At 40.6% G+C, this 72,089-nt stretch overlaps 3 protein-coding genes, 1 long non-coding RNA gene and 1 pseudogene across 6 annotated transcripts; 4 read left to right on the plus strand and 1 right to left on the minus strand.

Annotated features, from left to right (window-relative positions):
• Nucleotides 1–7,904, plus strand: part of LOC112178270 — an 8,901-nt pseudogene extending 997 nt beyond the window's left edge.
• LOC121050737 lies at nt 4,334–5,342 on the plus strand. The gene is made up of 4 exons (XR_005803723.1): nt 4,334–4,634; nt 4,776–4,782; nt 4,919–5,006; nt 5,273–5,342. It is a non-coding gene; the product is annotated as an uncharacterized LOC121050737 (long non-coding RNA).
• Nucleotides 7,905–40,153: 32,249 nt separating the features above from the next.
• On the plus strand, nt 40,154–44,623 carry LOC112178687 (disease resistance protein RPV1). 3 transcript variants are annotated; one of them, XM_040510053.1, is made up of 6 exons: nt 40,154–40,811; nt 41,093–42,206; nt 42,350–42,631; nt 42,738–43,379; nt 43,487–43,705; nt 43,790–44,623. In XM_040510053.1, exons 1-6 carry the CDS (start codon nt 40,288–40,290, stop codon nt 44,339–44,341), a joined length of 3,333 nt encoding a protein of 1,110 aa, XP_040365987.1. In that variant the 5' UTR covers nt 40,154–40,287; the 3' UTR covers nt 44,342–44,623. The 3 variants fall into 3 exon arrangements, with proteins under 3 accessions (XP_040365987.1, XP_024172641.2, XP_024172642.2); XM_024316873.2 differs by having other exon boundaries at nt 40,155–40,811; nt 42,353–42,631; XM_024316874.2 differs by having other exon boundaries at nt 40,155–40,811; nt 41,105–42,206.
• A 241-nt stretch (nt 44,624–44,864) lies between these two features.
• On the minus strand, nt 44,865–46,232 carry LOC112178694 (transcription factor MYB63). The gene is made up of 2 exons (XM_024316883.2): nt 45,997–46,232; nt 44,865–45,878 (listed from the first exon to the last, which is right to left on the minus strand). Exons 1-2 carry the CDS (start codon nt 46,136–46,138, stop codon nt 45,532–45,534), a joined length of 489 nt encoding a protein of 162 aa, XP_024172651.1. The 5' UTR covers nt 46,139–46,232; the 3' UTR covers nt 44,865–45,531.
• Nucleotides 46,233–61,529: 15,297 nt separating this feature from the next.
• Nucleotides 61,530–62,213, plus strand: LOC112178692 (disease resistance protein RUN1-like). The gene has a single exon (XM_024316882.2). It carries the CDS (start codon nt 61,530–61,532, stop codon nt 62,211–62,213), a length of 684 nt encoding a protein of 227 aa, XP_024172650.2.
• The last annotated feature ends 9,876 nt before the right edge of the window (nt 62,214–72,089 follow it).

Raw genomic sequence — 72,089 nt, forward strand, 5'->3', positions numbered from 1 at the left:
AACTTATCGACGAAAATAAAATAGAGTGCGAGTCATCACTTGGTCCTGCCTCCTCATTCGATAATGACTTATTTGATGATGACTCATCTGATGAGGACCGATCTTCAGAAAGATTGAGGTTTGCGATGCAGGAGCAACGACCCATCTATGGTAGGTAAAGTTGTCAAACAATGAGTTCAATTTGGAAGGTGGTGACTTTATTGAGGTTGAAGTTGTAATATTCACTATGAAGAACACAGGGGTGGGTCTAGTATGAGATCCCAAACTTATCAATGAAAATGAGATAGTGTGAGCCTATCCCATTTGAATGTCAGTCATCAATTGGTCCTGTCTCTCATTTGATCATGACTTATCTGATGAGGATCGACCTTCAGAAAGGTTGAGGTTTGTGATGCTGAAGAAACAGCCCATGAGTCTGCAAATACACTAGCTCAGGAGACGCTCAAGCTCACAAGGAAAACCCAAAGTCAAATGTCCCAATCTTTGCAGTTGTTGGTGTTAGTTGTCTAGGGTTCTTCCTTAAGGTACAGAATACAAGATGCTTAGCTGATTGGTACATGCTCTTGTATTAACCGAGCCTCATTTTGATGAAATTCACATCCTCCCCAACTAAAAGGCCCATGTCCTAGCTTGGAGGCTTTGGAAGACTAGAAAAATTAGCATGTCTGATAATGAATTGTTATGATGCTGTGTTTCTCACCATTGAGTCTTCATGTGATTGAAATGGCTAGTTACGCATTGGTTTTACTTCTCTATCATGTGGAAATTTCAAGATAAACAATCTGTGCATAAATTTTTTTCCTGCAATTTGAGATAGCTAGAAATTCATTCCTTTTGGGCATTTTGTTCAGATAGAAGTGTAAGTGTAGGAAACTTTGTTTCTATGCACTAAATTCCAATGAGTTTCAAGTTCCTTTTGTAACCTACCACTAGATGTTGTTACTGTTCTTTAGAATTGAGCAGACTTCATAAATAAAAGAAGAAAATATCATAGTTGGGCAGAAGTTAATTAATTATTTTGATCTCATTCTTAGAAAAGTGGCAAACTTGGTCTGGTAAGATTAATAACAAATTACATATAAGTTATTGAGAAAAGATGAATTAACAAATACATCCTCTAAATATTGAATTAAACATATAATGACTAAATCTTACAAATAAGGACAATGTGCTCTTCACTTGCCACATGTCATGAGTTAATTTACTTTTTTACCCTTAACTACTTATTTTGACTTCTAATCCCTTTATAAGGATCAAATCTTACAAATAAGGACAATCTGCTCTCCACTTGCCACATGTCATGAGTTAATTTACTTTTTTACCCTTAACTACTTCTTTTGACTTCTGAGAATAATTCTTTATGTTACTTTTTTTTTTTAGAATAATCCTTTTATGTTATTTTTTTTTTTAGAATAATCCGTTTCTGTTACTTTTTTTTTTTGGGCTGTGACCACTTACCCAATTTTTGACTAAAAATTGCCCACTTACTCCACCAAGAGTTTTTCAACCCCATTTACCCAATCTAACAGTGTTTGACAGTATTGCCCTCATTTTAATTAACAAATTAAACTCATATCTCTCTCTCCTCCCCCTCATCGATTTCTCTCTCTCTCTCTCTCTCTTTCTCTCTCTTTCTCTAACCTCGTCTCAGGCTCTCTTTCTGTCTCTCTCTCTGAGCCACCATGCCCACCACTCCACCGTTCATGTCGGCCTCCACTGTCGCCGCTCCGTCCCACCGTCGGACCACCAGAGGATGACGCCATCTAACTCCACGATCCCAACCCCTCTGGGCTTCGCCGGTTTTGTTCGTCAGATGTCCGGGAAGCTCTCCACGCCGGAATCTGGTCTGGGCTTCGCCGGTTTTGTTCGTCAGATGTTCGGGAAGCTCCGAAGCTCTACGCCGGAATCGGGTCTGGGCTTCCCTTGCAGGTCTTGGACGACGTCAAAACTGTGGTCTATTAGGGGGTAATAGACAGATTATTGCCCCCCACTAATTTCTTAACTGTGGTTAATTAATCACTGAAATTAGAGTTTTGATAAGTCTTATGTTGTTTTGAGTTTATTAAAGTACAATAATCTGTCAATGATAATTAAGTGAAGAGTTCTAACTTAAAACGAAGACATTATTTGGGGGCAGTAATGTGTCTACTGCCCCCCACTAAACCATTAAAACTTGCACTAGTTAAGTGAAGGGTTCTGACTTCGTATGAAGACATTATTTGGGGGCAGTAATGTGTCTACTGCCCCCACTAAACCATTAAAACTTGCACCAGTTTCAAGGATTCTCAGTGTATTGCACTTTATCACAAACAAATCAACAAGAGATGATTAATGTCTCCTAAGAAAGACATTATTGGGCGGCACTAATGTGTCTACTGCCCCCCAATAGACCATCAAACATTACACCGCTTCCTATGTTTCACAGATTATAGAAGTTATTCACACTCAAAACAATAGAAAATGTCTAAAAACCCACATTTTGAGGGTCAATATTCTGTCTACTGCCCCCCACTAGATTGACACAAACCACACAATTTTTTTCATTTATCAACTACTGCAATTTAACACTACATTTACTTTGGAATAACAGTTTTCAGTCCGTCAATAAATAAAGCAGTCATCATTGGCCCCCAATACAAAGTCTACTGGGGGGCACTAATGTAACAACTTTTATGGTTATGACTGCACAATAGCAGATAGCAGTTTTCAGTCCGTCGTCGATTCCTTCAGAATGTCAACCCCGGCCTCGCCGAGCTTCTAAGCGACGAGGACCGTTGGCTTGGAGTCGAGCCTGGCGGCGATGGCGAGAGCAGGCGTTGTGGGCGACCTGTTGGAGGGATGGAGGGAGGGAGAGAGAAATCCGACGTCGTCTGGAGAGAGAGAGAGAGAGAGAGAGAGAGAGAGAGAGAGAGAGAGAGAGAGAGAGAGAGAGAGAGAGAGAGAGAGAGAGAGAGAAATCGGTGAGGGGGGAGAGAGCAAAAAAGTCCCAAAAATAAATAAAAAGAAGAAAAAAAGAATTAATTGGGTAAAAGGGAAATAATCCCTTAGAGTGTTTTGGGTAAACGGGGTTAAAAAACAGTTAGTGCAGCAAGTGAGCAAATTTTAAGCTAAAATTGGGTAAATGAGCATTTTCCCTTTTTTTTCCCTTGAGAATAATCCCTTTATGTTATTTTCACAAAACCTCACTCTCATGCTACTCTCATCTCATCATCTAATCCTTCTACTGCACTCATACTCGTCCAGTTCTGCTACTCATTTTCTGCTACTGCACTCGTCATCACCTAATCCTGCTACTGCACTCACTACTACAGAAAATGAATCACACGACACCTCTCAGACGACGCCATACTGTTTTCCGTGGTGTGAATCATTTCTCATTATTGAGACGACGGTTGTAAAATTTCCGTCTTCTAATATGAATTCAACCAACGGGTGTTTTTCATGCTGAAATTATGCATTGGTTCAGAAGACGTTTATAAATGGAAGCGTGGTGTGAGGTTAAATTGTCATAGAGGCGGCAAGTTTCGCACCAATTGGCACCAGTTAAATTTCCTCAGCATGTAGTGTTGATACGACGGTTACTTTAAAAGTGTGGTGTGAATTGATAGATTTGCAAGCCAAAACATGTTCACTGGCATTCCCTCTCACATTTCCGTCCATTGTCTTCCCCCCAAATTTATTTCCCTCTCAGCAGGCAATATGAGAGGCAAAATTGAAAATTTTGAAGTGGCATTCAGACAACATATATGTGAAAAACCGTGGTCTGATGTCTTATATGGCAAGTTTCCCACAATTTGGCAGCACTTAAATATAGCGGTGATACGACAGTTAGTTTAAAACTGTGGTATGAATCCATAGTTTTAGAAGAAAGAACGTGTCTACCAACATTCCTCCTAACATTTCCCTCCATTCTCCCATTTCCCTCCCATGCGCAACAAGAGGAGGCAAATTGAAAATTTAAAAAATGGCATTCAGACAACGTGTATGTGAAAAACCATGGTCTGATGCCTTGTACATGCATGCATTAACTAATGACTTATCTAGCCATGTGTCGTGTAGGTTTAGACCAAGTTAGAGGAAAAAAAATTAAAAAAAAAGCCCCCAATAAGACTACCAGCCCTAGATACAGGCACACGGCGGCATTCACTCCAAATCTTCACCACCCCAAGATGAGTGCTCTAATTTCGACTTCCCCAGAGCCTCCGGTAGCACAGCAGTATCTTTCCAAAACTCCATCGAGCCCGACTCTCTCCGACACCAAAGCCGTTAACCCTAAATCCACCGCCTCCGAATCCCTCAATCCCAACTCGCTGGTACCAATCCTTGACTCTCTGGTACCAATCCCCAACTCTCGTGGTAGCATTAACTCTCTTTCCAGAATTCCACTGCTACTCCGACACTCCCTTTCCCAATCCCCGACTCCAAAGCCATTGGCCACGAATCCACTGCCTCCTAGATCTCTCAGGTACCAATCCCCAACTCCGAGCCCCTTGACCACGACTCCACCACCTCTGAGATCTCTCTGGTACCAATCCCTGAAGCCCTTGACCATGACTCCACCGCCTCCGAAACCTCTTTGGTACCAATCCATGATTTGTCTTCGAATATGATAAATTCTCGTCCTCTCGAATCTGGTAACTTCAATTGGGTGTTTGATTTCGTGTCAAAGTTTGGGCATTTGATTTTGGGTAAAAATTTGGGGGTTTTGAGCTGGGTTTCGGGTTGTCAATGATTTTGGGTATATGATATTATGATTAACATTTTTTGGTATGCAGGAATTGGGTAAGAGTTCAGCAGACTTTGTGCAATTTTGGCTTTTGGGCTTGATTGCAGAAGTGCTTACTGACATCAAATAGTAAGCCTCCTTGTCCCCCATTGCGATTGTTCCTTTGAACTTAATCAAGTATTGTTTTCAAAGGTCTCCAGTTATTGCTATGGCGAGTTCACACAAGAAGATTACTACTTCTAGAGTGTAGTTTACAGAAGAAGACATAAACTTACCCAAGGTTGTTCTGAGTTCTGACAGGTTCAAATGGCTGGTACATTCTAATGATTTGTGGGTTCTTACGTTTTAGATGAATTTAGAAAAGGCTGATGAAATTTTGACTTTTTTATTCTAATGGGTCATTGAATTTGTAGCTAAATTTGCATATGCAATTGAAAAGTTGAGATTTTTGTACTAATAGGTTATTGAATGTGTAGCTGAATTTGCATATGGGAATGAAAAGTTGATATTTTTATGCTGATGGTAATTGAATTTGTTGGGTTGCAGTGAGGGAGATGTGTATCTATTCAGTGGTTGCATTACATCATGGAAACTACCAAATGGGAAAAACCTCTTTTTTGTGACCTGATGTTGTGTTTAATGGGAAGAAACCGATCAGGTTGTTTCAAATTTGTGTGTGCTTGAATGCTTATATGGTAAAAATAGAGAACATTTGTAATGATCAATTCACAAATCTTTTCAGGATAACGTTTTTGGTACTGTGGTTGCTTCTATTCAATACCGTGCTTTAGCTGACAAAGCTTCAGATGCCTTCTACAAGCTCAGCAATACCAGGGGACAGATCCAGTCTTATGTCTTTAATGGTACCAATCTATTAATGACATAAGATTGTAAGTTGTTTGTTTTTTTATTTTATGCATGTGTAAGAATTCAGGTATTCATTGTAGCTAGTTCAGTTGTGTTTTGAATGATCACTTATCACAAAGATAGCTAGCGCAGCTTGTGAAAATTGTTATAAGTTTACTGTTGGCATTTCCCTCTTTCTTTTCTCTACATCTGATTTGGAACTATTCATAAACCGGACCATTTTACCTTCAAAGAGAGTAAATATATTGTTGAAAATGGAGATTGCAATTTAATAATTTTTTATTTTCATTATTATGGTTTAAGTTTAGGTGCAGAATATTTGTTAGGCTTGAGGTTTGCACTGAACCTCTAGCTAATTCTTACTTACATGTCATCTTACCTTTCACCTTGGAGAGGAGTGTATTTTAGAGTTTAGACATTAATCGTTTAACAATGCACCTTCAGAATTCATTGAAATTTTTTTTCTACTCATTTATCAGGGCAAGTGTTCCAAAGTTGGATCTAGACTCAACCTTTGAACAGAAGAATGATATCGCCAAAGCTGTGGAAGAAGAACTTGAAAAGGTATGGATCTGTACGCTGTTGTTTGGATTAGAATTCAAATGCAGAACATGTATTATTTTGGTAACTGTTTTTGTTGTGGTTTATGCAGGCCATGTCACATTATGGGTTTGAGACAGTACAAATATCTGTCAGGGCTTGGCATAGCAAGGCAGAGTCCAAATATCTGTCAGGGCTTGGCATAGCAAGGCAGGGCCAGGCTATTGTGGACGGGCTGAGAGACAGTGTGCTGGCTTTCTCTGAGAATGTACCTGGGACATCATGGATATGGTTCTGGTGACCCAGTACTTCGATACAATGAAAGAGATCGGTGCATCTTCAAAGTCCAATTCAGTTTTCATCCCACACGGACCTGGTGCTGTGAAAGACATTGCTTCACAGATAAGAGATGGTCTCCTTCAAGGAAATTCAACTCACCAGTGAAGTCCTAATACGAACTATGAAGTTGGAGGTGCGGCGTCTCCAAGCTTCAACAGTTACTTGTTAGCTCTATCGATTGTCTTCTATTGCGTTATTTGTTACCCTTGAATCCATATCAATTGATTATCCTTTTCTTTTCTGGTTAATTTGAACATGACTCACTTTTGTTGTTCTTGATGTCTCTATGGCGACCCGGAGGAGGAAGAGCAAGCTAGTCATGCTGAAAAGGAGAGTGTTCTGCTCCTTTTTTTCTTTTTTCTTTTTTTTCCTTTTCTTTCTTTGGTCAACTCTGCTCCCTCCTCACTACAATTAACATAGATGGTTGTGTGTGTATGTGTGTGATTTCATAGCTTCTTTAATCAAGGCATTATAACTTATATTTTTGTTTTTTCAAACTGCCTTTGGTTTCACACTTCGGGAGTTTTGGCTATTTGAACAAATCAAGTGTTGTACTCTGTTGCTAGTACTTTTTTTGTTTGCAGTGTTTGAATGAAGAATTAGAGTAAAATGGTCTTTACTTCTATTCTAGTGATATCTGTTTGGAATTAGTTGCCGAGAATTGGTGTAATGGGCTTAAATATATCAATTTTAGTCGTGCTTTGTGATAGGGTATTGTGAAGGAGGGTTGCTTTTGTAAGTCATCGATCACTGAAAAATGTTGGTAAAGCAAATAGTTTTGATAATTGTATACAAAACGTGCATATATACAGACTAAAACTTTATTCTTTGGCATTTGCAAATAGAATGTGTTTATCTTTTTCAATTTCAGTGGAATTACAGGAATTTCTTTGTTCATGGCAGGGTGAGTCGAGTTTTCACTTCTTTGGATTTGTTATGTGCATTAGTGCAACTGCTGCAAGGGCATTTAAATCTGTTCTTCAGGGTATCCTACTTTCTTCTAACGGGTAAAACTTGAAAACCTTCATTGTATAATCTGTCATCTGAGCACTTGGGATGTTTTTTGCTGATTGACAATTACCACCAACTTATCATGATATGTAATAAGTTTCTTGTTTGGTTAGCAGCAGTGAGGCAGTGGTGGATTCTGAGAATGATGTAGCTGCCGTAAATGTAAGTACTTGGAGCACCAAATGAGAATATTTGGCTGCTGCATAATTAACACAACAACTTCCTGTATTTGAAGCACTGCAACATCCTAGACTCTTTCAATGAGGAAGCCCCATTATTGTTCTTTAGGCCATGGAGAGTGCCAATGTTATGAAGTGAAGCCTAATTTTGAAGACAAAAGCTAAGAAGAGCAGGAGATCAGTGAATTAGAACTTGACTTGGATTTTTTTTTTTCCTATTTTGTAGATACAATTAGCATTATCAGACCCATTTAGATTGCTATAGGATTATAACAACTATCTATTATGATTAATTTATTGTTCTTTTGGTCATTTTTCATTCCAGAATCTAAATCTTGCCGTTACAACAACAATATATGGAAAAATATGTCGTCTGATGAGGATAATAGGGTGGAATCAAACAAAATTTCTACAATTCACATGACGGTTCTTATTGATATCATTGTTGGATGCACACAAAGACAACAAGTATTAGCAAAAACCATTGTCTTAGATGTCACAATACAACGGTTAGAGTTATATACGTCGTGTGAAAGACACATACACTGAATTTTTAAGTCATCACACCACATTTATTCTTAAAAACCGTGGTATGAATAGAAGTCACACCATGGCAAATTTCTAAAAACCGTGGTAGGAACGGAAGTCACACCACGGCAAACTTCTGTCGACAGCATGTCGGCAGATCTGCCGATCCATCAGACGACGGATTTAGCTACACACCGTTGACCCAATGATCGGTATACGACGGTTGAAAACCGTCGTCTGATAGAGTTTCATCAGACGACGCCTCGATAGACCACGGAAATGCAAAACGTGAGACGACAGTTTTAAACCGTCGTGTGAAGCTTTTTGTGTAGTAGTGACTTGTCCAATCCTGCTACTGCACTCATACTCGTCCAGTTCTGCTGCTCGTTTTCTGCTACTGCACTCGTCATCACCTAATCCTGCTACTGCACTCATCCAATCCCGCTACTGCACTCATACTCGTCCAGTTCTTCTACTACACTTGTACTCGTGTTCTGCTATTGCACTCGTCATCGTCTAATCCTGCTACTGCACACGTTGCACTCATACTCGTTCAGTTCTGCTACTACACTTGTACTCGTGTTCTGCTACTGCACTCGTCATCACCTAATCCTGCTACTGCACTCGTCCAATCCCGCTACTGCACTCGCTGCACTCATACTCGTCCAGTTCTGCTACGACACTTGTACTCGTGTTCTGCTATTACACTCGTCATCGTCTAATCCTTCTACTGCACTCTTCATCATCTAATCCTGCTATTGCACACATACTCGTCTAGTTCTGCTATTGCATTCTTCCTGATCTTGATTTAAGAGTTTGATAATTAAGGACATGACAAGATAAGTTTGTGGGAATTTTCGGGGAATTTTTCGGATAGCCGAACTAATTTTTATGAATTTTAGCAGTTTTAGTATTTCTTTCTTTCAGAAAATAAAAAAAAATTTCTGGCCCGATCTGGTCCGTGTATTATCTCCATCGCTTGATATCAACCGTTGAGATCAAGAATATAGTGGCTGGAATAGGACCGAGCACACTAGATTTTACCAGAAGCTTCAAGCTTCTTTGACTCCGATCGACGACCCGCGACCCGAATCAAGATCCGACCGGAATTCTTCGCTCCGACCACCTCCTGTAGAGAAACCTATCGCGTTCGGTTCTTCACACCGTCGCCGTCACGCCTGTGGTTGTGCTTCGTCTGATCATGCACCGTGGACGGAGTACGAACGCCAGAAAGCGTATAGCAGCTCCGACGGGTTTTGCATTTTCCAGAGCTTCGAGTCGGACTCGCCGAAATCTGACGTGAGATCGACCACCGGCATCGGAGCTATGGCAGTGTCCGGAGTTGGACGAGGCGACGTTGAACAAGAATTGGAGATCTCTTCCTCGAAGCCTTTCTGATAAGAGATGAGAGAAGTTTTGGTCTGATAATGGCATTGCAGTAATTTTAATGAAAAATTGTATTAATTCATAATTACACATGAAATTTCAGAGGTTAAGTCTACTCCATTCTCTTTGGGCTTGGGCTTTGTGTCCTTAATTGTATAAATCTAATACAAGATGAGGTTTCTGTTTTTGTAAATTTGGTTTGTTACTTATATGTAATTTTCTATAAGATTAAATTGAGGTGAGCTAAGCTGAACTGTAAAATGATGTGCATGATGTCTATGAAGCTCAGTTGATTTCTCTTGGTGTCACTACAGTTATACTCCCATTGGCTCTTCTTAAAGTAGTGGCTACATTCTAAGTTCTGTCCTCTTGGTTATTAGGAACAAAAAGCCACCATTTACCACGGAATTAAAAGGCATCCTAGGCGCGAAAATGCCAGAAAATTGAGTCAGTTTTGATGGGTAGGTGGTGAAGCACGGAAAATGCAATCTCAAGGCGTAAAAAATGCATCACGGCGTCGAAGGCAAGGCTGAGGCGCACGCCCATAAAACTTTTGGCTTTTTTTTTTTTTGTCAAAAACTAAAAAATCCAGAAGCATACCTCATCTGTATTCTGTTCCTCTCGAAGTCCAGAAGCACACTCATTTTGAGAGAGAGAGAGAGAGAGAGAGAGAGAGGTTAGAGGTAGAAGACGAAGACTCACCGTGGAGATAGTAAAATAAAGCACATGAACATGTTTGGAACAAAGGCTCAGTTATCTATCTTATGATTCTTATCTAATAAGATTTGAGATAGTAATAGATAACAACTATTAGGCATTGGGTAATTACCCAAATAATGTGAACTATTTTAATAATTACTAGTAATTTTATTCATTTGTATTTATCATAAAACAATTTAATTAAATTAAAATAAAATTCGTAAGGCTTAAGCCTTGCGCCTCAAGGCTGGCGCTTTACTGAAGCTCTCCCGAAAATGCCTCAGCCTACGCCTCAGCATTTTAAAACATTGGCATTTACCATTCTAATTGCAATTACCGTTCCAAGCTTATATTTTGTTTCGTGATCATTAAATCTTCAAATGGATCAAATATTTGAAAGTAAAGCACTGAATTAGACTTCCATTAAGGGAAGTCTAAACCCTAGAATACTTCCAGACAAAGGATGACAGCTGGAGTGTAACAGTTTACGTGTGACTGTGTGAGCAAGAAATCATGAAAATATATTATAGCTGCATTGATTCAAGAAATCATGTATGCCGATTTTGATTTTGTTATTCACGCCGAATCCATTGTCAGTAAATATTGCAGAAATCCAATGTGAGTATGAGTTTGAAATCCCTTCCCCCCACCCCCAACAAATGTGATCATCATTCTTCTTTTTGGATCCGGCTCCTCTACAGTGAGGAGCCTGTAAATTTACTTCAATTTCATAAAATATAGGCTCTCAATCTAATCTAAGGGTCCTGAAAATTGACACATCATTCTTGGATCTATTTTTGGTTTTTGGTCTAACCGTGGTTAACGTGCCGTTAGCTGTCGATAACTCCAGCAAAAAAAAAAAAAAACTATGTTTTGCGTTATACACTCTGTGTTTCTTCTATGCGTGACTTGCTGCGTTGTTGTTTCTCTGTGCTTCTATGGAAACTCGTCCATGGTTACAAGAAGGCATAAACACAATCAGGTTCCTCCTTTAAAACGACCTCTTGATACCTTATTTGATATGAGTTTAATTGTTCTCTTTGCTGATTTATGAAGTACATAGTTTATTGATTTATGAAAGTCAGATAGTTCTACTCATAAGAAATTAGGTTAAACTCTCTTGTTCGTCAATCCATATATTTTTACTCACATAGGAATTAGGTTAAAATCGAGTTAAAATTGAAAACTTTAATTTAATAATCCTTGAGGTCCAAAGCTTCCACGAAGAAAATTTCTGATAGGAAAAAAAGGACCAAGAACTGAAAATAAACTGTTAATTTATTTTGTTCCAAGAGGAGTAAACCAATAATGATCTTCATCCATCATCCATGGCTTTGTCTCCGCCATTTGAATATGCAGTAGTACTTTATATACAGTCACATGCCTCCCATCCTATTAATCAGAGTAGCTCTTCAGCGATTCCTATTTTTGTTATAAAAAAACTGTAATGTTGGTTTATTTATAGTTGAGTATCCAGAAGATTAAGACCGTCTGCTTGACAATTGTCATTTTAGATAACAGTGGGCACAGTGTTGAAACTTTTTCTGATGTGAGTAGTTGTACTGCTGCTGCTACTACACACACATATTGCATCTAGAACAACATCGGTTTGATTTCGTTATTAGTTTATCTATGCCTAATGTAAAGTCTATGAACAAAGTGCATATTTGGACAAGATCTACATCAGTTTATCTATGCCTAATGTAATGTCTATGAACAAAGTGCATATTTGAAAACTTCATATTTAAACAATATATGAACGGAAATTGCATAAACTTGTCGATAGCTTGTTGTCAATCTAATAATCCTAATGGATAAAAGATACCAGTATATATCCATTAAATGATTAACATTTCTATAGTTGTGAATCGTTGTATCTTATAGTTAATATTTGTCTTGTTTTATTACATATGAAGTGGGACGGATAACAGTACAATAGGTATTTTGGATGAGGGCATCAATAAGTCTCTTGATTGAAAGAGAAATAAGAAATCCTCTACTGAGAATCACTCACTATCTCAAGACTCTCAGGTAATAAAGATTTTTAGTATCAATGTCTTTGACTTAACATATCATATGTTTATCATACATGCAACATAATGTAATTTTTTTCTTTCTTGTCATATAGGATCAAGGAGCTCCACCATCAAGAAAGAGAAAGAAACAATTGTCTAATCGTTTAGTTGGTTATCATACATAGTAATCTTCTATATATCAGTCCAAAACTAGATGCAGATGGTTGTTACCGTGTTTTTATTTTCTGTTGCTATTAAAAGTTTCATGAATCTAGAGGGAAGAATATATTGTTGAGATGATTTGAATAAGGGAGTTTTATCTCTATATCATTAATCAATGCTAGCTCTTGTGTTAAGCTCCACTATCAAATGTACCTGAAGAAGTAGCTAGTACTCTCATGCAGGTTTAACTCTTCATTTGATGATTTTAAAAAGCTAGATATATAATGCAAGGGAGAATATTCATGATGAGAGAATGGTAGAGAATAAAGGGTTGAGGAACTGGATTAACATTCAGTTGAGGAAACCAAATTAAAGAAGCCAGTGATATAGCTGAACAAGAATTTTACAGAAAAGATTAAAATAAAAACCTAACAGAGGGCTAAAGATTCAAGCATATGCGGTTACTGAATAACTGGGTCAGAGCGAACTGATGTTGAGCGAAATCAAATCACCTCAAAGTAAACGACAAAAAGGAAGAACGACCCTTGCACGTCAAAGGAACTTGACCCTGATTATTTATGCCTTCTTGTAATTGTGGGCGAGTTTCCATGGAAGCACAGAGCAGAGTAAGTCAGGGATTGATGCAAAGCAGAGCGTCTGACGCAAAGCAGAGTTTTCTTTTTTGCTGGAGTTCACGGCAGTTAACTTGAGTTTAGACCAAAAGCCAAAAATTGATCAAAGAATGATGTGTCAATTTTCAGGACCCTTAGATTAAATAGAGAGCCCAGATTTTATGAAATTGAAGTAAATTCACGAGCTCCTCACTTTAGAGGAGCCGGATCCCTTTTTTTTCATGAAAATTCAGGTAGTTAAGGGCTTGGATCGAGACTTTTTTTTTTTTTGGCAATGGCTTGGGAGAGACTTTGGTGGGTGCATATGTATCCTAGATGTGCCATGAGCTTCATTACCCAAAAGTCCAATCTGAACTCTCCTGCAGTAAGGGAAACTTTTAATATGTCAGATGACAAGATTTGCTTCATTCACGAATCGGCATCTCAAGCATGACTGTGGCTCTCAAGTTAATTGTTATCCAAGCAAGCCAATAGGGGTGGATAGCAAGCAAGCCAATAGGCGGAGTATATTTTTTGTCTTGCCTTTTTTCCCAAAGGGAACAATATAATTTTGTGTCTTGTAACTTTGTGCAGTTCAATCATGGATAAAGAGGAGAAGATTGTATCCAATTACTCAAGCGATGGGATGATCGTTAATAGAGCTTTCCAGGTGTCACTCTTGACAAGAATTGCATACGCGGGAAAGATAATAAAAGGCCTTTATGGTTGTCCTCACGACATTGAAGGTGTGGTAAAAGATGGATAGTAAAAGCAAGTTCATCGGTTGGGTCAATAGGTTAGAATTACTGGGTCAGTACACTGTTCACTGACACTGGAAATCTATTTCCACCTGTTGTGTCTGGGTCAGTTATTGTCCATTGAATATTTTATTAATTTATTTAGTGTAAATGAGAAATATATTATGTAAATAAATAGTAGTGATGAATATTTTGGAAATGCAACCGACAAAATCATCAAACATTGTAGGTGAATATGAGTTGGCACCAAAGATATATATATATATATATATATATATATATATATTTGGGTAGACAAATTATATCTCCAGCAACACTTTAATTGTTCACACAATCACTGACAATTTTTTTGAAAAGAGTTAAGCAACCACCGAGGCACCGACAACTTTGAAGGAACCAGATCACTCACACACTATTCGATCTGACAGTTATTGTGAATGTAATTATGTATAAGATTTTGGCTAAGATTACAAAGAACTAAGTGATGTCACATGTCCTTATCAACTTATCATGTTTTGTATGAAAAATGTCAATAAATAGAGGAAATTTGTGCACTCCATACACATGCCCACAATCTGATCTTAACAAAGATTCACATTTTTCTTATCTCTAGAATTACACATTCCTCCCCTTCCCTCATTTCAAGAATAGGTTGTGGGATAAAATTCGATGGTCTAGGGATTGCAGATGATGAAGAGATGATGGCGACTAAAGCCATTGTGATCGCAGCAGTTGCTGTATCTGCAAACCAAACTCGAAGGTGCGGTTCTCATTTGGGTCGTGTACCAAACAAAAAGAGATTTAGGAAAGAGGTAAAAACTTGATGGCCGACTATTTTGTCGAATGTTCAGTGCTCATAGAATGGAAATTTCGAACACGTTACGGGATGAGCCTCGATGGAAGCCTGCAGGGTCATGGCTTGGGACAAGAGATTGACCTAGGTCTTGACCTGGGACTTGCACTATTGGGGTTACCCAAGCCCCGTGGAAGCTGGAAATCCGCTTTTTTTTTTTTGTGACCTGCGTCAAGGATTGACATGGAGTCATGGCAAAAAAACCTACCGCTGCACCTACTCTAAAAGTAACCAGGAATTTTTTGAATTTTCAGTCTTTATGTATAGTATCGAGAACAAATTGGTCGACTACACTCTGGTACTATTGTCAGAAAGGAATGATATGAACTTTTTGTTAGAAATGAAAGAAAAAGCTGGTATATTGCTCCTATATAAAACTTATGGGTGATTCTAGTTGGAAGATGGAGGGTTCTTGAAAGAGGTGGCGCTAGTTACAAGCAGTGCTAAGTATTATGATCACATCACTTCGCGGAATTGCACTCCTGAGGAAGCACGAGATAAGGTGTTTGCGATGACAATCAACCCGCTGCATAACATGCATTTGGTGAAGAAGTCCAGCGAGCTAGAAAATTTGCAGAGCAAGAAGGATACTCTGCAAAAGAAATTGAATACTTAGGAGAAGGATTTGAACAAGGTTATGAAGGATATAGATTATCAGAAGAATGAGGTAGGGAGGCTAAAAGGAGAACTTGAGACAGCGGATGGGGAATTTGAGCAGGCGCAGGAGGAGATAGAAAATAAAAGTGGGAGGACATCATATTGATAACACCTCCGAAGGCCCATGTTTAATTGAAGAGCGCATGAGGGGCTGAGGGCACATCGCCCGACATCTCAGTTTAATTGGCCACCGGTGAGTTCACTAGTTACCCCGCGTAAAGTCAAAGTAAAGCTAGAACAACCTCGAGTGAGTGCTAAATCATTCTCAGCACATAGCTGCGCATGCACTTGGTTTATTTATCTTGGTCAGAAAGAAGTTAGATACTCAAAAGGTGGGTGTATCCGTGTATTAGCATCTCCCACGGTAAGCTATAAAACCATTTTTAGCTTACAAGGCACTCCACTGTAAGCTACTTCCCACACTTAAAAAGAAAAAAAAAATTGGCCTGGCTAAAATTTGTAGGCCAAATTTCTGCTTTATAATAAAAACATAGCATATATTAAAATAAATTACATGACATGCTCAAATTTCACAAATGTATACCAAAATATATGTTACATATAATAATAATAATAATATATCATGCATAAAATAAAATACAATCGATAGCATAATATAAAGGCATGCTTAGGAATAATTTATATAAGGATAAATAAAAAAAAAACATGCTCAAAATTTCATAAATAAACCATAAACAATGAAATATATAATCATGCTTAAAGGTAATTATATAAAACATAAAAAAAAAGGCATGCTTAAAATGATCAAAATTATCTAATTAAACATGCTTAATAACAAAATAAAGGTATAAACAATAAGGTATAAAGCATGCTTAAAAATAGAAAATATAAATAAAATTCACATGCTTTAGATTCCACGAATATATATCACATATATAACAACCAATAAAATAGCATGCTCAAAAATAAAAAAATTCTAATTATAAATAATTAAATATACCATAGTATGAAAATAAAACAGAACATACTTGGTTTCGAGAAAAACAATCCTAACGCACGCGTGTGTTGATGCAGGCGTGCGTAGCGATGTTTTTTTTTTTTTTTCGGGTTTTGCTGGGCCTGCTGATTTGTTAGGCTGTAGGGCCTGTTTTTTTTTTCGTTTCTGGGCCGCACAATTTTTCTTTTTAGGGCCTGCAGGTTTTTTTTTTTCAATTACCACTTCTTCTTTTTTTTGGCCGGGTCCTGTTCTTTGGGCCGGGTTTTTTTTTTTTCATGTCTTCTTCTTTGTTGTTTTTTTTTTTTTTTTTTTTTCTGTTCCTTTCGTGTACCAGGGGAGGCAGCGCCGGCGACTCCGATCTGGGACACCTTGAAGGCGGGGCTGCAAGGTTGAAGGCGAGCTGCGGTGTATGGGCACAGGGATGGGCGAGGGGCCTCACGGGGATGGGCAGCGATTGGGCTGATGGCTGCGATTGGTGAAGGGCTGCTGCAGGCGCGGTTGCTGGGCGCTGTGGCAGATAATGGACTGCACAGGTCTTAGGTGGTGTGCGCAGGGGGTGGCTGATGCTTTGCAGGTGGGTTGTGCTTGCTTTGCAGCGGGGGCTGTGCAGATGGGTTGTTGCTGATATGGACGGAGCTGGTGTGGGCTTGCGGTCCCCGATCTGGACAGAGCGGGTCTGGACGAGCTGGTGGCCGAACCGGATGTTGCTGGGCTTGCTGCTCTTGGGGGACTGCTGGGGAATGCCACTGAGATTGGTGTGGAAGGGAGCAGACGGCGTGCAAAGCTAGCTTATCTAGGCCGGGTCTTGCCGGCCGGAAATTTTTTTTCTTCTGAATTAGGTGGCGGCAGAGAAAGAAGAAAATATTGTTTTCTTCTAGGGTTTTTTTCTTTTTGATAGAAAGAAAATTAGGATTTTTTTTTTATCTTTGGCTATTGGCTCTGGGCGTGCTGATAACGTGTTAAAGTAAAATGACAATTGGAATTGGTCTGCTCATTTCATTCAAAACCCCTTTATATAGGGATAGGATTACAACGGAAATATCAATTACATTGATGATACTAAATGCTGATTGAGCTGTGATTATGCTGATTAAGCTGTGATTTGTAATTGCTTGATTCCCTCTTCGTCTGTTTCTTTGACGAAGGCACATAATGTGCTTTTCCTTTAACAGCCTGGCTAAAATTTGTAGGCCAAATTTGGGCTGGGTTTTGATAAGCCAAATAGTGGACCACACTGATTTTATTTTTTATTTTTTTATGAATAGGTATTATACATTTAAGAAAAACCAATTTTCTTATATACATGTTATTTATAATGTTACTAAATATTAAAATTATATCATTATAAAGATTTTGTTGAGATCTTCAATATGAGCCTAGTATTTGATATGTTTAGAATTAAAAAAAAAAAAATTTAATAATTAATTTTTATGATATAAATCGACTAATTTTATTAATAGTCTTGTTAAAACCATACTTGGAGATAGATTTCGAGCTAGGAGAGAGTACCATAATGTGAAGTGCTAAAACATGAACAATAATATAAGGGGGGTGAAATTTGCACACCCCCTTTTACATTCTACACACCCTTCACCTTTTTTTAATATTTCTTATCATTCACTATATTTATCTTCCAAAACTACCCTTCTCTCTCTCTCTCCCCCTCCGATCCGAGTCTCAGACTCTCTCTCTCTCCAATTTGGGGCTTGAGAAACGATCATAGCACCTCGCTCCTCACATTCCTTCCTCAAGAACTGGAGCAGGTCCGCCCTCGCTAGCACATCAAGGTCCACCGTGATCTCATCAAGCAGAAGCACCTAAATTCATTCACACACATTTCATCAATGTCCAAAAACGAAAATTACATAACCGAGATGAATATGCAACCTCCATGAAAGATCAATATCCAACACCTTGATCAGCTCAGCTCTCCTTTGTGGGTCAATCCCAGCAACCCCGTTGATCAATTTATCAGCCGAAACATCCATCTGTATCGGAACGTCGAAGCCAGCAAAAGCCACGTCACGCCGCCACTCTCTGCCTAGGTACGACAGATCGCCGAAGCCGATGAGAGCGGTGTTATGGAAAGTCGAGCGACCCAGAACCCGGACCATGCTGGGGTCAACCATGTGCTTGCCTCCGAGAATCCTGAGGATCATGGTTTTGCCGGCGCCGTTGGATCCAACGAGGAGGCATCGGTCGCCGACGTTGAGGGTGAGGGAGAAGTCGTCCATTAGAGGCTTGGCGCTGGGCGGAGAGAGAGAAAAGGGTAGTTTGGGCGGTGAGGCATCTCTCCCTTTTCTCAAGCCCCAAATTGGAGAGAGAGAGTCTGAGACTCGGATCGGTGGGGGAGAGAGAGAGAGAGAGAGAGAGAGAGAGAGAGAGAGAGAGAGAGAGAGAGAGAGAGAGAGAGAGAGAGAGAGAGAGAGAAGGGTAGTTTTGGAAGATAAATATAGTGAATGATAAGAAATATTAAAAAAAGGTGAATGGTGTCTAGAATGTAAAAAGGGGTGTGCAAATTTCACCCCCCTAATCTATACTATTATTTTTTTGAAAATAATCTATACTATTATTAAGAGAAGAGAGTTTGTCAGCCAAAACAGAATTTTTTACCAAAATATCCCTCAAATATTAAAAATCATTTGAACCGAAATATTTGAGAAAGACAAAATGGCTAATTCACAAATAAAAGAAAAACAAAAGAAATTTAAAAAAAAAATCAAAAATAAAAAACTGTTCAAGGAAAACCTAATTTGTGTTTAGCCCAAACTCTAGGTTACTTAACCTAGTGATAATAGGATTTAATTAGAAGGATCTAGAATCCTATTCAATGTAGAATTACTTTCCTTGTATGATTGAGATTCTATGCATTGTAATCCTCTATATAAAGAGGCCCCTATTATCAATGAGAATACACAGCAAATTCCTCTCAAATTCAGTTTCTCTAAAACACGTTATCAGCACGAAGCCCTAACCCTGAAATAAATAGCCAAACCCTGATTCAAGAATCTAAAAACCTTGAATCCGAATACAAAACCTTGAAGCCTTTCTTTCCTCCACCTCACACCTTGAAGAACTCTATCCCAGGAGTCCAGAACCGGCAGCCCACCTCAAGAACCGGCCGGAAAACCACCGAACCGGCCACCGGAAGCTCTATACAACTAGCGGCAAATATTCCACCGGTTCACCATCTTCCGGACCTCCGATTTCCACCAAATTTTGGTAGCAGAAGCCTCTCAAGTCAAAGATATTGGAACAGGAAGAAAAAGTGAGAAAACCGGCCTAAAAGTGCGTGAACCGGCCGACTAAATATCCTGCAGAAAACCGGCAGAAAAGAAAAGAAAAGAAAAAAAAAAAGGGAAAGGAAGCCCAGAAGCCCAAGAAGCAGAAGCCCAAGCCCATGGTAGAGGCCCACTGACGCAGGCCCACTTCCACTGCCACATCAGCACTGCCACGTCAGCACACTGACCCACTGCCACGTCAGCAAATAGGGACCCACTGCCACGTCAACAAACAGGGACCCACTGCCACGTCAGCGGTCAACGGTCAACTATTTTCCGGTGACTTTTCCGGCAGTTTTCCGGCGACTTTTCCGGCCATTTTCCTGCGACTTCCCGGCACATTTCCGGCGACTTTTCGGGCCATTTTCCGGAAACTTTTTCCAATCAAATTTTCCGGCGACCTATTTCGAGGTATTTTTTACTAAACGTTCCCCTTTTTTTAGAGTTTTTAAATTTAATTTCTCTTCTTTTTCGGGGACTTGCAACCTCCCTTCTTCTACCCCCCTTTCTTCATTATAGGGGAGACCAAATTAAGCCGAACTGTGGGGGTTCGTGCTCACTCCAAGCTTAGAGCTTGTTGAGATCTCCAAACTTAGAGTTTGTAGAGAATTTATGATCGACCACTTACATCATTGTTTCGATCTAATCCAATATCTCTTGGAATCGAATTTCTTGGAAGCGACTACGCTCGGAAATTCCTAATTTCTTGGAAGCGATTACGCTCAGAAATTTCATATGTTTTCGTGGTAGCCTATTTCGCTCCGAAACTAACCCTAATTTCTTGTTCTCTTTCAGGATGAGTAACCTGAACAAATTGGACTTTGCTCCATTGAGAACAACTGGCTCTGGATATCACAGGTGGGTTCGTGATATCCGCCAACATCTCAAGGCTGATGGAATCCTGGATATGATTCTAGAGCCTAGCCAGGACGTGCTAACTGTTGAGCAAGCTCAAGCTTTGAAAGCAAATAGAGCAGCCTTAGAGGCAAATAAGGCAAAAGCCATCATCCTAATGACTCGTCATATGGATGATTCGCTCCAGTACGAGTATATGAATGAAGAAGACCCCAGAAGGCTGTGGGTCTCACTCGAAGAAAGATTTGACAACGTCCGTGACTCCTTGCTTCCTGACCTAGAAGTGAGATGGCATAGCCTCCGCTTCTGTGATTTCAAGTCAGTTCTTGACTATAACTCGGAAGCACTTCGCATTAAATCCTTAATGGAATTCTGTGGTAAAAAGATCACAGATGCGATGTTGATTGAGAAGACTCTCTCTACCTTCCCCGTCTCTGCATTGATGGTTGATAAGAACTATCGAATCAATGTAAATGCAAGACGGATCACAAGGTTTCATGAGCTCATTGGAGCTATGACTGTCTCTGAAAAGCATGACAATATCCTTGTGAAGAACTATAATTCGAGATCCGTGGAAACAGAACATATTCCGGAATCCAATTATAGTCGCACCTCTAAGAGAGGGCGCCAAGAGCGAAACCCTAATCTTAGGTATACTTCTGGACATTCTGATCCATATAATCGCTCTACTTGGGAAGGTAACCGCCAAAATAGGCGAACACATAACCGAAAAGGTAAACGTGGAAAGAGAGAGGGAGGAAACGCCTCTGGCCATGTTGGTGGCGCCACCAACACTAAGAGCCATCTAAATGACGCTTTCAAAGCGCCTCAATCAATGGAGTTCGAGCAAAGAGATGTATGTTCTCGATGTGGAGTGTCTGATCATTGGGCACACATTTGTAGAGCTCGTGAAGAACTTGTCACCGTCTACAAAGCATATTGTGAAGCAAGAGAAGCTCACTATGTGGAACAAGAAGATCATGAAGATGATCTAGAGTGAAGGGTTGAAGACTACAAATCTGGCTAGGATCAATAGATCGCCAATTCTGTTTAAGTCTTTATTTTCCAAGAGATGTAGGCAATTGCCATATTACTTTTTATTGGATTACATTTTCTTTGATCAAGGAAACAATGATGTACTCCGTTGGCTTATGAATAAAATTTCGAGTGCTTTTCATTATGACTCAATTTTGATTCTGCGCATATGACTTTGTGACTACGATGGCTAGACCATCAATATTAATTCAAGGACATGGAATAGCCCAAGTTCCACTTACCAAATGGCACCTTGATTACAGTTGTCACAGAAACTCTCTACGCTCTTAGGGCAAATAGTACCCTATGAATAGCCAACGAATTCCATGCGAAAATGCATGTAGAGAACGGAGATGAGTTCCTTTGCATTACCTCTAATGATTGCGAACAAAGACGCATCTTAGAGAAGTTTATGTGTCTCTCTAGTGGACTTTATGTCACTATTCGAGCTATTAAATCCAATAAAGTTATGAGAGAAGATCTCTTGGATTTAGACACATATTGGCTTTGTCACGACAGGATAGATCATCCTAGTCATGATATGATGATCCGTCTACAAAAGACTTCACATGGACATCATTTCTTTCCAACGAAACGAAGCATGAATCACAAGTTGATTTCTAGACTAAGTGTGACCGACGCTGCTGCCTAGGGCACCGCCTCCGTCCACCACCAGCCTAGGGCTGGCGTAGTCCCTATCCATGACTCCATGGATGGCGTCCATCATGGTGATGGCGCCCTAGGTGATGCTGCAATCACCAACTTGCTTCAAAATAGCGTTTCAGACGCTCAGGCCTAACCAAAATTCTCATTGGTTGCTTCTAAAGCCTCTCGCTCGTTTTACTAAAGCCTGTTCCTTAGGGAAATTAGGACTGAGACCGTCCTATGCAAAGGATATGACATTACTCATTCTGTTCTTACAAAGAATCCGTAGGGATTTTGTGGATTGATTCAACCAACTTGCGGACGTTTAAATATCTCATGATGTTGGTTGACACGCAAACACACTGGTCACGTGTTGTGCCATTGTCCATTTGTAATGCTGCTTATGCTACACTCCTAGCACATATCATACAACAACGGGCTCACTCCCCGAATCATCCTATTTAGTCAATTGGATTTGGCTATGCTAGAGAGTTTACATCGAAAGACTTTCGATGGATATTGCAGTGGGCTTGATGTTGGACATCACATTCCAATGTACACACCCACATGGTCTCACGGAAACGACTACGATGGTAGTTTAGGACATTGGTAATGCGCACCAACCTCCTTATATCCGCTTGGGGTGATGCAATATCACATGCAGCTATGCTAATTCGTCTACGACCTACCGCCACTCAATGTACCTATGCGTTACAGCTAGTGACTGGGTACACGTATTTTGTACTTACGCACATTTGAGTGAGCTATTTATGTGCCCACTGCGCCGCCACAGCGCGCTATGATAGGTCCTTACAGTGGCGGAACCAGGGTTTGATCTTGGGGGGGGGGGGGGGTCCAGACATAAAGTGTCGGTCACATAACGGAAGTACTATAACATAAGTTGGAAGTAAAAAAAAAAAACAATAGTATAATAATAATCTAAAAATCTTATTCAATAGAATTCGTAAGCGGTAAGCCAACAATCAAGAAAAAATAAAATACAATTCCTACGAAAAAAATCCAACCCACAGGATGAATAGAATACAGTTAACCATATATCAAAACATAACTCGACGTTCTTGCATGTCTCGAAAGTCATCTATTATTGAGTCGATGGTAAATTTTTCTGCAATTTCTTTCTCAATGTACATCAGTAACGAGTCTGTAAGGAAGTCATTCTCCATTCGGTTACGAAGCCTTGTTTTGACTATACGCATAGTAGAAAATGATCGCTCTGTAGTTGCTGTAGACACTGGAAGAGTAAGCACAAGCATAATCACTCTATAAACAAGCGGATACCTTGTTGATCTTTTAGTTCTTACTAACCACTGAGATAAATCAGAAATAGTTGAAATACTTTTGAACTCTTGATCTTTAACCACATCATACTCAAAAAATTCAAGCTGTTTCTTGAGTTGCAGCTTCTCATGATCTGCAAAGTCATATGGATAGAATTTTTCTACCAACTGACATATGGAATCAATCTTGAAACACTTGCTTATTTCAGTAGGATCCAAAGCTGAACTAAGAGTAAGAAGCTCTACAGCATGCTCATTAAACCGATTATTTAATTCTTGCAATTGAGAATCTATGGCAGCATAAAATATATCTACCTGGTAATAATGTTGAATTGTCCAATCATCTTGTTGGTGACGAGCTCGGCCTCCTCTTCCAACATAACGAGCATTCATATCTGGGATATCTATGTTACGTGCCTCACAAAAAGAATTTACCTTAGCAAATAAAGTATCCCATCCATCATCTCTCAACTTTTGAATGAATGCTTTAGTAGAGGACACAAGACTCATGACATTCAAAATGTCTTGAGATTGACTTTGCAAAGCTAGACAAAGTTCATTAGTATTCTCCATAATTTCTTCCATGAGATGTAAGATGAAGACAAATTGATACGATGTCATTGACTCATAAGCTGAATCTGCATCTCCTGCTTGAGGACTCTTCCCTTCCTCAATTATGTTCAAAAGAACCTGACAAGTTGGGCTAAATCTTTGTCTCAAACTAGAAATAGATCTGAAGTGCGAACTCCAACTAGTATCTCCAGCACGCTGCAAGGTTCCAATTTGGTTAAGTCCTCTTCCGGTCTCAAGTTCATCAATTGAAGTCAAATATGCAATCTCTTCTGCTTGAGCACTTTGAAATTCATCATTACGCTTGCATGAAGCACCGAGAATATTGACAATAAAAGTCAATTTAGTAAAAAACTTTTGGATAGGAATAACTTCTCTCGATGCTGCTACTAAAGCCAATTGCAATCTATGTGCTAAACAATGAACATAGTAAGCATACGGACAATCCTTCAAAATCAAAGCTTGTAGCCCATTCCACTCACCTCGCATATTACTTGCACCATCGTATCCTTGGCCTCAAATATTTTGGATATCTAAATTGTGATTTGATAAGACTGAATATATTGCCTTTTGCAATGTTGATGCCTTGGTGTCCGACACATGAACAAGTCCAAAAAAACGCTCCCGAATAAAACCATCTTTGTCAACAAATCTCAATACTATAGCCATTTGCTCTTTCTTTGACTCATCACGAGCTTCATCAACAATTATGCAAAATTTTGAATTATCAATTTCTTCCCGAATGGCCTTTTTTACTCTTACTGAAAATGCTTGTAACATTTGTTTTTGAATCTTTGGCGATGTGTAAGAAGCATTTCTTGGAGCATTCTGTAATATAACTTCAGTAACTTTTTCATTATATGAAGCCAACAATTCTAAGAGTTTCACAAAATTACCAGGATTGATTGAATCAACGCTTTCATCATGACCTCTAAAAGCACAACCTTGAAATGCAAGCCATCGAACTGCTTCAATTGAAGTTTTGACTCGTAGACGGTTGTCTGTGTTGAAGGAATATCGATTTAGTGTGCCTTATCAAACTAGGAGTAGCAATAGGAGAGAAGTTCTAGATTTCCCAATCCTACACGGATTGGTATTCCTTGTAACATTAGAACTAGCACTTTGTAATCCCTATATATAGGGCTCCTATTCTCAATAATAAGAACACATCTCTCTCATCAATCTCTCTCAAATACATTATACTTAAACACGTTATCAGCACGACTCTAACCACAAAACAGAAAACCAAAACTCATTCACAAATCAGCCCCTAGCCCGAGCTAGCCGAGCCTTCGCTGCAGCCCGAGCGCCCGTGCGCTTGCAACCTTGCACAGCAGCCCCTGCTGCCCCCTCCCTGCAGCCCTGCGTTCCAGCCTGCTGCCACCGAAGCATCCCTGCTGCGCAAACAAGCCAACGCACACCCACTGCATCTTTTTCCCGTTCCTGTGCACATCCTTCTTCTTGCAAGCCTCGAAACGTCTAGTTCGGAAGCTCAGATCGAAAAACTTTCTTCATTAAAGTTGTTCGTCTCTGTCTCTTCCATCTAACCTCCGAATTTCAGCCTTATCGGAGTCATATTGAGATCTGTACACCAATCGAGGTACAAGCTGTTCAGAACAGAATCTACTCGGATTGCTTCGCTCCATCACCCCTGCATCGACACGCGCGTGATCCAAATACAAGTAAGTATTCAAAAGAGTAAGTTTTGAAGTTCCTATAATTTCAGAATTTATATTTCTTCTTCTTTTCTCGGGACTTGAAAACCTCCCTTCTTCTATATCCCACCTTTCTTATAACGTGGGTTCGATTTTTGAGAAAAGCGGAATCGTGGGGATTCACGCAATTAACGAACTAAGAGCGTTCGTAAGACTTCGGACTAAGAGCGTCCGTAAGCATCGATTTAACGAACTAAGAGCGTTCGTAAGCTACGGACTAAGAGCGTTCGTGAGCATAGATTTTGACCATTTAAACATCATTGTTTCGGTCTAATCCAATTATTCTTGGAAATCGATTTCTTGGTAGCATAGCTCGGAAATCTTATTTAGTTTTCGTGGAAGCATTGACTCCGAAACTAACTTGTTTTTGTTTCATCTTTCAAGATGTCAAACACAAACAAACTCGATTTTGTTCCATTGGATTATGCAGGCAAAATGTACTTAATTTGGGTCACTGATGTCGAGATCCACCTCATTGCTCGTGATTTATTGCATACAATCCAAGAGCTTTGTCTTATAGAAACAGCTCCAGACCCTCAAACTGAGAAAGATAATTCCAAGGCACTTACCTTTATGAAACGTCACATGGATAGTGACCTCCAGTTTGAGTTCATAAATGAGGATAGCGCCATAAAGCTTTGGCATGCGCTTCGCGAACGATATGGCAATGTTCGTGACTCCATTCTTCCGAATACAGAAGCAGAATGGAACGATCTTCGCTTCTATGAATTTGACACTGTCATGCAATTTTATTCGGAAGCTCTCAACATCAAAGCAATGATGCGTCTCTGTGGAAAAACAATCACAGAAGACCAATTGATTGAGAAAACCCTCAATACCTTCCCCGTCTATGCTATGAGGTCCTCTGACTTATTCCGGACTCATGTAAATGCAAGGCGAATCACAAGTTTTCAACAGCTTATTGAAGCTATGGTCACTACTGAAAGACATGGCAATGAACTTGTGAAAAGAAGATTTGATAGGCTTCAAGATAGCTATCAAGAGCATCGTCCTATGGCTAGAGAAAGTCGCCATCGACGTCATGATCCATACGATCGAAATGCTCAAGAAGGTAATCGCTCAAGGCGACAATCCCACGACCGTAGGAGGCGTGATTTTGAGGGAAATAGGGTTGGAAACCATGGAGCCAACGTTGGCCATGGGCACCACTTTCCAACGCCACCAGTCCTAGGGACTATGCATATTGTGCCAATGCGCCTCAATCAAGGGAGAATCCTCTTTATGGTGTCTATTTCTGATATGGAACGTCTGATCAATGGACCTGAATTTGCAATGTACCTACGAAGGTAGTCGCATCATGGTGATCAAGACTTCGAGTTCACAAAGACTTTAAATCTGGCGATGAAGACAAAATACCGCAGATTTTTATTTATAGTCTTTTATTTTTCCAAGAATTATGTCATGGCAATTATGCCTTATATCAATAAAATGACTTATTGTATTAACTCTTTCCCTCTAAGCGTACTCAAGAGTACTTGTGATGTCTAGGCAAGGTTTGATCTGAGAGAACGGTTTTAAAAGTGAGCAACGCTCCACCAAAATCTCGCCTTACCTTACCTGGTCACAACTAAATTGAAATTGCCGAACGGATAGAGTGACTACGATTTGTCTACGATTTGATTTTTATATTGGATTAGATTATGGTCACGAAACTTTGGTGTCATCATTGGATATTATTAATAAAGTATCGATTTATTTTATCTCATGTCGTAGACATGTTTTTCGAACTTTATTATTTCAAAGATATAAGAGCCAATGGTTTTCATGTGGAAACACATTGTGAGAATGGACAAGAGTTCCTTTGCATCACCTCTAATGACTACGGACATAAACGAGTATTAGAGAAACTTATGTGTCGCTCTAGTGGGTTGTATGCAACCACTATTCGAGTAATTGAATCCAACCATGTCATGAGAGATGATTTATGGGATTCCGACACGTATAGGCTTTGGCACGACCGTTTGGGACACCCAAGTCGTGACATGATGATCCGTATATTAAAGACTTCACACGGACATCCCTTTTTCAGAACGAAAGGAAGTAAAACTCGAAATTTGGATCAAGGAGGAGCACCTGCGCCTCACGGCGCCTTCCCCCCTCAAGTCCGGCCATCCCCGGTCGGCGCCGCCATCCCCCTGCGGCCCAAGGGTGGCTTTGACGCCACCCCTGCTCCCTTGACTCCCATTTTTACTTCTAAGGTCCATTGTGACTTCATGGCTCAACCAAAATCCTCATTGGTTGTTTCCAAAGCCCATCATTCGTTCTGCAAAGCCTGCTCTTTAGCAAAGTTAGGATCGAGACCATCCTATGCAAAGGACACCAAAGAAAATATACCATTCTTGCAAAGAATCCAAGGTGATATTTGTGGACCCATTCAACCACCATGCGGACCATTTAGATATTTTATGGTGTTGGTTGATGCATCGACACGCTGGTCACATGTCATGCTATTGTCCACAAGGAACGCTGCATTTGCTAAACTCCTAGCACAAATAATTAAGTTACGGGCTCACCACCCTGATCATCCCATTAAGTCTATAAGATTAGACAATGCTGGGGAGTTTACATCAAAAACTTTTGATGATTATTGCATGTCCATTGGGATTGATGTTGAACATCCTGTTCCTCATGTTCATACCCAAAATGGTCTCGCAGAAGCCACTTCATCGAGCATTGGTGATGCGCACCAATCTCCCTATTTCTGCTTGGGGCTATGCAATATTGCATGCAGCTGTGCTTATTCGTCTGAGGCCCACTGCTACTCAACCCTTCTCTGCGTCCCAGATGGTTACTGGGTATGAGCCTGATGTCTCACACTTACGCATATTTGGGTGTGCAGTCTATGTGCCTATTGCGCCGCCACAGCGCACCAAAATGGGTCCTCAAAGACGATTAGGCCTTTATGTTGGATATGATTCTCCAACGATTATCCGCTACATAGAACCCTTGACAGGCGATCTCTTTACCGCTAGATTTGCGGATTGTCACTTCGATGAGACAGTCTTCCCGTCGTTAGGGGGAGATAAGAACATCAATGTTCAACAGGAACGACAGGAATTGTCGTGGTCTGTCCCCACTCTGTCTCATCTTGATCCCCGAACCGCACAGTCAGAAATTGAAGTGCGGAGAATTCTCGATCTTCAGAACGTAGCAGATTCGATGCCTGATGCGTTTTCTGATATCGCTAAAGTGACGAGATCACACATACCTGCTGCAAACGTGCCTGCAAGGATTGATGTCCCTAAAAGTAGAGGACATGACGCCAACTCAAGAATGCATGAGCATGGCGCCAACGTCCCATCTCTCAATGATGGTGACGTTGTGGCTAGGCCCACGGCTCCCGCCAAGAAGCGCGGGAGGCCCATAGGTTCGATGGATTCTCGCCCAAGAAAGAAAGCGAGTTCGGCACAAAATAATCCATTAATCATCGATGTAAATAATCCATCTCATGAGAATATTCCGGATTATGGTTATGTCCAAGAGACATCATTGGGGGACGCTCCAATGTCAGAACCAACTCCAGAGAATAGAGAGATCTCCATAAATTACACTAGTGTACATGAGATGATGGATAGAAATTCTATGGCGATTGATGATGCATTTGCATATCATATTGCAAAAGGAATTATAGAATATGATGATATCGAACCTCGCTCTGTTGAAGAATGTCAACAAAGAGCGGATTGGCCTAAATGGAAAGATGCAATCCAGGTTGAATTGGATTCACTAACAAAGAGACAGGTATTTGGGCCTGTAACGCAGACACCCCCAAGTGTAAAGCCTGTTGGCCATAAATGGGTCTTTGTTAGAAAGCGTAATGAGAAAAACGAGGTTGTTAGATACAAAGCCCGCCTTGTGGCGCAAGGTTTCTCACAACGCCCTGGAATTGACTACGAGGAGACATATTCTCCCGTAATGGACGTTATAACGTTCCGCTACCTCGTCAGTTTGGTAGTTTCCGAAAAACTTGACATGCAGCTTATGGATGTGGTTACAGCATATCTCTATGGGGATCTAGATTCAGAGATATATATGAAGGTTCCAGATGGACTTCAATTACCCAAATCAAGTGGCTCTAAACCACGGAGCGCGTTTTCAATAAGGTTCAAACGCTCACTATATGGATTAAAACAATCCGGACGGATGTGGTATAACCGTCTAAGTGACTACTTGATTGGGAAGGGATATATTAACAATGAAATATGCCCATGCGTGTTCATTAAAAGAACAAGTTCCGGATTTGCAATCGTAGCAGTTTATGTCGATGACATGAACCTAATTGGAACTCTAGATGAGTTGAAGGTAACTGCTAAATACTTGAAATCCGAATTTGAGATGAAAGATCTTGGGAAAACACGGTTTTGTCTCGGTTTAGAACTCGAGCACCGTAGTGATGGAATCTTGATCCATCAGTCTGCATATACTCAGAAAATTCTAAGGCGCTTTAATGAAGATAAAGCAAAGCCTGCGAGTACTCCCATGATCGGCCGTAGTCTTGAGCCCGGAAAAGATCCGTTTCGTCCAAGGGATGAGGACGAAGAACCCCTAGAGGCCGAAGTGCCCTATTTGAGTGCAATAGGCGCATTATTGTACTTAGCTCAATGCACAAGACCGGATATCTCATTCGCAGTGAACTTGTTAGCTCGACATAGCTCTGCGCCAACACGCCGCCATTGGATTGGTATAAAGACAATCTTTCAATACCTAAGAGGTACGATTGATATGGGCCTATTCTATCCCTACAGAGAGAAAAGAAATGACGGAAAATTGGGATTGGACCCCAAGAGGCAAAACGCCCCCGTCCATGGAATGGCCGCCGGCCATGTTGCCGCCGCCGGCGCCGCCACCGCTCATGGTGGCCGGCATTCTCCTATCTCCCTCCATCAAAACGACAATGATGTCTTGATGGGTTTTGCTGATGCAGGGTACCTCTCTGACCCTCACAAAGGTCGTTCCCAAACTGGTTATGTCTTTACCATGGGAAGCACTGCGATATCTTGGAGGTCTACAAAACAGACCCTTGTTGCTACTTCCTCAAATCATGCAGAGATTATTGCTCTACATGAAGCTGTACGTGAATGTGTATGGCTAAGGTCCGTAATTCGACACATTCAAGGAAGTTGTGGTTTGAAGTCTACCACAAATGAACCTACATGCATTTATGAGGATAATGCAGCTTGTATTGAACAAATGAAGTTAGGTTTCATCAAGGGCGACAACACCAAGCATATATCGCCTAAGTTCTTTTATAATCAGCAACAACAATCACTCCTAAAGATTGAAGTGAATCAAATCCGATCAGAGGATAATGTAGCGGACTTATTCACTAAGTCGTTACCTAAATCCACCTTCGAGAAACATGTGAAGAGCATCGGATTGAGAAAGTTATCCGAACTCCCACGACTATAGCAATCAGGGGGAGATATCGACATCAGGGGAGTTATGATGTCTACATGTTCGATCTCGAAGAGTGAAGGACGTGTTGTGCTCTTTTTGTCCTTCGACCAGGGTTATTTTTATCCCACAGGGTTTTTGTTACCTGGCAAGGTTTTTAACGAGGCAACGGATGAAGCGTCACCACCAAGTTTGAAGCGGCACAAGGGGGAGTGTTGAAGGAATATCGATTTAGTGTGCCTTATCAAACTAGGAGTAGCAATAGGAGAGAAGGTTCTAGATTTCCCAATCCTACACGGATTGGTATTCCTTGTAACATTAGAACTAGCACTTTGTAATCCCTATATATAGGGCTCCTATTCTCAATAATAAGAACACATCTCTCTCATCAATCTCTCTCAAATACATTATACTTAAACAGTCTGCAATTTGTTTTGAAGTATAATTTTCAACAGCATTCTGTATATGCTGGGGTTGCTTCATCAAGTCGTCACAGGCTCTTACAGCATTCTTATGAAAAGAGTCAGAATCTTTACCCATATGACTTAGAAAAGCACAACCCTTTCCATCTCTTACCTTCTTCCAACTTTGAAATCCCTGAATAGTGAAAGCTTTGTGGCCATAATGGCCAGTGGGCTTATTAAAAAGAAAACACGGTAGACAAAAAGCTTTATCTTCAGTCGGAGAATATTCTAACCATGAAGAAAATAGTGCAAACCACGAAGATTGAAAGCTACGGTTGCGCTTTCCTTTTGGTGGATATGATGAAAGTAAAGGCTGGTATGGACCAAGTTTAATATAAGCACGTCGGACTTCATCTTGTAGATTAGGATGATATTCCCAAATTTGCGGACGTTTTCCCGGATCACGTTCTAGTGAATCAATCTGAATTTCATTGATTTCAGTTCTTGGAAATTTAGCACGATTTTCAACCTCTTGAGTCTCAACATCAGACTGTGGTAAGGTAGCACTAGATTCGGCGTTTTCGGGTGTTTTTCTTTTAGTAAACCATTTATCAAGTGTCTTCTGTGTGGATGACTTTTTCATCTACAAATCAAAAAAAAAAATTGCATATTAACAATGGGTATTCAAATAAAATCAATCGAACATAAGCATAAAAAAAATGGAAAAAAATATAATACTGCGCAAAAAAAAAAAAGAAGAAAAAAAAAAGAAAAAGGGTATCGCACCTTTCACAATTCAGTTGCTGCTAATTAGAGAGAGAGAATGTAGACAGAGGGATTTTTTTTCGATGACAGTAGAAAAAGAGATTGCAAGCCCCACCTTATATAGATAGATGTTAGAATCCTAATCATACATGAATACTTGTTTATTAATATATTGACTTTCTTCTCTTATTTTATTAGTTCTTTATAGATTATTATTATTGTTTTTATTTGTTTAAATATGACAATCACGTGGGTGGGTTTGGAGAGTGGGATATTTATGTACAAGTTGGGGGGGGGGGGGGGGGGGGGGGTTCCAGTTGCTGAAACACATACATATATAATTAAACTAAGGAATAATAATATATACCTACATGTATCTGCCGAAAAGTTGGGGGGGGGTCCGGACCCCGTCAGACCGAATGACTGGTCCGCCCCTGGGTCCTTACAGACGAATGGGCAACTACGTTGGATTTGAGACTCCAACAATCGTCCGCCACTTAATGCCCTTGCAAGGCGATCTCTTTACCGCTAGATTTGCAGGTTATCACTTTGATGAGACAGTCTTCCAGTCGTTAAGGGGAGATAAGAACACAGATGTTCAACAGGAACGACAGGAATTGTCGTGGCCTGTCCCCACTATGTCTCATCTCGATCCCTGTTAAAGTGACTAGATCACACAAATATGCTGCAAACAAACCTGCAAGGAAGGACTTCCCTACGAGAGGACGTAGCGCCACTGCACAAGGAGGTGGGTATGGCGCCAACGCCAAAGAGAGTGGCACTCTGGCGTTATAGGCCATGGCCCCAGCTAGGATGCGTGGGAGGCCCGTGGGTTCGAAGGATACTTTGGCACATTCCAATCCTTTGATCATCAAGACTCAAAATCCGTCTCATGAGAATCTTCCGGGTTATGGTTATTGTTGGGGGACTCCTCAACGTCAGAACCTATTCCTGAGAATAAAGAGCACTATGAAACTTACACTAGTGTACATGAGACGTGGGATAGAAATTCCATCATAATGATGATGTAGTTGCGCATGCGCATGAGTTTGTTGAGTCCGATGATATCGAACCACGCTCCGTTGATGAATGAATACCAACGTAGAGAGTTTTTGGCCTAAATGGAAAGATGCGATCCAGGTTAAGATGGATTCTCTAACGAAGAGGAAGGTTTTCGAGCTAGAGATGCCAACACCTCCTAATATAAAACCTGTTAACTAATGGGTCTTCGTTAGAAAGCGTAGTGAGAAAAAGAGATGGTAATCTCGCCTTATGGCGCAAGGCTTCTCACAAAACGCCCTGGAATCGACTACGATGAGACATATTCTCTCGTAATGGATGTCATTGCACTCCACTATCCTGTCAGTTTGGTAGTTTCCGAATAACTGAACATGCAGCTTACAAATATGGTCACTACGTATCTCTATAGGGATCTAGATACGGAATATACATGAAGGTTCATGGCGAACTTCATTTACCCAAGTCAAGTGGCTCTAAACCATGGAGCGCGTTTACAAAGAGGTTGAAACTCTCACTAAAGTGACTACTTGATTGGAAAGGGATATGCCCACGAGTTTCTATGACAAGTTTCGGATTCTATTGCCGTTCATGTTGGACATGATCTTCATTAGAAGCCCTTAAAGAGTTAAGGGAAACCGCTGAACACTTGAAATCCGAGTTTGAGATGAAGGATTTTGGGAGAACACGATTATGTCTCTGTTTGGAACTTGAGCATCGTGTCGATAGATGCTTAGGCATTTTGACAAGGTCAAGCCTTCAAGCACCCCCATGATCGTCCGTAGTCACTACTAGAATTATGGCCCCAGACATCGGCCAAAAACCGATGAGAAACAAAAACCCGACCGATGTCTTTGTGGGTGATGAGAAAGATCCGGAAAATGCAGACATCGGTTTTTAGCCGATGTCTAGTATTCGTGTAGACATCGGTTCCTTATTATAAACCGATGTAAATAGGTTTAAATGATAACAAACTTGCATCCTTTACTATTGTTAAACCCACATTTTATTGTATTTCAAGCTTAAAGAAATATAGATTACACAACACAAGTTTGCGTTTTAACATCGTTATTGATTTAAGAACCGATGACTGATACTGTTACAGACATCGGTTCCCATTTTGGAACTGATGTCTGGTACTGTTACAGACATCGGTTCCCATTTTGGAACTGATGTCTGGTACTCTGTAACATATCGTTTTCGACAAAAAATCGATGTCTGTATATTTTAGTAACATCGATTTCCATTTTGAAACTGATATCTGGTACTCAGTAACATATCGTTTTCGACAAAAAATCGATGTCTGTATATTTCAATAACATCGATTTTCATTTTGGAACTGATGTATCTGTATTACTAGACATCAGTTTTTATGGTTAAAACTGATTTCAACTTTATATCTAGACATCACATTCTATAAAGAGGATGATGTCCACAAAATATATAGCTGCTGTTATAAATTGAAATTTCGATAGTTGACAAGAGTGATTTGAATATTGGGCTATTATATCTGAAATCATCATCCTTAACAATTTACAAAATGGGCAAAATAAAACCCCAATTCACCTACTACAAGGCTAGCCTAGCAATTAGTATTCATGTTTGTTCATAATTGCTACAAAAATGTTAATTAAAAGCTAGCCTAACTCAAAAAAGAGGTTGGCTTTCCCAACTTCTTGAATATAAGCAACCCCCATTACACCTGACAATCCTGCACATCACAGCACAATACTCAATCAATATTGGTGTTCTTGGTGTGTGGTGCAGATAACTAATGGCTTGACAGATGACCGAAGAGACTCTGGTCCTTCTGCGGATATTCTCTTGCACACTGCATCACAGTTGCTAATAACCTCCGTCAACCTTCCTTTAAGTTCCCCAATCTCTACCTGCAGTGCATGAACTGTGTCCATGTTTCAATGTATAGGTTAATTTTACAAAGGTGTACAACTCATTTATCCATACAGTAGGTCCATCAACATCTGTTAAAGCAAAAGATCCTACTTAGATCTTCCAATTACAAAAACACCTCCAATTTATCAAGTTATCAATCAAAGCTGCTGGTCAAACCAAAGCTGCTGGTCTTGACAGAAAAACCGTAAACTTTAGAGGCAAACAAAAAACCGTACTTACTACTTTCAGAGGGAATTAATTACCTGGATGCATAGGAAGAAATGAAGGAAGAATCCAAAACTCTGGGGGCATAGGGTTGCTTCCAGACCAATCAAACAAACCAAGTATCTACAAGAAATTATTTTCGTACAATTATAAGCACAGCATTTGAGTCTTTAAGCATATTGCAACTAGTCTCCTCCTCGGGACAAAAATATAACTTATATGTGTAATGAATACTGACAGTCACCAAATAGTCCAATTTTGTCTAAATTAGCATAATTTATTTGAAATAAGGTACTGATCAACGTCATTTGGTGAACAAATTAAAAGATTTGGGTGCCTTGGCATTACTGGTATCCTTACTGAAAGCCAAGTCTTTCCCCAAGAAGGCATGTGTGTGACACCATCATGATCAAGAATCCACTTTCTAGCTCTTGGACAAGCATAAATATATGCAAAAGGGTGCACTGATAAAAGGGTGCACTGATAAAATATGAGATGCGAATTGCATCATGTATTCTTTTGTAGCCTTGAACTAGTCAATAAAGAAAGGCTATAACAATAGTTATGCGGGTCTCAATTTCTTAGAAACACACAACAAGATTTGGTATATCAAATACACGTAAGAATTGGCTATTTGATTAAAGATGCAGACTAATGACTTTTGAGTGTATGTAGGTGATGACCTAGTTCTGGCTTCGTGAAGCTTTGTCCTACACAAACTGTGGTGCATTTCATTTGTCTTTTCCAGATTTGATTCTTGTTGCTCAACTCAGATTTACCCACTTGATGTTGAGCTACAATAGAACAAATAGTCATGCATGTACCTCCAACAAAAAAAAAAAAAAAAGTTTAGCGTAATCAATTAGAAAAAGGGTAAAAACTAAAAAGGACTAGCATGGAGTAATCAGTACAGATGTGGTTTTTTGGTAAGCTTTGCATTCTCAGTAGCTGCAGTACTGTTAGAAGTCATACTCAATGACTATCAATTAAGCAGTTAGGTGGGTGTCTGGTACATTCTATCCTTCCTTCTTCATGCTTGAATTATCTGTAGGCACACCAATGCTGATCTTTTTGCACAGATCATCTCATATCATTTTCCAGCGAGATGACTAAAATGAAAGAAAATATCGACATATTTGGATATGCATGTGTGCATATGAGAACTGATTGATATACAAACGAAACGCAAAGAACAGGGCACAAATTTAATGCACACAAACCACTTCCACCCTTCTCCATAAATTGGTGGATTTTTGTTTGTATGCAGTTATAAATATATGCAAAAGGGTGCACTGATAAAATAAGCAAACAAAGAAAAGAGAAACTTACACACTCAACAAGCTTGAGGGACTTCAAAATGTCCCAATCTCCTTATTGCTTTCCAGGCTCTTGGGTATCTGGATCTTGGACCCTTTCATCCATATACCTGAAAAAAGAGGCAAAATTCAACAACAAAGTGATAATTTTTAGGAACAAAAACATGTACAATTCTCTCAGAATGATGCAAATTACTAAAATAATAGGCCATTGTTTCTGAAGCTGACCACTACACTGCTTCTACTGTGGGAGATTCTGCCAAATTCCAGTCACTTAGTAAAGATCGGCAGTGAGTATGTCAAGGTAAGCATACTAAGAAAGCATTTGAAATTCTCAGAAAGAAAAAAAATGAATGGCTCAGACCAGAGCCTTAGATGTATTACTCCTTCATTCTCACAATCCAATCCAACCAACACTACCTGATCACAAAGATTAACTCAATAAACTTCAAAGTTTGAACCTTTACATGGTTTTACCACTAAGAAATTTACTTTTTATAGTTTTCACAGAGAAACACACTCACATTATCATAATCGGAATCAACTTCTCCAATCCAATGCTTTACTTGCCGAAGTACCTGAGAGAGACTAACCCGAATTTCTGTCTCTTTGGTCACCCAAACGACATCTGGTTCCTGCAAAAGAAGAGATCAATAAGTTGGATTGTATATACTGATGAGGATTCACCTCAACTGATGAATTCTATAATCAAGTCTAGGTTGGCTCTGATGTTGATCTCAGAAGCAAATGAATAAGATTTGAACCCGGCTAGCAATTAGACATTCAAGATTGAACCAAAGTCGATCGATTTGTAGGAAACATATACATACTGTGAGTATATATGGTGTGCAAATGAAGTATGAGACGGACTGAGTCTATGTTGAATTGGATTGGCAAAATTTAAACTGATTGAATAAGAAGGAACAGAAACAGAAAGTCTCTAAAAATAACATACCCATTACTAAAGCAATGGAAAAGATCCAGACTTACCAAAACAACCTCAAAAGAATAAACGGAGCAGTAGCAAGTTTGAGATTTTGAGCAGGAGACGGATCTCTATCTCTTTGGTTTTGTATTTCTGTGCGAGGAGAGCGAGAGGAATTTGTTGATTCGAGCGGAGAGAGAGCGATTTGGACTGGGTTCAGTGCGACTGGCGAGAGAAAGAGGCAAACAGATCGATCGATCAGACTGGGAGTGCAGATGATGATAGATCAAGCTCGAGGTCTAGAGGTCTGGAGAACGAGATCGGGGACTCGGGGTCAGAGAGCGAGGCAGGGGGACACGGGGTCAGAGACTGACGTCGGGGACTCGGGGTCAGGTCGGAGGCGGCTTGGAGAATGATGAGGTCGACAAGGTGAGGTCGACGAGGTGAGCTGCTGAAGAAGGAGGTAGGGTTCGAAAGGTTTAGAGAATGACGAGGTCGACAAGGTGAGCTGCTGGAGGTAGGGTTCGAAAGTTTTAGAGAAAGCGGAAAAAAATACTAAGTGTGGGGGGAAATGAAATTATTAGTCCCCGCGTTCTCAAACTTTAAAATTTAGTCCCTCCGCGTTTTTTAAAATTTTTCAAACAAAATTTTTCTCATCGTTTTTTTTTGTGACTGATGTCTATAATAACCATAGAAATCGGTTTCTTCACAAACTGATGTTAACATGTTTTTTAACATCAGGTGCAATCCTGACCGATTTAATAGTGGTGATGTCTAATGACATTATTCTAGTAGTGAGTCTTGATCCTGAAAATGATCCTTTTCGTCGAAAGGATGATGACGAAGATGTGCTAGAGGCAGAAGTGCCTTACTTAGTACAATAGGCGCATTATTGTACTTATCCCAATGCACAAGACTGGACATCTCATATGTTGTGAACTTGTTAGCTAGATATAGCTCTGCGCCAACGCGACGCCATTGGATTGGTGTAAAAGATATCTTTCGATACTTGAGATGTATGAATGATATAGGCTTGTTCTATCCCTATAGAGAGATGATGGATTCGGACCCATCACACACCAGAAACGCCGCTAACGCTGGCCTGCGTTCTCTATCCCCATCCCAAAACGACATGTATTTTGGAAGGTTTTGCTGATGTTGGGTATCTCTCTAACCCACACAATGGTCACTCCCAATCCGGTTAAGTGTTCACCATGGGAAAAGACCGTGACATCTTGGAGGTCGACAGAATAGACCATAGTCGCTATATCTTCGAACAATGCAGAGATCATCACTCTTCATGAAGTGGTTCGTGAATGAATATGGATTGGATCCATAGTTACGCATGTTCGAACAATTGTGGTCTGAAGTCTACCACAGATGAGCCTACGAGTATTTAGGATAATGCTACTTGTTTTGAACGAATGAGGCAAGGCTACATCAAAAGCGATAACACCAAGCATAATCAGCAACAACAGACACTCCTCTAGATCAAAGTGAACTAGATTCAATCTGAGGATAGTGAGGCAGACTTGTTTACTAAGTCATTGCCCAAATCCACGTTCGAGAAACATGTGGCAAGAATTGGCTTGCAGAAATTATCTGAACTCCCATGATCGTAGTCATCAGGGGGAGGCGCAGACATCAGGGGGAGATGTCTACATGTTCACCTCAAAACGTGAAGGGTGTGTTGTGCTCTTTTTCCCCTTCGACCGAGGTTATTTTTGTCCCACTGGGTTTTTGTTACTCGGCAAGGTTTTTAATGAGGTAACGAGAGAAGCACCGCGTTTGGGTAACACAAGGGGGAGTGTTCAAGGAAAACCTAATTTGTGTTTAGCCCAAACTCTAGGTTACTTGACCTAGTGGTAATAGGATTTAATTAGAAGGATCTAGAATCCTATTCAATGTAGAATTACTTTCCTTGTATGATTGAGATTCTATGCATTGTAATCCTCTATATAAAGAGGCCCCTATTATCAATGAGAATACACAGCAAATTCCTCTCAAATTCAGTTTCTCTAAAACAAAAACAAAATATGTGCAGCAATTTTCTCCACATTCTGTGGAATAACTTCTCACATAATTATCCACACCCATAAGGGTGTGTTTGGTGTCGAGTATAAATTAAAACAACGAAACTAATAATTATAACCGTTAGATAATGATGATGTTTAATTTCTAACTTACACTGGCAGGCAGTTGTTGGCAGGCTAAAATATTTAGCTGCAGATGCCCGTAGAGGTACAATGAACTTGTTCTATAGAACAATTTCTGTCCCATGAGAAATGACTCTTTCTGTCGTATGGATGGGCTACTTCCAGAAAATCATAAACTTTAATATAATGCTCACCCTTTTTCTCTACCAAAAACAAAAAAAAACAAAACCTGAAACGCAGACCCAAGTCACCCAACAACTCCCAAATTGTCGGTATCCATAAAGCTTCCAAATTGTCACATTAAAAAACAGGCTCTTGTTTCAATCGGGGGAAAAAAAAAGGGAAAAAAAGGGGTCTTTGCATTATTGGAATCAACCTTTCTGGAATTGACTCGACTTCCACTTGCCCTCCGGGACTTTATTCTGAGGACAAGGATTGTGAAGCAAATCGTCATTTTTCAGTTCTCATTCTGAAACACTAGAAATGGCTTCCTTCTCCTCCTCCTACAGAGAAAGAAGTTGGATGTACGACGTGTTCTTGAGCTTCAGAGGCGAAGACACACGCAACAACTTCACGGCCCACCTCTACATGGCATTAAATCGTGCCGGATTCAGGACCTTTAGGGATTCCGAGGGGTTAAGAAAAGGGGAGGATATATCACCCGCATTGATCGGGGCAATCCAAGGCTCTAGGATCTCTATCATCGTCTTCTCAGACAACTATGCAAGTTCGAGTTGGTGTCTTGACGAGCTGCTGCACATCCTCGAGTGTAAGGAAACACACGGCCAAATAGTTCTCCCAATATTCTATCATGTTGATCCTTCTAATGTCAGGAATCAGAGGGGTAGTTTTGGCAAGGCATTTAAGAAACATAAAGCGGCATATGAGAAACATAAAGCGGCATCTGAGAAACATGAAGCTAGAGAAACGCGAGAAAAGATAGGGGTGTGGAGAACTGCTCTTCGACACGCTTCACATTTTGCTGGCTGGGATATCCCGACCGATCAGTACGTAATATACAATTAGTTATTTTCATCTTTTGGTCCATCTCTTTAGTTAATTTATAATTCATGTATTTTCAAATTTAGGTAATGAGTTTTCAGCAAGTCGACTTTTATTTAAGGGTCAAGCTAATTTGAAACCCAAAAATTAACTCCATGTTTATGTTAAATAACACATAAAGAAAGGTAAATTTGGAATTGAGAGGTTATAGAGCAATTGGTGGCTAACTGACTACATTAGGGGATCCACAGAGGTTCACCCTTTATTTGAGTCTTATGCTTCTTAGTTTAACTGGCAGGAGTGAACCAGAGGTTCTCAGAGAAGTTGTTGAGGAGATCAGTAAATGGGTGAACAACACCTGCTTACATGTAGCCGTCTACCCAGTTGGAATAGAGTCTCGCATTAAAGACATCAGTAATTCTTTATATGTTGGAGTAGATGATGATGTTCGCATGGTTGGAATTTGGGGTATGGGTGGAAGTGGGAAAACATCAATTGCAAAAGCTCTCTTTAACAAATTTTATCATAGCTTTGAAGATAAAAGTTTCCTTGGAAGTGTTAGGGAAACTGCAAAAGACTCGAAAGGTAAGATTACTTTGCAAGAAAGACTTCTTTCTGATATCTTGAAACCAACCAAGGTAGAGGTAGGTGATGCTAATAGAGGGATCGTTGTGATAAAAGAACGACTTGGAAGCAAAAAGGCACTTGTCATTGTTGATGATGTGGATGATGTGGACCAATTAACTGCATTAGCTATAAGGCATGATTCCTTTGGTCCCGGAAGTAGAATAGTTATAACAACAAGAGATCGACATTTGCTAGAGCTGCTTAAAGTGGATACAATACATCTGACTCAAGAAATGAAGGATGAAGAAGCTCTGGAGCTCTTTAGTTGGCATGCCTTTCAAAATCCTTGTCCTGATTCAGGATTTTTGGAACTCACAAGAAGATTGGTTGCTTACTGTGGTGGTTTACCGCTGGCTCTTGAAGTTTTAGGGTCTGCTCTCTTTAAAGGGAGCATAAGACATTGGAAAAGCACATTGAAGAAATTGGAAAAATTTCCTGATGACAAAATTCATAAAATCCTCAAAATAAGCTTTGATGCGCTTAGTGAGGATCAGAAGGAAATCTTCCTCCACATATCTTGTTTCTTCGTTGGAATGGACAACAAATATGTCACACAAATCCTGCACGGCTGTGGTCATTTTCCAGATGCAGGAATCGGTGTCCTCCTTCAACGTTGCCTTGTAACTGTTAGTGAAAGAAACAAGCTCATGATGCACGATTTGCTTCGAGACATGGGCAGAGAAGTTGTTCGTGCTGAATCCCCTAAAGAACCTGAAAAACGTAGTAGATTGTGGCATCAGGAAGATGTAATAGATGTATTGACAGAAGAATCTGTAAGTATTTCCCAACCAAGACAAGTATTTGCATCCTACATCATTATTGTGGTCGTACGATGGTACGAGTATAAAAGCATTCATGATTTTCATATGCGCATAAATGAGTTTTCACATGATTCTTACTTAGTGCCATCTCTTAGCAGGGAACTATAAGGATTGAAGGACTAGCCCTAAATTTGCAAAGATCTGACACAAAGAGGTTCAGAACAGTAGCATTTAGAAAGATGAAGAGATTGAAATTGCTCCAACTCAACTATGTACAGCTCGATGGAGACTATGACTATCTTTCCAAACAGTTAAGATGGCTCTGCTGGCGTGGATTCTCTCTCTCAACTATAGGAAATGAATTTCTTAATGAACAAAACCTGGTTTCCATCGACCTGCGGTACAGCAAACTGGAACAAGTTTGGGAGCAGCCCAAGGTATATTAAGCTCAACCAAACTTTTGATTTTTTTTTCTTCTTCTTCTGGTGTAATACATGACATAGCACTCTACTTTTCCTTTTTGGATTTTAATGGTCTTAACAGTTGCTTGAGAAGTTAAAGATACTCAATCTGAGTCATTCACATTACCTAACACACACACCAGACTTTTCAAATCTCCCAAATCTTAAATATCTGATCCTGAAAGACTGTAAGAGCTTGTCTGAGATTCACAAGTCTATTGGGCATCTTAGAGGACTTGTCTTGCTAAACCTTAAGGACTGCATAATGCTCAGAGACCTTCCAAAGTGTTTTTATAAGTTGAAATCAGTTGGAACTCTTGTTCTTTCTGGCTGTTCGAGATTTCAGAATCTGAATGATGATATAGGGAACATGACATCATTGACTACTCTTCTTGTAAGTGGCACAGCCATCAGTCAAGTACCATCCTGTTTGGGAAGACTGGAGTTGAACTATTCATCACTACAAGACCTGATTCTTGTGAAACACCATTTCCCAGACGTTCCTAGATACCATTTTCCTGCTCTACCACGAGGCTTTACCTCTTTAAATATGGGAAGCAGTAGTGTTCATGGCCTTCCAGAACATCCATGTTTCAATAATTGCACAAACGTTCCTGCAAGTGAAAATTTACGAACTAGGTCGAACGAATTGGAATCAGATCACCGTACTGCACTTGCAATAATTCCAAGTTCTTCTAAATCATCGAGGCAGAGCATCCTACAGGTTCTCTCTCTCTCTCTCTCTCTCTCTCTCTCTCTCTCTCTCTCTCTCTTTCATACACACACACACACAAGCAAGACGTACTGTAATGCTTTTCGCATACAATATAGGGATGGACTGCAAATGGAGAGGGTGACCTTTTTTTCAATGATTGCATAAGCCTCAGTGACCTTTCCAATCTAAAAGGTATGCGTTTCAACCATTGCACAAGCCTTCTTCTAAACAGAGATATAGCAACTAGTTTGAAGGAGTTGGAAGCAGATCACTATACTAATGCACTGGAAATAGTTCCAAACTTTTCAAAAGCTTCGAGGCAGAGCATCCTACAGGTTCTCTCTCTCTCTCTCTCACAAACACAAAAAAAGACGCAAGAGGAATATATTTCTTATAGGCATGTGCTTGATATGGTATAGGGATTGACTGCAAGGAGAGATGGTGGCATTTGTTTGCCAGGAAATGATTTTCAAAAGCGGTTCATATATGTCAGAAAAAGCGACCAAGTCTTTTTCCAAATGCCTCAAATTATTGGTTGCAATTTGAAAGCTTTGACTGTGCGCGTCGTTTGTTCCCACTATTTCAGGGAGGACATGTCTCCAAGTTGTAATTCCATTTTTGTTACAAATCACACGAAGCTCATTTGTTTTGTTGTCCGGCCAGCTTATCCCACTGAGATAACTTCACATGAAGTTATTTGGCAGGGAAATTTATCAAACAATCAGCTCAATTTGGAAGGCGGCGACTTTGTTGAGGTTGAAGTTGTGACTGGATCTGGTTTGAGAGTGAAGAAAACAGGGGTCAGTCTAGTATGGGATCCCAAACTTATCAATGAAAGTACGGAGTGTGAGCCTATCCCGTACGAAAATTTGCAGAGTGATACTGATAATCAAGCAGGACCAAGCCATGAATTATCTGATGAGGACCGTCCTTTGAAAAGATTGAAGTCTGTATGCAGGGGTAGCCCATGAGTCTGCAAATAGACAGGCTCATGAGAAGTCCAAGCAGAGAACCCGAACCCCAAGTCATCTTAAAGACTTCGTCATCAAGTGAAGGTGGATATGTTTCGAGCAACAATCTCTTTCTTTCTTTAATTATGAAGATTGTAATCTTTAGTTTATTCTTGTTCGCTGTCCATTTACTATTAGCTTTGTTATCATGTTGAAGTTGATCTGTAAACTAATCAGCGCTTTGTGCTATATAAATTTACATACAGCTGGAAGCTTTTTGCCGCATACCAAGTTTGTTCTCATCTTGTTTCTCGTGTTTTTAATTCTTCTCCCAGTAGTTTCCCACTATGAATACAGATAAGAGAATCAGAAAAAGAAAGCTGACAGGGAAGGTACTCAAGGTGGACACTGAAAATATGAGAAGCTGCAAGAAAAATGATGAAAGTCATGCAAATGACGAAGCACCTCAAAAGTTAATCTGTTAACAATGAAGACCACATTTACTGCATCAAGGTAATCCTTGACCAGGAAGACTTGTAGGAAGTACTCAGATTCAGTTCCATTCGATAGTTAAAGATAACAATAAACTTAGATTTTATATAGGCTTAATATCAAGGTTTAGTAATTATGACAAATACTAAAACCCCTGCTACTAAAACCTTTCATAAGCATAACCTGCATAACCTAGGAATGTGAATGACGAGAGTCATCGGTCATCACATTATCACATCTTATTCATGAGTTAAAGACTATTGGGCTGCTAATCATTCAATAAGGATTCTGTAATAATTTTACTCCAACACAGTTCGATCTGGGTAATCAAGATAATCAATTTGGGGGAATTGATCAACAGTAGCTTCTGCATCTGCGAAATCTTCCGTAGCAGTAGTATTGGCTGATCCGGTGATTTCAGTACTTCTATTTCTTCGTGATGATCATCATCGTGTCTGATTGTGATGCGGATCAGCGATCCACAACAACTCAAAGCCTTTCTGGACTCACACACACTAGACAACTGGAGAAGAAGATAGCAATGTACTGGCGGCTGCCAATGTCAAATATTTTTATGCATGATCAAAGACCCCATAATGAGTCAATACAATCCTTTAAATAGAGAAGAAAACCTAGACTTTAAAAGAAAGCAAACATATACGTTAAAAGCTCCCAAACTAATTAAGTAAATAATCAAAGTAGAAGTAATAAAATAAGGATCATCTTTTGGACCAGACATAGTCCTTGAGATAATCCGGTGTCTGTGGGATCCTCTTGGTCCTTGGTTGATCATCACATATAGCTCCTGCATCAGATTGAAACTGAGGAGGCCTTGTACGCTTGTTTACCATGAAGCGTCTCTTGAGGTTTCTGTGCCAGTGATTCTTAACCTCTATGTCAGTTCTTCCCTGAAGCTGTTCCGCAATCGCAGACCATTTGTTCCCCAGCTTTTCGTGAAGTCTGATTATTATTTCCTCTTCTTCACAGGTGTAGTTTCTTCTCTTGATGTTGGGATTCAAGTAATTCAGCCACCTCAGTCTGCACTTCTTCCCACACCTTGAAAGCCCTAATTCAAGAAGGAAATCGAAATTGATTAGCAACAGAAATCCAATTCGATTCTCAACTCTAATTATAAGTTTATGGACTTAATTAGTGATCTTGTTATGTCTATAACTAATACTCACCAGCAAACTTGGGGAGTTGGCGCCAATTCCAGTAGCCAAACCTAGTAATATAATCTAGGAGCTTCCTATCTTCCACCGGTGCCCATGTACCATTCTTCAGACTCCCTTTGTTACACTGATCACAGCAAGGAGTTCTCACCATCTTTCTCTATTTTTCTTAATTTCTCTGTGTCTCTCTTGCTCTCTTAACTCTGAGCTCTGAGTTGTACTTGTACAGGTACTCCTCGCTGAAGTTGAACCCCTCAGTTATTATATCATTCTCCAAAACGCGTTTCACAAACAAAAATAATAAATTATAAAGATATTACACTACGAAAAATAATTGGGGTCACCATCAGATTACTGTACTTGCACTGAAATAAAACCAAGAAGGCCTATAATATGCTATTATGCTTCAAGATAAGGGACCCATGCCTCCACGAATAAAACTAAGAAGATTCAATGAAAGTCACCAAGGTTTTACGTGAACTCTTTTGGATGCTAGCAGCTTTAAGGAAACCTCCATCCATCGCTAGCAGCTTCCACGTACTTGGCGGCTCATAGCACACAGCATCAATACCACGTGATTGTTGTAAAATGAGAAAATACATCGTTCTTCATCGATAATAGGACCCTTTATATAGAGACAAGAGTACAAAGATTATAAGAAATCTAAATCTAATATTAAAAGAAATCCTATTCAAAATATGGGTAGGAAATCTTTGACTAAATATATATACTTTCCCTTTTACATAAATATTTTGATTCCTGTTTGGACAAGTTATACCAAAACTAGGTTAACTGTACCGAGTAACACAAATCTTTTGAGATAAAAATAACCTCAGTTGAAGGAGAAAAAAAGTACAACACGCCTCACATTTCGAGAATACCATTGTTATGAATCATTTTTTTACGATTGAAACGCAACGATTTGAAGCATAGTAGGAGGAATATTTGATTTTCTATTTTTGTAATAGTCACCACTTAGAACTCGACACGTGTTCATTGCCAGCTTGCAGCTTGTTGCGCCTGGTATTTAAAGTCAATGACTTGGTAAGTGACATTTAATTAATAGTGACTTAGCTATTGACTTGTGATCAACATCGGACATGACTAGTGACAACAAATTTGACATCTAGTTCTACAATTAGCACATGTCCCACAAAGCAAGAACATACCTTCAACTTTTCCAAGCTGTTGTAATTAAGCCATTTCTGGTTCAGGGTCTTCAGCTTCCATATTCTCATGCCATGTTCTTCTTGCTCCATTCCAGTTATTGACATGCACTGTGACATTGTGAGACCAAAGTTGTTGTGCAGTGTAGACCAAAGGCTAAAACTGTCGAGGACATTGTGAGTTGATCACCAACTTTGCAGCTTCACTAGGATACAACACAAAATTATTCAAAAGAATTTGACGACTACCACATTACATGAGTTGATCTATGTCCTACCACTGAATCCTACAAATTTATCATTATATAACATGAGGGGACATTTGTTCATTAAATTTGATCCATCATAAGCTTCTATAAGAAATACAGAACTCCTTGCACATTTAATAGATATGTAAGATATACCAAGATGCTTTACCAAATATTGAAGCAGCAATTTAGAAGGTAAGATGTCATCCCCTTCTGCATAGTCAAAATGAGTAGCTCATGAAGACTGACATACCGCCACCATTTGCTTCCTTGCTTTAGTGTCAGCAGTGTCAAACCTCCTTGCATTCAAATTGTTCAAGGTAATTTGGCATTTATTGTAACACCCCGAATCCGGATTAAACGAAAGAATCAATAAAAAAAAAAAAAGTCTAAATCAAATCCTTCCATTGAGTTTCTTCTTAATATTATCTTTATTTATTAAACGTCAATTGAAAACGACACAAAAGCACACGATCTAGAAGATTGATAGCTGATCGTCATTCGCTCTTACCACTATCTTCGATTGATCGCTATCAGCGGTTGCAAGGACAAGAAAGGACCTGAAGCAGAGAATCACTTCACAAATCTAGCCGAATCCATCGTCAAGCCACCAAAATCTATGGTCTGGTGATATCGAGACGTCATGTGCCAATGAGCCGAGAAGAAGAGTGGACTCTGGAAAGATTCATTGTACCTTCTCCCCTCTCCTCCCAATCTGGTATATACTAGTATTTACATAACCCCAATGAAATCAAATGAAGGATCATGATCAAGCGGTGTAAGAATGAAGGGCCCTCATTGCGACATCTCAAATTTCTTTTAACAATATTTTTTTCTTTTTGTTTCAACCCCCAAATTATATCTCGTATATATTAATTTGAGTATCTGAAAAATTCTAAGACAATTTATACAGATTTATTGTGAAATAAAAAATAAAAAATCTCATCACAATCACTTTTAAAAGTGCGCTCTCTCTCAAACCTTGCGGCAGAAAACCATAAAACAAATTTCACCCCGTCCGGCGGCACGCCGCCTTAGTGGTGTTGTTGTTGGATGGGTTCCTTCTTTCTTGGCCCTCCGGTGGCGCAGCTGTGCTGGGGATATAGGTTTCAGTCTGGCAGTGCAAGGATCCAAAACGGATCGATTTGGCTGGGATTTCCTCAACAACGAAGATGGAGGCATGGCTGATCAAGGACCGACTTCTGTTGATTGGAGGGCTGTTCGGCGGCGGGGAGGTGTGACCATCAGTGGCTTGGTTTTGATGGTGATGGTTCGAGCTTGGTGAGAGAATTGGGTATCAGGTCGGTCTTGATTGCGGTGGTTGCAGGAGTTTCTTTCTGGGTTTGTTGGGATGGTGGCTGCAAGTAGTGGGTTGGTAGTGGTTGACGGTGATCTAGTCTGGTCGTGGTCACAAGATAGTGAGTGGAGCGTTAAACCTTCCTTGAAATCGTTGTTGGGGAGGCGGCGGCGGCTACTCAGAGTGGTGACTGGGTCGACTATGGAGTGGCCTCATGACGGTCGGGTGGTGGCATTGGTGCGTCTACCATTGTGAGGCCCACCGTTCTATCGGACCGGTAAAGAATGGGGACGCGGACCACTACTCTAGAGGACTGAGCTGTTATTTCTGGCTTTGTTGCGCTTTTGCTTGGTGTTTTTGGTGTTTAGTCTTTTTTTTCTTTGCCTTTAGTGTTTAGATCTGTTTGTCAGATCTCAAATAAGTTCATACTCTCTCGAGTTAAGGTTGTCGTCATGGATTTCGACGGATGGTTGGATTTGGGTAGCTGGGTCGTTGCTAATAGTACGCAGTCTTCTGCCGGCTTAGGGTCGTGCGTTTCATTATCAGCCTGTGTTGAGGTTTCTAAGAGATCCTAGGATGGCCTACCCAATAGTTTTCTATTGTGGTCAAATCATGTCCCAGTCATTGCTACTTATTTTAGTCAATTTAGCTCGACCAGCTTCTTAAATCGGCATTCGTCATTGGATCCATTGGCATGTCAGTCTCTCCTCTTTAAAGTGATCAGGATATGTAGTGTGAGGCTAGAGTTATTTGTCTTTAGTTATAATCCCTTGTTGGGTGCTGTGATTGTGATGTAATTGTAATTTATTTGAATGAAGTTTCTATTGATCAAAAAAATAAAAAAAACTAATCGAAGTTGTAACTAAACGTTCTCTTCTCTCTCTCGACCTTTGCGATTGAGAGCTAGGGTTTAGCCTAGTTGGAGTGAGGCGTTAGTGTCCTGAAGACGACGGTTTGATCTGAATGTTTTGGTTTCCCTTCCTATTGTAGGTGTGCATGGGAGTTCGTAGTACAACAACTGTTATCAATGGAGGAAGTGATCGGCGGGTTTGGTAGAAAGCTCGCTCTCACAGAGTTGGGGGCGGTGGAGGTCGTCCTCCCTTAGAAACGACAGAAGCAAATGCCAAAACGATTCTTCCTTGTGGGGGAATTGATGACTCACAAGCAATATAGGGTTGACTATCTAATTAGCACCCTAAGGGGATTATAGATCCCAAATGCGCCCTCAGACCAATCTCGAATGGTTGTCTGTCAACTAGAAGGGAGTCGGAGGTTGATGTTCTCCTTTTCTTCTGAATCAGATATCAAATGGATTGTCACTAGGGAGCCGTGGTCTTTTGAACGGGCTCTCTTTGCGGTGGCGGTGATGGACGGTATGGTGGATCTGTTGAAAGTATCTTTGAAAACACAATACTTTTAGCTCAAGATAAGGGGAATTCCTCCCCTTTACATGGATGAGGACACTGGTCAGGGTATAGGAGAAGCTGTTAGCTCCTATTTACGGAATGGTAAGGATAAGAATGGTAGCTGTTTGGGGAGATTTCTGCGTGTCCGAGCTGAAATTGACATTGAACAATCGCTGAGCAAGGGAGTCATTGTCCCTCGTGCGGCTTGGTCGGGTAATAATCTTTTTGAGCTGGAGTATGAACGACTTCCACATTTCTGTCTCTACTGTGGCCTTCTCTCGCATACTAGGTTCAGCTGCCCAAGTAGGGCTTTTGGTGAAATTACTGAGCCACGATATGATGTCCTAGCCTTCTCAATGCTGAAAAGAAGGAGGCCTGGTTAGCAAGACAGAAGCGTGAACGAGAGGAGGCAGCCTCCATATCTCAAGGTGGTGGGACTAGATTTGGTCTCCATTCGATGAAGGTCTCTGGTTGGAGAATGACTACTTCCCGGAGCTTCCTACTAGTGGACTCATACGTTCAAGAGGTGAGTGGGAGGAAGATTTGGGTCATCCAAGTATTGCCTCTGAAAATGATATGGATATTGAGGTAGAAGGTATGGTTCCCCATGGCTTCGGTGGTCTGGAATTCAAACGGCAGAGGCTGACAGTGACGGTGGTTTGAGAGAGGTACCCATTATGGAATGTTCAAAGCTAAGGGAAGCATTTATTCCTGACACGTTGATTTCGCAGTCTGCATGCTTAACTCCCTCCAGATTGATTGGACCACTAATTCTGGATCGTAATTTATTGGATGCTAAGTCAACGGAGTCTCAAGCGAAGACCACGGCTAATGATAGCCAGCAAGCAGTTGATGGGCCCAGGGAAGCATCAAAGGATGAGGTGTTGGGCTTTGTGGGAAGTGTGGCCTAGAATAAGAAGGCTAAGTTGGGCTCTGCTGGGAGTCGAAAAGGGGCCACTTTGTCTCCTAAAGTGATTAGGCCCACTGATAAGAAAAAGAAGAAGTCATGTGTGCAGCTCGGTAAGAAGGGTTTTGTTGTGCGTACAAGAAGTCTTAACTCTTTTGGTCGTAAACTATATGTGAGTTCTGGACGTACTCTATAACATTCTTCCGTGATGGGTCGAATCAATGAATGCTCTCTGTTGGAACTGCTAAGGGCTTGGGAACCCTTGGACAGTTGAAGGACTAAAAGGGCTGGTATCCCTAATTCATCCGAGTTTAATTTTCTTGTCTGAAACTCGGTGTACTGTTGATGAGATGGTTGTGATTCGTATTAAACTTGGCTGGCATAATGCTTTTGTGGTACCTTGTAGAGGAAAGGTAAGGGTGTATCTAGGTTTGGGTGCCTGTGCCTCATGTGGGATGAAGAGCTTCCTGTTTTGTTACGTAGTTACTCAAATAACCATGTGGATATGCTTGTTGGGGCTGCTACTGACCCGAAAAGATGGAGTTTTACGGGCATTTACAGTCATCCTTAATTGGAAGATAGACATAAAACTTTCCCTGAAATGAGTTCCATCTGGGGACCTGGTCCGACTGGCCCTGCACCGTCGCAACACTCGCGGCCATCCACACTCGGACAGACTTTGATGAGATATTATTGCAGCAGGAGAATGAGGGTGGTCCTTTACTGCCTGACAGACAAATGGGCGGCTTCTGAGATGTGGTAGAGTTGTTCTTCTTGAAGGATATTGTTTTTATTAGTTCTAGTTTTACGTGGAGAGGTAAACGCAGTGGAGAAGAGATAAGGTTGGACCGGTTCTTTTTTACACCAAGCTGGGTTGATATGTTCTCTGTTTCTAGGGTGGAACATCATCACCCAAACAAATCTGAGTATCTACCCATTTCACTGGAAGTAAGGGAGTGTCGGCAGAAAAAAGAAAAAAAAAAAAAAAAAAAGAAGCGGTTCAGATTTGAGGAACTCTGGTTGCGTGAAGAAGAGTGTGGTAGGATGGTTGAGCTAGGCTGGAGAAAGAATATAGGCTTTGATCCTTTTGCCATGGTCTGCAATAAAATCAAGAAGACCAGACGGGTGCTTTTTGAATTTAGTGAGGTGCGTTTTGAGTCATTGAAGAAGGATATTGCGACTATCAGAGAGCGATTGGCTTTATTCTAATTTCTATGATACCTCACTCTCATCACCTCCTGACAATGTTCGTGTGGAGTTAGAGGCACAACTTGATGAGCTACTAAAGAAGGAACATGATTTTTGGAGGCAAAGAGCGAAGATTTTATGGTTTAAAGACGGGGATTTGAATACTTGCTTGTTTCAACAAGCACGTATCTACAACTGGTATTTCCATTTTTGTTACAAATTATACGATATTCATCAGCTTTGCTGTTCGACCAGCTCATCTCACTGAAATAACTTCAGATGAGGTCGTTTCACTGGTTTTGCAGATACATTTGTCAAACAATGAGTTCAATTTGGAAGGTGGTGACTTTGTTGACGTTGAAGTTGTAATTGCTTCTGGTTTCACTGTGAAGTATACAGTGTTGGATATAATTTTGATTGCTTCTACTTTGTATTTGAACAAAATATAATCGAAACCACAACTTTGTTGATTTGATTAATTTGCAGTAGCAAATGAAGCATGAACAGATCAACTTAACCCAGCAAACTTGTGTTCTTCAGTTTCTGAACTTGTTCACCCTTTTACATCAACCAACACTTCCCTTATATAGGGTACAAGATTAACCTACAAAATATCTAAGACGAAAGCATATTAAACGAGCAAACAGTAATGCAAGTTGCTGTAAAATATCTTTCATTGCAGCTAAGACTTTCACAGCAGCATGTTTCGCGACCGCGAACAAATTCAACCTTTCGTGAACTGACTTAGTTATTCAGCGAACTGTTATTCGCGAACACTACTTCTCAGCGAATTGTTATTCGCGAACACTACTTCTCAGCGAACTCGCTTCTTACTTTTCCCCGCAGTGACGTCATCTCATGAAAGTACTTTAGCGAACATTCGCGAACTTTTCCCTGCAATGACCTCATCTCACGAATGTACTTTAGCGAACATTCATGAATGGAGCAGGAAAGCATTAATTCTATCATACAGGGGTCAGTCTAGTATGGGATCCCAAACTTATCGACGAAAATAAAATAGAGTGCGAGTCATCACTTGGTCCTGCCTCCTCATTTGATAATGACTTATTTCATGATGACCCATCTGATGAGGACCGATCTTCAGAAAGATTGAGGTGCGATGCAGGAGCAACGACCCATCCATGGCAGGTAAATTTGTCAAACAATGAGTTCAACTCACCTTCCAACTTTATTGAGGTTGAAGTTGTAATATTCACGATGAAGAATACAGGGATCGGTCTAGTAAGAGATCCCAAACTTATCAGTGAAAATGAGATAGTGTGAGCATATCCCATTTGAATGTCAGTCATCACTTGGTTCTGCCTCTCATTTGATCATGACTTATCTGATGAGGATCGACCTTTAGAAAGGTTGAGGTTTGTGATGCTGGAGCAACAGCCCATGAGTCTGCAAATACACCAGCTCAGGAGAGGCTCAAGCTCACAAGCAAAACCCAAAGTCAAATGTCCCAATGTTTGCAGTTGTTGATGGTAGTTTTCTAGGGTTCTTCCTTAAGGTACAGAATACAAGATGATTAGCTGATTGGTACAGCTCTTGTATTAACCGAGACTCATTTTGATGAAATTCACATCCTCCCCAAGCAAAAGGCCCGTGTCCTAGCTTGGAGGCTTTGGAAGACTAGAAAAATTAGCATGTCCTATAATGAATTGTTATGATGCTGTGTTTCTCACCATTGAGTCTTCATGTGATTGAAATGGCCAGTTACGCATTGGTTTTACTTCTCTGTCATGTGGAAATTTCAAGATAAACAATCTGTGCATAAGTTTTTTCCTGCAATTTGAGATAGCTAGAAACTCATTTACTCATTCCTTTTGGGCATTCTGTTCAGATAGAAGTGTAAGTGTAGGAAACTTTGTTTTTATGCACTAAATTCCAATGAGTTTCAAGTTCCTTTTGTAATCTACCACTGGATGTTGTTACGGTTCTTTAGAATTGAGCAGACTTCATAAATAAAAGTAGAAAATATCATAACTTATTAATTATTTTGATCTCATTCTTAGAAAAGTGGCAAACTTGGTCCGGTAAGATTAAATTGAGGATTCACCAAGCTGAATGGTAAAATGATGTCCATGATGTCTATGAAGCTCAGTTGATTTCTCTTGGTGTCACTACAGTTATACTCCCATTGGCTTTGCTTAAAGAAGTGGCTACATTCTAAGTTCTGTGCTTTTGGTTATTAGGAAAAAAAAGCCACCATTTTCCATTCTAATTGCAATTACTGTTCCAAGCTTATATTTTGTTTCATGATCATTAAATCTTCAAATGGATCAAATATTTGAAAGTAAAGCACTGAATTAGACTTCCATTAAGGGAAGTCTAAACCCTAGAGTACTTCCAGTAAAGTCGGGAGATAGACAAAGGATGACAGCTGGAGTGTAACAGTTTACGTGAGGATATGAGAATATATTATAGCTGCATTGATTCAAGAAATCATCTATGCCGATTTTGATTTTGTTATTCACGCTGAATCTATTGTCAGTAAATATTGCAGAAATCCAATGTGAGTATGAGTTTGAAATCTCTCCCCCACCCCCAACAAATGTGATCATCATTCTTTTTGTCATGAAAATTCAGTAGTTAAGGGCTTGGGGGATCGAGACTTTTTTTTTTGGGCAATGGCTTGGAAGAGACTTTGGTGGGTGCATATATATCCTGGATGTGCCATGAGCTTCATTACCCAAAAGTCCAATCTGAACTCTCCTGCAGTAAGCGAAACTTTTAATATATCAGATGACAATATTTGCTTCATTCACGAATCGGCATCTCAAGCATGACTGTGGCTCTCAAATTAATTGTTATCCAAGCAAGCCAATAGGATTGTATAGCAAGCAGGTGCTGGACGCCTGGACTCGTTTGTCCTAAACTTGAATTTTTTTTTATATGAATGTAGCAAACAAACAAAGAACTTTCATCTTTCACTCCTGGACTGTGACGAGTCATAATCAGAAAATTACATATATATATATATATATATATATATATATATAGAGTTCTGTATTGAAGAGGACGTCCGCACTTCGCTAAGGTGCGGACGTCGACGCAGCTGAGGCGTTCCAAGAGGCGACGACGGCGAGCGGCTTGCAGGAGGGAGGCCTCCGGCCTCCCGGACTGTTCTGGGCAGCGTTTGAGGTCGGAGGAGGTCGCGGTTGCAAGTTCGATGCAGCAACCCGACCTGCAACTGCAGGTTTTCTGCAGCGAGCTGCAACCCCGTCGCCGGCGACTCCACCGACTGCAGACAGCTCTGTCCAACCCCTGCCGTTCCACCGCCAAGCCCCACCGCTCTGTCAAACCCCGAGCCGAGCTGCAGCGGCGACATATGCACTTTAGCAACAGTGCGGAAGTCCTCTTCAAAACATTTTCGTATATATATATATATATATATATATTTTTTTTTTTCGATGATTACATATCTATATCTATATCTATACTATTATTAAGAGAAGAGAGTTTATTAGCCAAAATCTAAAATTTTGACAGAACTAATTCTAGAAGATTAATAAACTTTAAGAATTAATTAAATCACAAGGATAATTAAGACATTTACAATAGGAAAATGCTTGAGATCCCAAATTTTTATACAAAATTTGGATCCCAAATGATGTGGCAACCACATGTCAGCGTTTGACCTTGAAAAGATATTAATGAGGTGGAGTTTGTCCATTTTTATTTTATAATTTATATTACATTTACTCAATTAATCTAAATTATAAATTAAATTCTAATCCCTTCACCATTTCTGAGAATTGCCTCCATCCCTAGCAACATCACCTGCTATGAAAGAATTCAATTTCAACCCTTCCTCGAGTAATCCGCTGACTTTGGTGCGCAACAATCTGACAGTGCTAATACAGATGGGTGGTGGTAAAATAAGCTTCTTTTTGTGATCATGATTCGTGGGTTGGCTTGGATGATGAAATTAGATAGGAACAAGAGAATGTATGATGATGAATCAAAGAGAGAATGTATTTGAATGTTCAGTCTTAAAAGAGTGTGAAAGAGGGAAATGGATGGAGTAGTAGCAGGGACTAATTTGAATTTGAAATTGAAACTGTAAGTTTGAGTCGAACCCAGTAAAATATATATATATATATATATATATATAGAGAGAGAGAGAGAGAGAGAGAGAGAGAGAGAGAGAGATGCAGGGTCTTTAGAAACATGAATTATACAAGAATGAATCATGTTCATATATCATTGCTGGTGAATACATTTTGGATAGAAAATAGTTAACAAAATATAAAATTCCACCTCACTAGATTTCAAAACAAAAGCTGATGACATGGCATATACCACGTCATTTGGTATTGAAATTTTGTAATATTTTTTGGGGTCTGTAGCAGAACTCTTTACAAAATATATTTTTATTAAAAAAAAAGAAAAAAGATACACACAACCCACTTTTCTCTCTCCCATTTTCTTTTATCTACAATACCAACTCTTTTCTTTTTGGGAGCTTCTATTCATACCTCCAAATTTGGCATTTGGACCTCCCTACTTAATAGACCTCCAACTTATTTTTACAAATAACCAATTTGCTAGCTACACCTCTCTAATTTTCCTATAATGCCCATCGTCCAATATTAAAATCAATAAAAGATCTTTTTTTTTTTAGATTCTATTCATGCTTTCAAAATCAGTAGTTGGATCTCCTTCAGTTTTTGAAGATTTGGAATTGCAGCAAATTTTTTTTTTTTTGGAAGTTCATCCTCCATATACGAGTTCTAGCATTTTTTCAATGAATTGTCGACTCTTGGTTAGCGTAGGCAATAATACCATGCATGTTTGCTCATCATCTCGTATAAATATGTTTTCCAAGTATTATTTTCATTGCATTTAGGTGTCGTTGTCCCTAAACTGATTCTCTCCTACTTGTTTCCATAGCAGCTTGAAATGAACATGCATGATCCTTTTGTTTTAGATATGTATGGGATAGTGGAGGAAATTACAATAATCAACCATGAGTCTAGTGCATTCTCCATAGATTTATATCAAATGGTCGAATTTTTCATCATATCGATAGAATAGTTCCACATAAAATTGCTCTGCACTAATGATGTGCAAGAAGATCTTGTGGACAACTACCCATTGCTGCGTTTGTCATATAAACGTGCCGAAGTACTGCTTTTTGTCGCCGCTCGTTCACATATTTGATTGCATTCAGAATGAGTAGGGCTTCATCAACTGAGGTGTCTTTGTATTTCCCATTTTCTCTCCTTTTATTATTATTTTTTTTATAGTGCAGTGATAGATCTTTTTAAATTGTCAGCTATGTGAGCAAGGAAGTCTATCACTTTACTAAGACAAAGTCAAATTCAGAAAATATTGACTTCAACATTAAATAACATTTGGCGATATATATTTTAGGGTTTACATTGGAGGAGAAAATTTTTCCCAAGTTGAAGACTATTACTGTTCGTAGAGATAAAAAGAGATTTTTTTTTTCCTTATTTGTATCTTTATTGGTAATTTGACATAAGTTGACAAAGTCAACTATTACTTGGAAAAAGTGAGAGGTCTAAATAACAATTTTGGAGGTATTAATAGAAGCTCCCTTTCTTTTTTATTTTCTGGAAAAAAAATAATAATAAATTGCACATGCAGAGCATGCGTGGAGAAATGCTAGTTATTATTAAGAAAAGAGAGCATGCTCTCCAAAACTGAAATTTTTTTACCAATTTAACTTTTATATATTAAAAAAATTATGAAATATAATTAATCAATAGAGTTATTATTTCAAATTATAAAATAGAAAACAAAAGAAGCTGACTAGGTTTCTCAGCCACATTACATATAGATACTTTGTAAGGATGCTGTTTCTGAACCACCTCGGATTTGGTGGTTCTTTGTTTTTTCTTTGTTTGCTTTTCCTGTTTGTACTTCATTAAATGAATTACCTTTGTTCAAAAAAAAAAAAAAAGAGAAAGGTTTTAGGGAATGCAATTTCTGAATCTCTTCCAGCATTTTGGATGAGATATGTTAGTAGATTGTGAGAGAAAAGGGAACTTTCAAAGAAGGGTCCTTGACCAAAAGCCTGAAAATGAGCCAAAGTTATCCCACTTACCCCACCAACAAATTTTTACTCCCACTAACCCAATTTAAATTCAAATGACAATTTTACCCTCACCTTAATTAATAAACTACAGAATGCCACTCTATTTTATCTTTCATCTCTCTCTCTCTCTCTCTCTCTCTCTCTCTCTCTCTCTCTCTCTCTCTCTCTCTCTCTCTCTCTCTCTCTCTCTCTCCAGCACGATGCCCATGACGCCGGCCCCCTCCCTTCCCGTCGCTACTGGCTATGCCGCCATCGCCATGGAGCAAGAAGGAGTTGGTCCTCCCGGAAATCGACGAAAACGACATCGTCAGCGCCTCCCAGAGATCTAACTCGCTCCTCCGCCGCCTTCACCACACCTCGGAAAACGCTGTCTCCGCCGGAGATCATGGCGCCGGGGACAAGTTTATTCTGATCAACGATGGATTCGACGGCCTTGTTCTTCCTTTGGCTCTGAGGCTCGAGAAGGAGAAGACGGAGGAGATGTTGAGGACGACGAGGATCTCAGCTTTCTCGAACAGCCGACCATGATCTTGATCCGGATCAACCGGTCAGAGAAGTTATTGTCGTTGAAGGCGAAGGCGAAATCGGCGTCCGTCGACGTCGTCACCGTACCGGCGAACTCTGACCCAATCATTCTACTATCTGCTATTTCCGATGCTCACAGTGGAGGAGATGCTCATGTTTTCCGACGCACTCTTCACATCCGATCCAGATTCAATTGAGCCACTCTTCACATCCGATTCAGATTCAATTGCATTTCTGGTTTGATTGCTTGTTATAGGGTTTGCACTATCCAATATGAAATGATTATTTTGTTTTTGCATTTTGATGCTTTTGACTGTAAGAATTTGAAATGATTCTGTGTTACAATCCATCAGTAGTCGATGCTTCTGTCTTTCATTTCTTTGTTAGTTCAATTTGTTTCGTTTCTGCTTCATTTTGCTCCCACATGAGGACTTCCTCTGTTTTCAATTTTCTCCTTTTCTCTCATCTGTGGGAGAAAGTGGCTAATGATGTTGAGAATCTGCTCCTCCTGGGTGTATTTCTCTGCTTAGATTAGTTCTCATTTTGGCTATCGAAAGTTCTATTGGGGGGCAATAGACGTTTTGAATTGATGTAATCTCCTTGTTTTTTTTCTATAATCAAAGTTTTATTTGTCTAAATTTAGGGAGATTAGTTCCCATTCTGGCAACTGAAAGTCCTATTGGGGGGCAATAGGCTTCTATTGGGGGGCAATACATGGTTGATAGTCGTCTATTGGGGGGCAATAGAGGTTTATTGCCCATCTACTAGGGGGCAATAGATGTCTATTGGGGGCAAAAAAACTTTCCGGTGAGATTTTCAGCAAATTCCGGTGGGCGGCAGTAGGTGACCGAAATCCGGCGACCGGTGACCGGATTCCGGTGAACGTTGGCCGGAATCCGGCGACCGGTGACCCGATTCCGGCGCCCGGTGACAGGATTCAGGCTGCCGGTGACGGGCTCCGGCGAAGCTCCCATGGTTTCTCTCTCTTCTATTTTTTTTCTCTCTCTCTCTAAGTAACAAGGGGGTGAGGGTAAAATGGTATTAAAAAAAAAATAAAAACAAAAAAAAGATATTAGGGAAGACTCCCTTAGAGTGTATTAAGTAAGAGAGAATTAAAAAAACTTAATGGGGTAAGTGGGAAAAAAATCCCTAGAAATGGAGTAAATGGACAAAATCCCTTCAAAGAATCTACACCCAACAACTTCCAACTTTTTACCCAAAGTGGGGAAAAAAGAAAAGAAAAATAAAAATAAAAAACGGAACTTTCGAAGAATATGCAACCCAACAACTTCTAAATTATCTGTATCCAAAACGCGTCCAAATTGCAGTTTCTTTTTTTGTAGTTTTTCGCTTTCCCTGTTGTTCTTTTTGCTTTGTTGCTTGCCTTCCTGTTTTCTTGCTTTGTTGTTCTCGGTTGTTTCTTTGCTTTGTTCAATGCCAAAAAAAAATAAAAAAAGGGGCAGTTTTGCGCATTATTGGTTCTCCAGAATCAACCTTTCTGGAATTGACTTAAGACTTCCCCCAGCCCCCACGCCTTTATTATGAGGGTGAGGATTGTGAAGCAAGTCGTCATTTTTCAGTTCTCACTCACTCTGAAACACTAGAAATGGCTTCATCCTCCTCCTCTTCCACAAAGACAAGTTGGATGTACGACGTGTTCTTGAGTTTCCGAGGCGGAGACACACGCAACAACTTCACGGACCACCTCTACATGGCGTTAACTCGTGCCGGATTCAGGACCTTCAGGGATTCCGAGGAACTAAGAAAAGGGGAGGATATATCACCCGCATTGATCGGGGCAATCCAAGGCTCTAGGATCTCTCTCGTCGTCTTCTCAGAGAACTATGCGGGTTCGAGTTGGTGTCTTGACGAGCTGGTGCACATCCTGGAGTGTCAAAAAACACTGGAGCTAGCAAAAGGTACTCCCAATATTCTATCATGTTGATGCTTCTGATGTCAGGCATCAGAAGGGTAGTTTTGGCAAGGCATTTGAGAAACATGAAGCTCTAAATAGACGAACACAAGATGAGATATCCGGCTGGAGATCTGCTCTTCGACAAGCTGCAAATTTGTCTGGCTGGGAGGTCAAGACCGATCAGTATGTAATGTAGAATTACTTCTTTGCATCTTTTGGTTCATCTCTTTATTCAATTTAGTTCATGCATTTTCGATGTTAGGTAATTAGTTTCCAGCAAGTTGAATTTTAGTCAAGGCTCATGCTAATTTTGAAACTCAAAAATTTACTCAACATTTCTTATAAACGACACATAAACATGTAGAATTGGAAATGCCTTCCATGGCGCCAGGAAGTTAAAATGCTTTCGTTCGTTTGTTTAATACGTTTTAAGTCTTATATCAAATAAATAAGATAGTTTCTTAAAATGTAAATTCAGAATGGAAAGGTTGTAAGAAAACTGGTGTGCTAACTGTCTACATTAGTGGATGTACACTGCTTTACCCTTATTCTAATCTTGTTTTCTTTGGCAATCTACAATCACGATGAATAATCTGTTAGTTCAGTTTGATTTTTCATGTTGGTTTATCTTTTGCATCTCCTCAACAGGCCTGAAGCAGAGTTTATCAAACGCATTGCTCATGAGATCAGTACACTGCTGAACAACACCTACTTACATGTGGCTGTATACCCTGTTGGAATAGATTCTCGCATTGAAGATATCAGTAATTCTTTATGTGAAGGAGTAGATGATGATGTTCGCATGATTGGAATTTTGGGTATGGGTGGAAGTGGGAAAACTTCAGTTGCAAAAGCTATCTATAACAAAGTTTATAGTAGCTTTGAAAGTAATAATTTCATTGGAAGTGTTAGGGAGACTGCAAAGGAGTTGAACGGTAAGATTACTTTACAAGAAAGACTTCTTTCTGATATCTTAAAACCAACCAAGGTAGAGGTAGGTGATGCTGATAGAGGGATCATTCTGATAAAAGAAAGACTTGGAAGCAAAAAGGTACTTGTCATTGTTGATGATGTAGATGATGTGGACCAATTAACTGCATTAGCTATAAGGAGTGATTCATTTGGTCCAGGAAGTAGAATTATTATAACAACCAGAGATCGACATTTGCTAGAGCTACTTGAAGTGGATAGTATACATCTGACTCAAGAAATGAAGGAAAAGGAAGCACTTGAGCTCTTTAGTTGGCATGCTTTTCACAATCCTTGTCCTGATTCAGGATTTTTGAAACTCACAAGGAGAGTGGTTACTTACTGTGGAGGTTTACCATTGGCTCTTGAAGTTTTAGGGTCTTTTCTCTTTAAAGGGAGCATAAGCCATTGGGAAAGCACATTGAAGAAGTTGGAAAAGTTTCCTGATGACAAAATTCATAAAATCCTCAAAACAAGCTTTGATGCACTTGATGAGAACCAGGGGGACATATTCCTCCACATATCTTGTTTCTAATTCATTAGAATGGACAAGAGCTATGTCATACAAATACTTGATGGCTGTGATCTTTCTGCAGATAACGGAATCAGTGTCCTCATTCAACGTTGCCTAGTAACTGTTGGTGAAAAAAACAAGCGAATGATTCATGATTTGCTTCGAGACATGGGCAGAGAAGTTGTTCGGGCAGAATCCCCTAAAGACCCTGAAAAACGTAGTAGACTGTGGTGTCAGGAAGATGTAATAAATGTCATGACAGAAAAATCTGTATGTACTTTCCAACCAAGACTTGTCTTTGTATTCTACATTATTAATTCATTACTGTGGTCGTATGAGTATAAATGCATTCATGACTTCCTATGCACATTAGCGCATATATCAGTTTTCACATCCAAACAAGCTTCTTCTTACTCAGTGCCTTCTCTTAGCCGGGAACTAAAAAGATTGAAGGACTCGCCCTAAATTTGCAAAGATCTGCCATTAAGTCTTTTATCCCTGTTTGCAGAAGGTTGCACTCGTTTAGTGTCGATATTTAATTGGGAATCTCCTTTTCTTGCAAGTCGCACAACTATAAGTCGAGTACCATCCTGGTTGGGAAGACTGAAGTTGAACTATTTATCTCAACAAGACCTGACTCTTAGGAAACACCATTTCCCAGAAATGCCTAGATACCATTTTCCTGCTCTACCACAAGGATTTACATCTTTAAATATGGAAAGCAGTAGTGTTCATAGAATTCCGGAATTTCCATGTTTTAATAAGTGCACAAATGTTGCTGCAAGTGGAGATCTACCAACTAGGTCGAAGGACTTGGAATCAGATCTGTTTGAGCCCAAAAGTATTTTTGGTAGGATCCTTTGGTGGGTTTAAGCCAGTGGGCCGATACCTGCGGCCCAAAAATAAAGCTACTCGGGTTTGGGGTATAGCTTCGCCCATTCCGTGACTCATAAGGAGACGAAACCTTCTTGAGATCGAGCAGTAGAGATTAAATAGGAAACTTCAATTAATAATCCTTCTAGGGCAAGGAGCAGTCGAAACCCTAGGGTATAAATACAGGGTTAAGCGGCGAAATCAGGGACCTCTCTCTAATCAATCAACCCCAGCGATTACAAAGCCTCTACGGAGCAAACCTTCAACCTCGTTGAAACCCGGTGACCGCCCGCCAGTCCTAGTCTCCTTGCGAGCCGACTGTCAGCATCACCAGATCAACCCGGCGACCGTGCTTCCAGTCCTAGTCTCCTCGCGAGCCGACTGCCAGTACTACTGCCACCGACACAACCAGCGAAGCAAGGGTAACGCCCTCGCACCCAGCAAAGCTAAAGTCACGCTTTAGCAAAACCCGTGCTTTCTCACAACTTCTCAGTGATTGCTTTGCTTAGTCTACGACACTAAGTATCGATACGGTGAACGCGAAGAGATCACACCCAAAGTCCTTATCCGTAAGGCAAAAGTCCTTTTCCGAAAGGCAAGAGAAGAACCCTGTGATGAGGTTAGTGCTCTCCTCGTCCACAACGCTTGAAGAAGAAGTCAGGTCAAGGGACTACTCCGACGACTGCACCCCGCGGTGCTGGCACGCCTACGCAATCACACGCTCAAAAGAGACTGTTTGCACACCAACTGGTTTTGGAGCCAAACATTTTGACACGCCCAGTGGGACCCAATAGTGTTTCTTTGTGAACGCAGCCATTGGGAAGTCTAGCGATAACCCTTACCAAAAGGGCTACGCTAACTGCTCAAAACATAAGACCTCCAGTTACAGACCACATTCTCACGCGGACTGTCGTGGTCTTTCTGAAGAACAAGTAGCCCAACGATTCTCTCATTAGCCCCAATCACCCGATATGTCAGCTGGACAAGATGAGAATCACCTGACCGCTATTGAGGGTCAGAATGTCAGTGTTAATCAGGCCAGCGAGCCTGTTATCCACACCACTGTCAACACTGCAGTGGGCAGTGGAGAAGGAGAGGCTTTTGTTCCGAAGCCTATTCCGGATGGAGCGACCTCTGAGGTCAGGTTCGCAATCATCATGGAGAATATCGAGAACCATCGCAAGAAGATGGACGCTGATTTTGCCAGGGAAACCGCAAAGGCAGATAAGTTCCTACGCGAACTTGATCAGCGTATGACTCGACATACAGAGGATACCCGACAGCAGATTGCACAATCAGAAAGTGCTGTAAAGGCACATGCCGCAGGTATCGCTTGCGAGCAGGATCAGCGTCAAAAGGTGATCTTGGAGGCTATAGCTGACCACACCAAGCAGACCGCGTCGGACATGGCAGGTCTTCGCAAGGATGGGGCTAACCTAGCAACCGAGGTGGCTATGCAGAGAACAGAATTGAATCAAGCAAGAGAAGTGTTGAACAAAACTTTAGGGGATCCTAATGCTATCCTTGGCTCTCTTGGCCAACCATCCGGTTCAGGCAAGTACGTACCGCCAAATCAGCGCGAGAAGACTAACAACAATGCTGTTTCTTCCTCAGCTACTGGTGCTGCTACACCGCTGAAGAATAAAGAACAAGCGCTGGTTATTAGAGGCAGCAAGGAAAAGACTGCTTCGTCAGACGGACACGCCACCAGACAGAGGCATCAGGCCTCAAAGGGCGCGGGGACTTCATCTGACCCCACTACGTTCGTTCAGTACGACAGCGATGGGACAGAAATGGTGTATCAAGAACTACCGGGAAGTTATTATGGGCTCGACCCGACCGGCACCCCGATCAAGATAACAGCTTTGTCAAAGGAAGAGATTAGGCCAGCGGTAACTCTCCAGCAGCAGGCTACTACCCGCGTCGTGCATGTCGGAGAAGAGTCGGCAATTATAAACCAGGCAGTACCTGTGCAAGCTACTCGCCAGACTGTGGCGACACCTCCTCCTCCTCCAGGCCCAGATTATGTAAGACGTGATGAAGTAGAGGAGATGATCAGATTGGCCAACCCTAGGGCCCAGCCAAATGGGGTATATGAGGGACCTTTCCCGCCACACATCATGCTCGCGCCTTTTCCCAGAGGATATAAGAATATCATCTTTTCTACCTTTTCAGGGGAAGACACTGAAGATTCGGCAACACATTTGGCCAGGTTTAGGGTACAGTGTGGCCAATACCAGAATGATAATATCCTCAAATGCAGGATTTTTTGCACTTCTTTGTCAGGCGCCGCCTTCAGATGGTTTTCCAAGCTTCGACCAGGAACAGTGGCGGACTGGCCGGCAATGGAACTGCTTTTCCGTGAGACTTTTGGGACTATTGAGCCTGAAGTAGACTTAGCTTCTCTCACTCAGATGGCCCAGCAGCCTACAGAATCAGCGGTTGCCTACCTTCAACGCTTTCAAATCCAGAAGGCCAAGCTGAATGTCATCCTGCCTGAGAAGGAGTTAGTCAAGTTGGCGGTCAAGGGTTTGGAACCCCGTCAACGAAAGAAGCAGCATGGCAGCATGATTCAGTCGATGGGGGAACTCATCACAGAGGTAGGCAGTTTCGAGCATCTCCTCAGAGAAACAGATGCGAGGAAGAATGCCTCCAGAGGAACGTACGTGCCAGGAAAACATCGTACCGTAGCAGCCTTGAGCTACCAACCGGCCACCTACGACCCTTACTACCATCATAACGCTGAAGAAGTGGTCCAGGATGATAAAGAGGACGAGGAGAATGATATAGCGGCTTACTAGTTAACCGGAAAAAAGAATCCATCCTTGAAACAGTTGAAAATTTCCAAGGAGCCCGTTAAGCTCAAATCGGTGGCCTTCACCAAACCGGAGTTCGCGACATATACTTATGATGCCAATAAGGCCCATGAGATCCTTGACGAAATGATCGCGAAAATGGTGAAGACTGATTTTGGACCTTTTCCGCGGCCAGAGCAGTTGAAGGGGAAGAAATATTGCAAGTTCCATAATCTGTGGAATCACAATACCGCGGACTGTGTAAAGCTCAAAGACCAGATTCAGGTATGGCTTAATAATGGTAGTTTGCAGGTAGAGGCTCCAGTCACAGCGGCGGCACTAGGCGACGTAGATCCCTTTCCAGACACTGGGATCAACATGGTCAATGTAGACTGGACCAAACAGCAGCGACGGAAACCAACTCTGGATTTGGGTTCGAATGAGCAAGGTGAGAAGTCCTCCACGGATGAGGCACCCGCGAAGGGTAAAATTGAATCAAACAGTCAGGCCTCGCCCGTGATCTTATGCTCGCGATGTAAAGAAGAATGCGGTATTCAAGTGTCGCACGAAGAGGTCGAGCAGACATTTCACTTTGGCTCCCTACCACAAATCAAGTGGGCCTCGTCGTCGCGAAACTATCAGCCTTCCAGTCCAAGAGAGAGAGAGAAGACGGAATCACCACCATCCCCCAAGGACTCCAACTTATTCATGAAATTGAAAGCAGCCGCAAGCGGGCCGAAACAGGAGGAGAAGTCTAAGAGAGAGTACAAGAATATTCTGACCAAGCCCTACATTCCACCTGCTTCAGCCAATACCATCAAGGAGGGCAAATGGTACACCAGGGAAAAAGGGAAGGCGGTGGAGATTAGCTCGTCCAGAAAAAGGAAGCTACAACGCAGGTTTGGGGAAGCCAAGCGTGCGCTAGAGGCTCTCAATCAGGGCCTGATCAAGCCTTCACAACTGGTCAAGTCGCCTGAGCAATACCAGAGAGAGATGGAGGCGTTGACCGCTAAACCGTTGAGACCTCCCCGTAGCCTTAACAAACAAGCAGATTCACCGACTGGGGCATCAAAGCCCAGTGTGTTTTGCAGGATTGCTGAGGAGCGCTCACCTCCCCTTGCACGAATGGAGAGCTCGCCAACTCGGGACCACATGTCAAGCGCAGGCTATTCCGTGAGGAGCCAGTGATCAAAGCTTCGGTCTTCGACAGACTGGGGGGCAAGGATAGGACTAGCGACACTCTACAGTGGAGGCCCAAGAAAGTCCAAAGTGTCGTCATCTCTGCCTCGGAGGAGCGCATGAAGCCGGAAACTCCTAAGCCGGTTGCTGTGGCACAAGAGCTTGAACATTGCGAGGTAAAAGGCCTCACAGAAGGGTCACTGGTGGATTGTTTGGCTAAGCAATTCCAAACTGATATCCCGGCAGAGGAACCTAAGCTTGACTTGGAGGATGGCATGGAGGAGACAGGGACGACTGACGTTTCTTGCAATATGGTCTATGTGCTCCCCGAAAGATATGCATTACCAGTCGCTGCTCAGGACTGTGTGGGGGCCGAAGAAGAGAGTGTACAGTCACTGCAGGTCACGTCAGCGGCCGCGACACCTATAGAAGATGCGGTCCCTCAGGAAACGGAAGGGGCTCCAAACAAGGGGTCACTCATGAACTTCTCCAAGCCCACGCCAGCTATGGTCCAACACATGCGACCATTATACATCACGGCAGACGTCGGCGGTATCAAAGTTAGTAAAATCATGATTGATACTGGAGCCGCCGTTAACGTCGTCACTACCAGGACCATGCACTTGCTTGGGATCAAGAGGGAGAAAATCCAGTCCACGTCCCTCGCGCTCAAAAATTTCGCGGGTACTGTAACAAAAACCTTGGGATTATTGTTCCTACGTATTAAGGTAGGCCCAGCGGAGGGGGTTTATGCCTTCTTCGTGACGGATTGCTATGCGGCCTACAGTGCCATTTTAGGCAGAGACTGGATCCATAGGAGTTACTGCGTACCCTCAACACTTCATCAAGAGCTGGTTATGTGGAATAGGGAGACAGATACAGCGGAGGTGATCAAAGCAGATCCTCGTCCATTCTCGATCTCCGCGAATTATGTAGATGCCAGATACTATTTGGAGCCTATCACTCCATTACAGGTTAGTGGCATTGATGATAAGGGCTGCCCCATAGGGGTGACGGCCTCTGAACTGGCACAGTGGGGGCTTACGCTCGCAAAAGAAGGCTTGGAAAGGCCTGGCCACGCTGTGCCCAAACCTTTAACTGATCAATGGATTACAACCTCTCGGTGGAGGGGATAGAGGCCTTCCACTCGATACACGAACGGCTATCGTCATACATGGTGGAAAAAGAGGCTTATGATCGCATCGCGACCTTAGAGGTCGTTAATGAAGAACTTTCTGATCTGGAGCGCGAAGATGAAGTCAGCATTCAACTCGCCCCGGCAGCGCTGGACGACACACCTCCTAAAGTCAGAGATCACTATGCCAAAAAATGCATCACACTACACTTTTTAGACAACGAAAAAAAAATTTCCGTTGTGTGATCACTGAAACTGCTTCACACAACAGGTTTAATGAGATTGGCGTTGTATAAGGAGGTCATACATCAAATTTTTTGGGTCCAAGATTATTGTACAACAGTTTTAAGGATTTTTCTGTTGTCTGAATGTAAAAAAAATTTCCTCCTCACCTTGCTCAAATTTGGGTCGAAATTTTGACTCACCTTACACAACAGTATAGTTGTATATGTTGTATGAGAGTAAGTTGCAAAATAACATACAACACATTTTTTTGTTTCCGTCGTGCAAGTTTGGAAGAAAATCATATGTACCCCAAAATGAGAGTGAGTAGCCCCAAGAAGGCCAATTTTTGGGTGAAATGATGGTACACGATTGTAAGCTCCTACAACGGAATTGCTTATTTTTGTTGTGTAAATGTTCGATAGTAATCTTAGGCGGAAGAAATGAATTTGTGATTTGCACCAAGCGGGAGATTTGCTTGTTGGGACCCTAAAATGAAGTTTCAGTGTAGACTATCAGACAACGAAAATTCATTTATCTGTTGTCTGAATTGATTATACAAAGTCAAAACATCAGTTTTTACTGTCTATAGTTTGAATACAAAATTTTAAAAAACGCGGAAAACACAAAGTTGAAAATTTTCACATACGCGGTCACTTAGTCAGATTTCCCACTTTTGTCTCGTTCACGTTGTCTTCGACTCTTCGACAATACATAGCAAACTGGCGACCCATTTTCTCTCTCGCTCTTCCTCGAAACCCTATCCCTCTCCTCCTTCCTCTCCCGCTCTCTTTACACGGTCACCACCACCTCCTTCTCTTCCGCTCACTCCCTCGACTGTCTCTTTTCACGGAGGAACCGAACAGAGTCTCAATGATGACGGCTCAGTCGCAGCTTGAATCGACATTGCCGGCTCCAAAATTTCCCGACTTCAGATTCCGATTTCACACCAGCCAAGACTAGGAAGAAGCGATGACGATGGGTAGTCCGATTTAGCCGTCGCCTCCGATCGCCGCCTTCCCGTTCAGCTCCAGTCAATTGCCACCTACTTCAAGAAGATTTATAGAGTCAGCAATAGGCTCTTCCTCGGCCTCTCCGGGCTTGCCACTGATGCTTAGATTTTGTAAGTTAGAACTTCTTGTTCTTCTCTTAGGGTTAGGGTTTGTTAGTGTTGATTTTGATTGGTGTAATTTTTTGCTAGTGTTGAATGTTAATAGCATATGAATCCCAATCGTGTTTTCGTTTTTGTGATTTAGGTTTGGTCCATGCTTCATTCAACCTGTGATTGTTGGATTGGGAGATTAAGACAAGCCATTCATCTGTACTATGGATTCAATCAGAGCCAAGTAAGTTCGTTTTCGGTTTTAATTTATGTTATGAATTTCTCATGATTTTAGAACCGCCTGGATGCTAGGACTTCAAAATAATGTTTTCAAATTTTGGTAATTGTGCGTTTAGGTAATTGTTTATTGTGGTATGATTCGGATCTGTTCTTGATATGGCTTGGACTTGTAATTTGTTGATGATCTATGTTAAAACAATTTTGATTATGTGTTTCAGATGGCCTGTACTAAGCAAACTGGTTGTAAGTAAACTTGAGGAAAGGATTCAAGGAAGTAACTAGCCACCAAGGTTTGTGGCTGTGAATTAGACGATCTAAAGGAGGTTGATTTGGATTCGAAATCCTGGTGGATTTTGAATGTAGTGTTTTGGAGTAATAGTTTGTAAGTTTAATAATTTGCACTGTTGATACGTATTTGATTCATAATTGGTATATCAGTTGATCCATTAGAATGGCAGGTGGATGAATTTAACATTCATTTAATTGTTGGAAATCTGATACTTTAGCTTATGTCCTTTTTGTATCTCTATGTTTATCTATTCTAGTCTTTTATTCTGTTTTCATATGCCAATGTGCTTAAAGGAAGCTCTTTGGCTAAAAATGACCATACTCTTCATCTTTTGCAGATATTCTTAATTTCCTCCATGTTATATATTTGTTTGTGTAACGAAAATGGGCTCATGTTATTTATTTGCACATTGCAGGTGGGATTGTACTCTCTGTTCCAACTATTTGGATACATAGAATTTGAAGTAAGCACTCCATTCTGCATTAGTTTAATGAATCTGATTCCAGGTGCATATGATTATTGGCCTTCTAATTGCTATGTGAACTATGAAGTTTTACTCTTTATTTTTTTCTTTTGGAAAAGTCATGATCAGTGTTGTGATGATAAGTTCTGTTAATATATTTCTAATTTATGAGTTACATTCATCCGTAGGCATGATTTGAAATTTTAAGTAGGTTGAAATCACGGTCATAAAGTAGTACTAACTGTTATGTAAATGCAATTTCTGTTGTAGTTAGAGTCTGAGATGTGCAGGTTTATCTTGAATTAAATTGTCATGTAATTGCAAATTGTAACTACAGTTTCTTGTATCTTTTTGGCATTTAACATTCGGATTGGAAGCTAGGAGTGCTTCGAAATGCCTTCATCTTAGGCCTTGATTCCTGCCTATCAGGTTGGCACTGATTTCAGCCAAGAAATTACTTCAGAATTAAGGTTGTAACCGTGTAACCAAACAATGTCTAATCAAATGACAATTAGGTTGATTTTGGATCTGCCGAAGGTGATGTCTATATTTGGTCTATAGCCAAAGCTGTGGAAGCCTCTTCTGGTCTTTGGCAATTCGTTGGACTCTCTGCTGCCTCTGGTGTTATATATACAGATATGGATGCTAAAGTCAAAGCAATGATCACCCTTGTAAAATGGTAATTTTGACTTTCTTTGATTCTCCAAACACTGAAGAATTTTTATGGGTGTTGTGGGAACTATGTGCTCTTGCAAGGTGGAACTGAATGCATTTTGCTGATTGTGAACATATGACGACTCAATGCAATATTAATGGTCTTAATGACTTTTCTTTTGATTTGCAAGTCTGACTGTGGATGCCAGGCACTGTTGGCTTTGGGATATTTTCCAGAGGTACTAATTCGGGTTTAGCGGTACTGTTGAATATACTTGTGAGATCATATATGATTAATAATGCAGAAACATATAAATATTTTGGTTTCTTACTTGGAATGGAAGACCTCTGATCTGTGTGTGTTGTAAATACTTTGTACATAAATTGGTTGAATGGAATTTGAAGAAAACATAAAATTTAGTTTATACGTTTTTAGGAGAATAAAGTGAAGAAAAAGTCTTTTGGAGCCATATGCAACTCAAGTGATTTTTGTGTTTGGTAATAATACTTATATTTAATGACTTATAATTTGGTTACTGATTTGGTGAGTTCTCTTATTGAAGTTTTTGAACATATGCCTCTGGTACCTTGCTAGGTTTATACCTATGCTAGGCTGCAATAGCTTGATGTTATTTTAATTTAGCATAGAGTTGCAGACATAAATGTAGATTTATGGGGTGTCTCTACAATTGACTGATTCTAACAATTTTGTGTGATATGTGAGCTATTCTCTCCAGAACAAAATAAAACTATCAAGTACTCTTGTAATAACAACCCAATTAAGCCATATTAATGGGGCGGCTGACTTGTTTGCCACACCATGTGTACCACATCCTGATTGAATGGAAATATGGAATGAGTCTGACTAGAGTAACGTCTTGTATTCAAAATATTAGATTTTTGTGAACATCCATCTAGGCAGCTTGCACAAAGTTACCAAGTTTC

Source organism: Rosa chinensis, chromosome 7 (assembly GCF_002994745.2).
Source record: "Rosa chinensis cultivar Old Blush chromosome 7, RchiOBHm-V2, whole genome shotgun sequence".
NCBI classification, from domain to species: Eukaryota; Viridiplantae; Streptophyta; class Magnoliopsida; order Rosales; family Rosaceae; genus Rosa; species Rosa chinensis.

Excerpts from the sequence above, each read along its gene's own strand:
- LOC112178687 (XM_040510053.1), top strand. The coding sequence starts at position 40,288 with ATGGCTTCCTTCTCCTCCTCCTACAGAGAAAGAAGTTGGATGTACGAC. Across the intron at positions 40,812-41,092 it reads TGGGATATCCCGACCGATCA|TTTAACTGGCAGGAGTGAAC; the intron begins GTACGTAATATA and ends TATGCTTCTTAG. Across the intron at positions 42,632-42,737 it reads AAGTTTGGGAGCAGCCCAAG|TTGCTTGAGAAGTTAAAGAT; the intron begins GTATATTAAGCT and ends TGGTCTTAACAG.
- LOC112178694 (XM_024316883.2), bottom strand. The coding sequence starts at position 46,138 with ATGGTGAGAACTCCTTGCTGTGATCAGTGTAACAAAGGGAGTCTGAAG. Across the intron at positions 45,879-45,996 it reads CCAACTCCCCAAGTTTGCTG|GGCTTTCAAGGTGTGGGAAG; the intron begins GTGAGTATTAGT and ends TTCTTGAATTAG.
- LOC112178692 (XM_024316882.2), top strand. The coding sequence starts at position 61,530 with ATGGGTGGAAGTGGGAAAACTTCAGTTGCAAAAGCTATCTATAACAAA.